The sequence below is a fragment of the Leiobunum rupestre genome, chromosome 11 (genome assembly GCF_980474605.1).
Source record: "Leiobunum rupestre chromosome 11, qqLeiRupe1.1.hap1, whole genome shotgun sequence".
NCBI classification, from domain to species: Eukaryota; Metazoa; Arthropoda; class Arachnida; order Opiliones; family Sclerosomatidae; genus Leiobunum; species Leiobunum rupestre.
The window spans coordinates 24513266-24585354 of record NC_143394.1 but is presented as its reverse complement, the minus strand read 5'-3'; the positions used below and the strand labels follow the sequence as shown (position 1 = coordinate 24585354).

General features: G+C 34.6%; 1 protein-coding gene across 1 annotated transcript; it reads right to left on the bottom strand.

Annotated features, from left to right (window-relative positions):
- Positions 1 to 21932: 21932 nt before the first annotated feature.
- LOC149922027 (uncharacterized) lies at positions 21933 to 51225 on the bottom strand. Its single transcript, XM_090162219.1, has 7 exons — positions 51150 to 51225; positions 49919 to 50080; positions 47515 to 47699; positions 41949 to 42168; positions 35494 to 35921; positions 23606 to 23946; positions 21933 to 22347 (listed from the first exon to the last, which is right to left on the bottom strand). Exons 1-7 carry the CDS (start codon positions 51223 to 51225, stop codon positions 22152 to 22154), a joined length of 1608 nt encoding a protein of 535 aa, XP_090018345.1. The 3' UTR covers positions 21933 to 22151.
- Between the last annotated feature and the right edge of the window lie 20864 nt (positions 51226 to 72089).

Below are 72089 nucleotides of genomic sequence, written 5' to 3'. Positions count from 1 at the left end.
CCATGATATAAATAAAATACATTTCCAAAGACGTATTTTCAATGTAAATCGTATTATACAGCCTGTACTCGAAAAATATCTTAATAAAACCTTATAATTTGTATACACTCTGCTCTTTTTTTCCAAAACACTTTTACCGATGACCGCCCGCTATTTTACGGTACGCTTAGGGGCCCGAAAGTGTTTGTCGGCGAAAACCAACTCGAATTGTGCCCGACATAAACTATGACGGATCGGCTGTTTGCATAACATCGTGTCACCGCCATAGGGGCAGATAACCTATTGACCTATAATGGGTTAGCACCTGGGTTTTATGGGTTATAACATCGTAAATCAACCTCGTAAATCAGCTAACCTTTTGACCTAAAATGGGGTGCCTCCAGCTATTAACTATGACGGGCAGGCTGTTTGCATAACATCGTGTCACCACCATAGGGGCAGATAACCTATTGACCTAACATCGTAAATCAACCTCGTAAATCAGCTAACCTTTTGACCTAACCTTTTGACCTGCCGAAAATGTACGCAAAATGGGGGCCCTACAGGGGCCCGTTTCACCCCCGTTTCCCCCGCCCGCAGGTGCCCCCTTATCGGTAGACAGACCCACTTATCTCTTTGGCTGAACGCGTTTCCTTTCGGATTGCGGTCGGTCTGCGTTTGGGGGCCCGCATCTGCGTGCCTCACACGTGTAATTGTGGTGCCCAGGTCGACTCTTACGGGACACACGGCCTGAGCTGTAAGAAGAGTTCCGGACGGCTTTCCAGGCACGGCGCCGTTAATGATATTCTTAAACGTGCTCTGGTTTCCGCGGGTGTCCCATCCATTCTGGAGCCTCCGGGTCTCTCACGCGACGACGGGAAGCGGCCCGATGGAATGTCCCTGGTTCCATGGACCGGCGGAAAATCGTTGGTGTGGGACTTTACCTGCACTGACCCTTTGGGTCCGTCATATTTGGCGTCTTCGTCTGCAGCCCCTCTCTGGGCCGCCACCCAGGCTGAGTACTCCGGGCTTGAACACCGATATTTATTTCAAGCAGTGGCGGTAGAATGTCTCGGCTCCTTCGGCCGCGACGGTTTGGCTTTGGTCCATTCTATTGGTCGTCGAATTCGGGAAGCTACCGGGGAGCCGCGTTCCACGTCTATTTTGACTCAGCGGATAGCAATCGCGATACAGCGGGGTAATGACGCGTCGGTGTTGAACACTTTTCCGCCCGGCCCCTCCCTCGCGGAATATCTTTATTGCCTGTAAAGACATTTTTTTTGTCCTTCTATGTATTTTTAAACACTTTTGAATTATTTAAATAAATATTTTAGATTTGAAATGTTTAGTTATTTTATCAATTGAAGATAGTGTGACAACAAATTATATATCTTACTGCTCTTTAATCTAAACAACATCTTTTTGAAGGTCTGTCAGAGTTTTCCAGTTCTATCTCTGAACGTGAATTTGTTTGCCATCCTTCCAGCCTAACATCGTTGGCAAAATTTAACAATAGCTCCTTGTGTTACTTTTTAATTTTTGCCCCAATGTATTTAAAATGAAGTGGGTAATTATTTCTGAAATCATCAGACTTTGCTGCATGATAGTAACAGATTTTAACCAAACTTTTTTGTGCGTTCATCTACCTCTACAATGAAGATTTCCGAAGTTTACCGGAAATATTTTAAAAATTTTAAAAGTTACGGTTTTTGGAAATTTGAGTTTTTTGGTTTAATTTTGGTGTATGTTATTGAAATTAATTTTAATATCGCGTTCGCTAAAGGTTGGGAAAACATAAAAAAGGGTATCCTAAGATAAAACTGTACGCTGAAACAGAATTTGAAATCTATTTTATTGTATCTGCTATAAAGTTTGATATACGAGCCAAAACGTGGGGTGACACTTAATATTTTACTCACTAGGCGGCACACCTCCAATATCAAGAAGACTTTTTCAGTGCATCATCTTATACACTGAAACGTTCTTGTAAAATATCGTTTTGGTCTAAGCATTATTTATAAAAATAATATTAAATTTTTCTAATTTTTGACCAATTATTTATTTCAATTTTTTTGAAGTAACATAAAAAAAGCACTAATGGTTATACTAAACAATTTCTATGCAATTTATTCCATTTTTAAGAACCGTGCTTTGGTCTTATTCAAACATTCGTTCGCAAAGTAGTAATGTCTTGCCCTTGGTGATGTGGGACTTTTAACTACACAAAAGAATTTCAAATTTCGAAATCCAGTGTTCATCTTTTCTATTTGGCCAGTTGTAAGAGCTCAATATTCCGTGCGGGTGAGTAAACTAATAAGTGATTCTCTGCATTCGTCATTTTTTTCTCTAACAACTCAGAAATATAACTTACGGTCCAAAATTGTGGCAACGTATTGGCCAGGCAAGAAGTCGGACCGTGGATGCAACGTTTCATCGCATATTTTAACTTTCATAAATGATTCTTCAACCGAGAGTCTGGCAATTTTCAATTCCGTTTGCCTAATTGTGATAAAAGATTGGTGACTGCGTGTTCCTTGAACGGTTTTAGTCTTTTCAAGTCTGTTTTTTAATATTATCACGATGTAAATCTACATAGATTTACATCGTGATAATATTAAACAGACTCTCGGGTGAAGAAATAATTACCCAAGTGCAATTTTTTATTACGGAAATCAGTGAAAACGTTTCACCTGGCAGTATTTACCTTGTGAAAACAGTGCTGCCAGATCACGAAAATAAAATAATATTGCTACAAAATGGGCCTTAAGAGAACCAACAGAATCATTATTTAAGTATTGCCACCTAACGGCCCTGCACTTTAGATACGCTCTCGTGCTGGTGGTGCGCAGTGCCCCCCCCCCCCATAGGCCTATTCTTGTATTACGTCGTTGGACCATCTATAATCGTACTCAGTGACACCGTAGCTATTGAAATTGCACATAGTTAAATTGTGAAATATGAAAGGAACTAACGATAATGATGTTTCAAATAGGTATAAATCTGGTTTAAACATATTTATTGCCAAAAATATGATATAAATAAAGGAAAATGACCATCAAATGAGGGAAAATGACAATCGAATTCGACAAAATGACAAGCAAATGAATGCAATAACATGTCTCGTAATCTTTAAAGTTAACTTTTAACAGTCAGTTTTGAATTATTTGTTATAGAAAAATCAAAATTTAATTAAATAAGCCAAAAATATTACTTAATATATAATTTTCTTCAAATTATTAGTTTCAAATGTATTAGAAATATTAGAACTTCTCGAAATGAGAGTTAAACGTTTTCTCTGACGTATTACTGTTTTGTAAACCAATGGAAGATGTTCTACAGATGGGGTGACCGTGTAGGGAGTTGGGGGAAGATTTATCGCCTACTGTCCTAGGATTTGCGCGAAGGACCGCGGATTTTTAATTTTCTTTAATTTCTTTATTTTATTAAAAATCAACTGCTTAATATTTTTTTTTCACCATAAATTATTTTTCACGGTCTTTATTTCCATACTACTCATTAATGCTTGACCGTTCCCCTTTAAGTACAATTAAGTGAGTATTGTGTAAATAATTTTCGGTTCTCTCTAATAAATTGAATCACGTGTACGGACAGCAAGGAGAGATGAACAACTATCAAACCTGGCAGTACGTTGTAAGACATCACATAAGACGACTGCCTGTTAGTGGACGTTGAATTTGTTAAGAGCTTTAATCGAATAAGTTCGAAAATATGTAAAATTAATCCTGGCTTAAATAGCACGAGGAGGGCCTATTAAATGAGCAGTGTCTACCCTGGCAGCGTTGCTATACACGCGAGCAGCAGCCAATTGGCCATTTGATCATCCTATTCCAATAAGTCTTTCTGCGAAACGTGTACATTTTTTTCAAAACGCAGTCACTTAATTGAATTTTTTCGAAATTTTGATGTCTGAAAGGAAAGGATGATTTTCACGTTATAATTCCAAACTCAAAGCGTACCCTCCAATTAAATGCTACCAAGATTTTATTGACCTTTAAACATAGCACGGAACTGAAATTTTAGTACCACTTATAATCAAGATTTTAAGATCGCCTAAGCCGTCCGTTTTATCTAATTTTGCTTATTTCCTCGCGGTAGTGCCAATTAAGTCAAAATGTGTACAAAGAACCAATCATCTATTGTTATTAAACATTTAGAAATTGCTCTTCAAATATTTGAATTCTTGGTAATTTTTTAACTTCGCGACGTTTGTTAATATATAAATATTATTTAGTATTCGAAACGCCAATTAAGCTATATTTGAAAAAGTTTGACTCGTTTCATCTAGTGTTAGGTTATCCGATATCTAGTCTGATAAAGCATAGATTTTTTCAACTCTATCAAAATCAGATTAGTTGAATGTTTGAACCATCACCATTGACGGTAAAATAAATTCTAACGGCTTCCCGGCCATTTTTTTAAATGCAATGGATGTAAGAAAAAAGGCGAACATTTCGTGATGATTTGGCTGCCATCATCAGCACTTGGTGACTTCAATATTTACAGGGGCGGCTCGAGGGCCGGGCAACCCGAGCAACTGCCCGGGGCGCCGGTTTGAGAGGGCCGCCGAAATTTAGTTGTGAGCCTTTTTGTTTTACCAAGAATCGGATTTGTTTATAAAAATTTTAATGAAAGCATAACATAATTTGAAAAATCTTTAGCTAATTGGAAATACAAACTGTTTTACCAACCAAAATGTCCAACATCGTCGATGAACGTTTTTTGCGACTATTTTTTTACAAAAGTAAATAAACCATAAAATTACGGTGCATAGTTCTGACGGATAAAGCATTTTCCTGGTATTTTCATTATAAACCAGGGTATATAATATGAAGAAGAAAAAGTGGTTGGGCGATAGTACAAGAATAGAAGGGTGTCAGAATTTTTAGCCCGGTGTACCTAGCAACAGGGGCCATACCACCGGAGGCCTATCATCATAGTGCCCTACGCCAGCGTCCCCAAACCCGGACAGGTGACAAATCCAGCGAGGGGCTAGCCAGTAAGAATTTGCCTGTACACCAATTACGTAATCAATAATGAGTACAGATGAGTACACATGATTACGATGAGTACAGACCGATTACGATGAGTACAGAATGATTAGGATGAGAACATAATGATTACGATGAGTAAACAGGCAACCCAAATCTTTAAAATTGTTACAGATGAGTAATTAAGTACGGGGTAATTTCAATGAATACGCGTGATTACAGATGAGTACGAAAATTACAAATGATTACGGGATTACAAATGAGTTCAAAAGATTACCGAAGATTACAGTTAGGGTGAACACCGATTACGGGAAGTGGTTAGCCCCTCGGGTAGTAGTACCCTACTACTGATGGTTGCACCTTTGACGCAAACCACTCAACCCAGCAGAAGGTGCAGCAATGGGTGGACCAATCCTCACTTCGCACACAGCCGTGGGATTAAGAGTGGATGCTATAGCAACTCCAGCCGACACCCTACCTACGTAGGTTAAGAGTCATACCCTTTGGAGAGAGCTCCTAAAGGGGAACGATGGGAACACAGCGGTCCACATAAAACGGGCACAGCTGGCACCGGAGATCCCGGTGCGACTCCAAAAGGCCGAGAAACAGGAACAGAATTATCAAAATTATTTTAAGCACTAGAGGAAGGTTCAGCCTAATAATAAAAATATAATTCAATTATGTAATTGTTAAACGTTGAACGAAAAAGAGACTTTTACTGTATTCTTCCCCCTTAATCTGTCGTGTGTCCGTGGTTAGCGTTAGTCACTTCTATTTTACGCGCACGCGCAGAAAGCCATTTATTAGTTTCAGTTAAATAGTTTTAGTTAGATAGATATTAATTAGAGACACGTTGAATTGAATTAAGATTATAAAAAAAGGAAATTAAGAGAAGCCGTTGAAGCAGAAAAGAAAGCGACAGCTTAAAAAAAGTTCTTAAGTGTAGGCCTTAAAAAATCCCGCCAAATACTGTTTTAATTAAGTTGTTAAAGCAATAAAGCGTTCTATCAAATAGGCCCAAAACCGGCCAAACGTTTCATACAGACTATAGAGCTAGTTCATCAGGACTAACAAAGTTTGTTATTCTTTGGTTTAAGAGAATTTGGCTTATATCCTGTCTTTATATGAATATTTTAGAGACGTACCTTTAAGCATATGTAACATAATTGCTCAGTAGTATGCCACTGTACCTTTATTCCATTCAAAAATCTTCACTAACGGTTTGTTTCACCACGAACCAGTAAAAAGGTGGACTACGTTAGATTTTAACCTTTTTATTCATCCTAGTAATTTTGGGAATCACACTATTGGCTACTAACATATTTATTTAAGCCAATGGAAAACCTCTAAATTGAAAAGGAATTTTTTGCGTCGGAATTTTAGGCAGCCCAATGTAGCTTTATTGAAATTTATAAACTCGCTCGGTTTGTGCGGATGAAGTTAAATACTGAGTAGTTTAGAAAAATAAAAGGAAAATGACCAATACGGTTCGGTTCAGAGATCACTTTCCGAAAATGAAATAAGTAGTCGAAGTGGGATATTCCACCAGCGTTATTAAATCCCATACCAAGCCTAGAAGAGTTAGGCCTAGGCTCAAAAGAATCTGCAAAGACTCCAACCTTGTAGATGCCCCGGAAAAGATCAACCTGAATTTCAACTATTTTTTCCAATAAACCTGCTTCTTTTATTTGACAATGCAAATTTATTTTAGAACGTGAGTCTCCGAGAACTTAATTAATTGGCAAAATAATTACATTAGCAGAACTTGACACTATATTTTAGCTCCCAAGCCTTGGTTGTTCAAACCGGTTTGTTTACTAAAATAATGGCCGTCGGTTTATCAGACGTAAAGCTATTTGGGCGACGGTATTATCGGCATTTGAGATTCGATGACGTCAAATATGACATAAAATATGATATCAAATATTAAGAAGGGTATGCATGACGCAATATCTGTGAAACAAATAAGAAATAATGCTAGTGGCATACTTATGAGTAATTATGTTACATATGCTTTTAGGAGTGGTAGCCTGTAGGAGGGACCCTAGGTATAGAAGTACGTTTGGGGTTAAGAATATTTTCATGATCTAAGTTTCTTTTTAAACCCATGGATTTGAGACTAGTATTTTGCTTATTTACACAAAGTATTGAGAAAGTGATTAAAGGGATTATTTATTGTTATGAAAACGGTAAATTTATAACATGGACATGGTTATGTTTTTTACCGGGGGGGGGGGTAGTTTAATTTAGTCTCAAGATAAAAGGGGCGCCAAAAATCCCCCTGGCCCGGGTGTATAAAATTTCTTGAGCTGGCCCTGAATATTTACTGGGGTCATCTCTACTGTCTTTCACGTTAATAATGATTCATTCAATTAATAAGTTAACGAGTTCAAAGTTAAAGCTAAATTTCTAGTTAAACGAGCATTTTGACTAGCATTTCTTTAGGAAATTTAACGGTCATCGTGATTTATGTCTGCCATAGATATTTTTTTCACGAAAACCAGCAAAAACAGTCTCTGCGCATGCTCAAATATCAACCAATCCGGTATTTCCTCGCTAGACAGCACTCAGTTTTGAAGGAGCAGCGACAGTTAAAAAATTGCACCCCATTTAATTTACCGTCTATTCGCTGGTGCACGGTTATTTCAATAAAATCAGAAATAAAAATACAACCGTTTCCTTTAAGCCGATTATAATATGTTTTTATCCAAGATGTCAAACCCAAAAGTTAACGTACTGGGATGGAAAACTCCCGAATACTTTAATTTGTGAAAAAAGCAAAATGTAGTATAAATATACGCTTTTTTTCTAAAAAAAATGCAGGGCGCTGCCATATTTTTACTACCCCCGTTTCTTCCCCATACGGCCATGCTCTGGCGGACTTTTAGGGGGGAGGGGGGATAGTGGAGTGCAGCAGCTGCTTCGATGATGATCTTCACCAAGTTTTCGGAAACTGCGGTCTAAAAGTAAAACACGTGCAGTTAAGGCTTATCACTTAGGCCTTGTGCTCAGAAACGTTCCTTGGGTAGGGCGAGAGGGGCAGGGGCCCAGGGCGCCGAAATGTTAGGGGCGTAAACGAGGGGCTGGTCACTTCCATTTTGGGTGCGTCTTAATCATAGTGAAATGATTAAATCAGGGTAATCGTGATTAAATCAGGGTAATCAAGATTAAAAAATCTAATCAAGATTAGAAAATCTAATCACGATTTAAACGAGATTTAATCATTCTAATCATGATCTAATCTTTTTAATCAGAATTTAATCATTTAAACGAGATTTAATCATTCTAATCATGATCTAATATTTTTAATTAGATTTAATCATTTAAGCGAGATTTAATTATTTTAATTAGATTTAATCATTTAAGAGAGATTTAATCATTCTAATCATGATTTAATCATTTTAATTAGATTTAATCATTTTAATTATATTTAATCATTTTAATTAGATTTAATCATTTTAATTATATATAATCATTTTAATTAGATTTAATCATTTTAATTAGATTTAATCATTTTAATTATATTTAATCATTTTAATTAGATTTAATCATTTTAATTAGATTTAATCATTTTAATTAGATTTAATCATTTTAATTAGATTTAATCATTTTTATTGGATTTAATCATTTTAATTAGATTTAATCATTTTAATTAGATTTAATCATTTTAATTAGATTTGATCATTTTAATTAGATTTAATCATTTTAATTTGATTTAATCATTTTAATTAGATTTAATCATTTTAATTAGATTTAATCATTTTAATTAGATTTAATCATTTTAATTAGATTTAATCATTTTAATTAGATTTAATCATTTTAATTAGATTTAATCATTTTAATTAGATTTAATCATTTTAATTAGATTTAATCATTTTAATTAGATTTAATCATTTTAATTAGATTTAATCATTTTAATTAGATTTAATCATTTTAATTAGATTTAATCATTTTAATTAGATTTAATCATTTTAATTCGATTTAATCATTTTAATTAGATTTAATCATTTTAATTAGATTTAATCATTTTAATTAGATTAAATCATTTTAATTAGATTTAATCATTTTAATTAGATTAAATCATTTTAATTAGATTTAATAATTTTAATTATATTTAATAATTTTAATTATATTTAATAATTTTAATTATATTTAATCATTTTAATTATATTTAATCATTTTAATTATATTTAATCATTTTAATTATATTTAATAATTTTAATTATATTTAATCATTTTAATTAGATTTAATCAATATAATCGGTCGAATAGAAAATTTATCATTAAAATCAAAACTAAAGTACGATTTAATCATACTACTCACGATAATTTTTTTAATCAGGATTTAATCATTTTAAACAGATTTTATCATTTGAATCAGATTTAATCATTTAATCATGATAAAATCAGATATAAACATTCTAATCATGATGAAACGTGATTTAATCAACTTAATCGTGATTAAATTGAATTTAATCAAAATAATTACGATTAAATCGGACTTAATCTTTTGAGGGGTGCGTCGTTAATCAAGGAAGTGACCTGCCCCTCGGGCGCAAAATCGATGAATTTCATTTATATTAGATATTGAAAATATAAAAATTTCTACTTAAGGTTCTGGGGGCGCCATTTTTGTTTTTGGCCCAGGGCGCCATTTGGACTAGGTACGGTTCTGCTTGTGCTTAAAGTTTGTTAGTTGATATACATTATGGGTGGCGGAAGAGTTTTCGCTGTTAAAACATGCAGAAAAAATCAAACTAAAATAACACTATGGAATAAAAGGGTTTGCCTGAGTCACAATTTGTTAAAAAAAAAGAGTGTCCATGTCAGCTGCCATTTAGTTTGCATGTCTTTCCAAAAGACAATCGCATGTTATCAGTTTGGATTTCGTCTTTGGGAAGAAAAGATTATGTGCCATCAAAACATTCAAGGGTAATTTTAAATTAAACTTATAGCCTTTGACTCTTTGTTTTAATTAGATATTTTCATTTAGGTTTGTTGTATTCACTTTGAAGATGGGAAACCTACCCCAACGAATCCGAACCCAAGTTTAAAAATAGGATTAATGGAAAATGTATGTAAATTTGAAATATCATTTGTTACTGGTATTCTTAATTATTAATTTTCTTTGTACTTGTAGAGGCAACTTATAAATCGATGGCCAAAATCTCCGATCACAGCTTATGTTTTCAAGGAGCGATCAATAAATAGTAATGACCAATATGAAAGTAAAATGGATAATTTAGGATCAGTTCTAGGAAAGAAAACTGATGTGGGCCTAATTGAAAGTACTCAACTACTGGTACCATCAAATAATTCAGAAAGGGATTTGAAAATGATTTGAGTGATAGGCGAAATATCGTTACCAGTACACCCGCAACTTTTTAAGACAGCCATATTACTACATTTTGTGGTAGGTTTTCCAGTATTTTTTATGAAAATAATACGAATTTTGTAGATGCAGAGATTTAGAAGGTAATTCAGATTCATCAGTAAACTAGATGGAAACTACAAATCTGCAACCTCGTAAATTGGACCAAATTAGTCCCTTAAATTATGTTCCTACTAAAATTATTTTTTTTAATGTGGGATGTTTCAACTCAGTGTGAAAAATGCAGTTTTTCTAACGTTCGTGATGCAGCAACTCAATGCTATGACATTTCTATTCAAGACCATAACTACCGTAAAGTCACCCATGAAACAAACAGTTCCATTAGGATACAAGTGAATACACCTCATATACCCTACTAACACATGACCAATTCCGATTGTTTATTTAACACTGGCATACAATTAGAGGTATTTCTCAAGTTGTTACCTATCTTAATAGAACCAGTATCTGATTTTCCTTTTCAAATGAAAAAGGTTGATCAACTTCTAATTGTGCTAATGCGGCTGCGACTTGGACTACTGTTAGAAGACCTTGGTAGACGATTCTGTATCTCAACATCACTTCTAATAATATCCTTCAAAGGCAGGCGCGTGCCAACCACGGGGGCAGCGGGGGCGACATCTATTCACTTGTCTAAAATGTATCAAAATAATGTTTATTAAATAGTTAGTAGTTACACAATTCTCTATCATTCTTATTATCCCACGATACAACAATTGGCGACGGAGATGATGGGATAAGTTAGGAAAAGTGAAAGGTTTTTTGAATACATACATTTTAAAGAACAACACTCAAGCATTGCACACTACGTCTCAACACTCTGCACAGCATATACATATCAAGAACTTAGGATTAGGCTTAACAGGACGCCATGACAGCACCTCCCTTTGTAACAGTTGCCGGCACTTACGGACAATGCGAAAAATTGAATCCGAAGGAGGAATCTTTTACAAATTATTCTGAACGTTTGAAATCCTGTTTTGTGGCAAATGATATTGCTTTAGCTACTAAGAAACATGCCTTCTAATGTATTCTCTAAATTAGCTGGAATAGTAGTTCCTGCAAAACTTGGAGATAAGACATATGATGAACTGGTGATTCTACTCACGCAGAATTATGATCCAACACCAAGAGAGATTACACAGCGCTTCAAATTCAACCAACGAGTAAGGCATCCAGAAGAATCGGTTAAAAACTTCATAGCTGAACTCGAATGATTAGCCGAGCATTGCAACTTCGATGCAGCATTTGATAGCATTATACGGGATCGACTAATATGTGGAATAGCAAATCATGAGATACAAACACGTTTGCTACAGGAAAACACCCTCACGCTTTCACAGGCGACATCCATTGCGGTAGCCATGGAAACAGCTACCACAGATTCAAAAGTTATGAAATCCGGAGATAACAGCAATCCACACTCAGTCCACCACATGCAACATTATCAAAATGGAAATTCGGGTCGTAACCGCAACACTGACCAAAGGACTGATCAAAAGAAAGATTCATTTGAACTACCAATGGACGTTGTTTCCGCTGTGGAACCAAGGAACATTTCACCAAGAATTGTACGCATAAAGATACAAAGTGTAATAAATGCAAGAATGTTGGACATTTAGCACGAGTTTGCTTGGCGAAACAATTGAAACCCATTACACAAGTGAAACAAATAACGGAGGAAGATAAAAGCAACACTGCTCAATACACGTTTTTTGACGAATATAATGCTAGTGCTTATCATGTCACAAATGACTCACCTTCAATTATTGAACCATGCATTCTATCATGCCAATTAAATGGTAAACGAATACCGTTTGAGCTAGACACTGGCTCAGCCTTCACGATTATCTCGGAATCTGTATTTAACACCATTCCAAATGCAAACCCTTTGGAAACATTTCCTTATACTTGCGCTCAGTTTGCAGCAGTAACTTGGAAACAAAGGGCTTTTCTAATGTAAAGGTACAATTCCATGACAAGTCAGCACTCCTACCACTGGTTGTTACACGAGGCACCCCACCAAATCTTTGTGGACGAAGTTGGATTTTCTCAAACCTTCGAATTCTGGATCACTTCGTCAATCAATTAACTACCACTTCACTCACTCTTGAAGACATCTTGGAAAATCACAAAGAAGCTTTTACACCAGGATTGGGACATTTCAAAGGTGTCTTCGTACATTTGATTTGGAAGGATGTCAGGTATTTTCTAGAATAGACCTACGGGAGGCATATAGTCAGCTGGAGTTAGATCCCGATTCTAAGGACTTAGTGGCTATAAACACTACCAAAGGATTATACGCACACAACTGTCTGCCATATGGCGTATCTTAGGCTTCTGCCATATTTCAGCGAGCCATGGAGACATTATTTTGAGGTCACGCCAAGGTGTATCCATTCCAGGATGACATTCTACTGGGCGGCAAGTCTGAACAGGATCACCTACATCTTCTGGACAATGTTCTGACAATTTTGAGATCCAATGGCTTAAAACTCAATAAAATGAAATTTACCTTCTCAAAAGATCCTTTGGAGTTCTTAGGGTACTGTTTAGATGCAGTTGACATACACCCACAAGAGAACAAGGTCGCTGCAATTAGAGACGTTCCGGTCCCTACAAACGTGGAAGAACTGAGATCATTTCTAGGCCTCATTAATTATTATGCCAAGTTTGTACCAGACAATGCAACCCGACTATCTCCACTGTACGAACTCTTAACTCAAAAATCAAAATGGCAACACGCCTTTGACACAGCTAAAGCCATGTTAACAGGCGCGTGCCAACGTTTTTACGAGAGCGGGGCCAAAAACCAGATGCTCAAGACAAAATGGTAAAACCTATAACTTACGCAAAAACCTATGAATGTTTAGTACCGAAAAAAAAACACTAAATTGCAACAGCTTTTCAATTTAGAAGTTATTTTCCTTTAGCTTTATGCTATATGGAATGATATCGTACTGGTGAAACGTTTTGTTCTAAAATATTGTATTTTTAAGGTATCATATTTTGGTTATTAACAGCGGGGGCTGTGAAATTGAAGCGGGGGCAAGTCGCCCCCGCTGCCCTCGTGGTTGGCACGCGCCTGCATGTTAACCTCCCACTCTTTATTGGTACATTTCGATGCAACGGCCGAGGTGTATTTAGCTTGTGATGCATCACCTGTGGGCATAGGCGCGGTTTTATCCCAAAAAATTAAAGGGCAAGAACGACCAATTGCCTATACATCAAGAAAATTGACAAAACCTGAAGCGAATTATCCTTAAATAGAGAAAGAAGCTCTTGCGCTTGTTTATGGAGTTACAAAATTTCGCGATTATCTTCTTGGACGGCAGTTTTATCTAGTAACTGACCATCAGCCACTAGCCGCAATATTTTCCGAAAATAGACCTGTACCTCCGACAGCTACTTCACGTCTACAACGCTGGGCCCTACTTTTGGCATCTTACCAGTATTAAATAATCTATAAGAGGGGTCTCGAAAATTATAATGCCGACGCCCTTAGTCGTTTACCTTTACCAATACCAGACCAAGAAACACCCATTCCATCGGAGTATGTCTATTTAATTCAGTCACTTCAAGATGGTCCAGTCACGATTCCTTTAATGGTCACTGCGACTAATTAAGATGCAGCCCTCGTGAAGATTCGCAACTATCTTCGAAACGGTTGGCCCTCCACAATACGAGAAGGAAATATTCGTCCTTATTTTCAACGGCGCACTGATTTATCACTCATGCATGACATCATTCTTATCAGCAACAAAGTAGTCATTCCTGATTCTCTACGCTCAAGCATACTCGATGACTTACATGCCGCACATCAAGGGATGACCCAAATGAAGCAGATGGCACCCACGAAGGTTTGGTGGCAGGGGCTTGATGCCGACATAGAAAACAGGGTGAGACATTTTCACCAATGTCAAGTAAACGCAATAATTCCACCTAGGATTTATAATCAATGGTCTTCCACATGGACTTCGCCGGCCCTATTGAAAACCAATATTTATTGATTATTGTCGATTCTGCCTCAAAATGGATAGAAATCGGTATAGCAAAGAGAACCTTGACTGAAGAAGTTATCAAACATCTACGTAGCCACATGTCACGTTGCGGAATCATCAAGACATTAGTGACTGACAACGCCACGTGCTTCTCCAGTAAATACTTCAACAATTTCCTCAAACAGAACGGAACCTTACCATCCCGCATCAAATGAAAGAGCCGAGAGAGCAGTGAGAACCACAAAAACCACCTTAAAGAAATTGGATGGCTCCACTTCAGAATTCACCGATCAGGTTGACGATGGACTTCAGCGATATTCGACAGGCACACTATCGGCGCGTATAGATAAATTATTGTTTAATTATCGTCGCACACCGCTAGTTAATGGTCTTTCGCCTGCAGACATTATGTTAGGAAGGAAATTGTACACTACTCTGGATCTATTTAATCCTGTCCACGAGATGAACACCTTACAACCGCAAGGGACCCGTGACAGCAAATTCAAAGTAGACGACTCTGTATTTGTACGAAATTATGCAAGAGGACCGACTTGGCAACCGGGCACCATAACACAGCACATGGGTAACATGCTCTTTGACGTTCAAACACCCACTGGTATCGTACGGAAACATGCCAACCAAATACGCTACAGCCCAGTCACACAGCCCATGTCAACGAAAGTGCCCATGCACCCCAATGATCAATAACTTTCGTTGGAGCTTCCAAGACACGACAATTCATCGTTAACTAGTACACCACAGGATCGCACAGACAACCTTATCGCACCAGTGCCGAACATCAATGTTTCAGATACCTCCGAACAACTCCAATCTTCAGTTATACGCCAACCACATGGCATCAGAGAGCATGACTCTATAATAAAGATACGTCATGACTTCCTGCCGTCATTTTCTACCAGCAAAGGGATGCGCAAGTCATACCAATGAGACAACATTCCTAAACTCTAATGCAACGCCATCCATCAACTACGTTGACTCAACAAGCAATGCATTCGCCACAATCAATTCAACCCAGACGCTCCAGTCGTGCCATTCACAAACCCAGCAAATTGGACTTGTAACTGTTGAATTTTGTTCCACGGGGTATTGTTGTGTATTACGTATTTATAGTTTATCTTGTATAGTATAGATGGCGCGTCACTACATAGTCAAGGTCATTATATTTTGAAACCAAAACTAAAACTAAATAAAACCAGTTCTCTAGAAAGAGAGAGACCACGCGAGGATGACGCTCTATTCACTTGTCTAAAATGTATCATAATAATGTTTATTATAGTTAATAGTTACACAATTCTCTATCATTCTTATTATCCCACGATACAACACAAGGGAAACAATTAAGTCAACATTGCCAGCCTGTTTTGAAGAGTTCTACCCCAATAAGACTTGTATAATTGACTGTTTAGAAATTTTCATTAATAGGCCTTCGTTGTTAAAAGCACGATCAGAAACTTACAGTTCCCACATAATCCACAACACCGCCAAATTCATGGTAGGCATAGCTCCAAATGGCCATTTTATGTTTGTGACAAAATTTTATTTTGGTAGGGCAAGTGACAAATTTATTTTTAACGATTCCAAAATCATTGATTACACTGTGACGCGTTGATGGCTGACAGGGGATTTACAATTACCAATGATCTGTTAATCCGCCAAGTTAAATCATGAATATTCAGAAAATTAGCATGAAAATCTGTGACAATTTTAGGCAACATGTGTGTAAAATAAAATAACCGTAACCTTGTAAGTATATCGTTAACTACATTTTCATCATACTCACACCCAGTTAAAATAGATTTTTCAGGACAGTCCGACGTATAAACATAAAAGTGAGCATATTTCCTTCCCGATCAATGCATTGCCAGTTGTACTTGTGTGTAATATCCTATCTCACCTTTGGGATTTAACTGTGGGGTTCCATTTACAATTTTTAAATCAATTTTCTTAATTTCAAATGGTTTTCCATCAGGAAAAGGAGATTTCACTTCGATGATTTCATCTTCTCTCACCAAACCATCTGGACTAGCTGAAAGCCAAGGGTCAGATTTTGATTTGAAAGTTCCACATGGTTGCACAGCTAAATCTAGAATTTTTTCAAACTGTTTTATGGCTTTGGGTTCGAATTTTTGGCCATGAGCTGTAAATTGGTTCCCTTCATATATCTTATACAGGTGGTTTAAAAGAAATTTAACTGGGTTAGTGGTAACTCGTTTTGGGACATTATTTGCAGTTGATCCAGTTAGTCGTAACTTTCGGCTTTCGATCCAAAGCTGTGATAGCGATTGGTTAAGGGTCAAGTTCTGTAGTTCATCAATTTGATCATTAGAAAGGCAAATTAATTTACGATAAAATTGTGCGCAGAAACCACAAGAATCAGGTAAATTTTCCAGATCATTATGATTGTGAATTGGCTGAATTATTCCAGAATCTACTGTTTATATCGCTCTTTTTGACTAACGTGCCATCTTCTACCAGAAAAGGGCAATGTGTCCCGTTTCTTCAATAATTATTTGTATCTGCTTTCCCAAAACTGGCAGTGGCAAAATTTATGATAAGCCGAAACGAATGAGTTAAGGGTCTTACAAGAAAAAGCCCAGAGATTGTCATATTAAAACTTATTTAAGAAATCCTTGTTTGAAATGCTAGGGTTAACTGTACAACAATTCGGAGTAGGGCCAGCTTGGAGATAGGGGCCTTTTCTATTTCGGGTGTCGCATTTTTTAAAATTTTAGAATTTTTAATTGTCAATTCTAAAATCATAAAATTGAGATGTAGTTATTCATCTTATCAATGTTTCGTCAAATTGAATTTATTATAAGTTAGGTTATTTTTACTGATAAAAATAAAATAGAGAACCGTAGCTATGTTGACTTGGTTTGACTTGAGCATGGATTGCTGCTGTGTTCTTTGACTAGTAAGCAGGATCTGCTAACCGACCAACCAATAGCATTGTCTACAGTGATCTTGCTCTGGCTACGTAGGGCATTCTCAGAGTGACCTATCCACCCACTTATGCTAACGGGCCAAACTTCATATTGCAGACCCCTTTTATTATCCAGACTGGGGCCCCTAGACTGAAGCCTACCCAGTCGATTGGCTGATATCTGTCGGCGTAGGTGTTTGGCATGCTAAAAGAGATGATTCTATAGCGTCATGTAACCATTTCCAATAGAAACATTATCACGCGAACAATACAGAACACTATTCCATTAGTTTATTTTTAATACAGAACCTAAAATTATATTTTAGGGTAAAGTTCGTAAACTGTCTAATAAGAAATCGCCTTTTAACCATTCTATGACAAATTGGCTTTTGTTTATTTATTTAGCCTTAAATATCCTTTGAAGTTCCACGTAATAAGCTTTAGTGAGGCCTTCGCTAACTTATTCATTTTCCTCAAAATATGATGTATATTCTAAACACAATTATGCTTAAGATCTTATACAGGTATGAAATCATATAGAAGACTCCTGTAGCAGACGAATAAATATTTCTCAGACAATGAAACAGCTAATCCAATTTTATAATCCATTATTATTTCTTGTTTCTTTGTATAATAAAATGTATATTGTTCAAGATCTATGTATAAAATATTTATTTAAAGCGTTAAACTAAAGTTTTATAACAGTTGAAGTGATTTTTACAAAAATTATTGTAATGAAATTCTTAATATTCTAAAAATATATTTTTCATTTATGTTTTCGCATTAAAAACGTTGTCTACATATTCGGTTTTCTTCCGGAAAATTGTTTTGTCCCTAGGAATAAATGACAATTTACTTCAGTAGATTCAACCGAGAAAAACAGTCTGGAATCAGCTTTATTATTTAGCCAAATTATTATTATTTTCTATTATGAGATGACACCACTGAAGCGGGAAAACGATCAAAGCTACAATGGCTCCCTTCTTATTGATCTATACCCTTCTGATAGCACGTATTTGGAGCAAAATGTGAGGAGATTCTAGAAATGGCTCTTAGTAATCATTATGTGATTAATAATTATTAACATGAATTTCGAGTAGATGTACATGCAAAACTAAGAACATCATTTCCTAGAGAGTGAAGATTTCGAAACACCGTTTGTCTCGTTTCGTCTCGAAAAGTGCCAAAAAAAAATATAAAAAAAACAATCGATGTTATTCTCGAGATAAATATGATACGACTTAAAACGCAAAAACCTTTCAACGATTTCCACCAGAAATTCAAAATTAGTCCAAAGTTATGTAAATTTTGAAATTTCCTCGCCGATCTAAAATTGGAAGCTCCCAAGAGAAGGGCCGTTAATGGTTTTGGGTCCCTCGTCGATAAACCTCTGTGCGAATAGATTCCGGCGAAAACTAGTGCAGCGGGATGCGAAAGCAAATTCATTACCAGAAAATAGTAAGGACTAAGATCTGAAAAAAGCTCAATTAATTATATGGGTTATTTTAGCAACAATGTATTGAATTATAGTTAGGGAGACGATCTTCCCGGTTCTCCAATTATCCTGACTGTGTGCCAGTATGCTCCTCCCGTTAAACGCCAATCAAATCAGCATGGTACCTCATTGGTTCCCAAAATCCTTTTCCTACCCACCTTTCGTGATGGTGGCCAATTAAACCATGATACTAGCGGATCGTCTCCACTATTAATAAAATTATCCTTGATTTTACCAATAACTAAATTTAATAAAAAAGATTTGAAAAAATGTTAAGTTTAGACAATAGTTTTAGGTTTGTTATATTGTTTATTTTACCAATTACTAATATTTCATAAAAATAACACATTCTAAAAATAGAATTAAACATTTCGTAAAGAAATATCGTCGAAACGTATGAGGAGACACGATTTGAGAAAAATTCAGGAAAATGTCACATTTCATAGTTTAATTAACGTCAATTCTAAAACAAAATCCTACGGTATGTTAATTAAAATAAGATTTTTTTTTAAATCTTTATTTTTCAATGGATTTATTTATTTATTTCATCTTGATTCTTTACCTTAATATCATTTAAAATTTGAAAATTCGTAAAGTTACTAAGAACGGAATAATTCTTGCTATTTTTGTAACAATACTTAACTGGAAATTTCATTATTGCTACTAAAAATATTTCTATAACGGTAATCGAAATCAAATATATTTTTTATGTGAAATCCTCCTTGTTAACCATTTTTCTAAGGAATTTTCGAAAAAACAAGATAAAAATTACAATTGTTTTTTTTTTAAATTTGGGAGTTTATTATCACATTCATTAATATATAATGACGAGACTTTATCAAAACGACCTACACTCCAACATTCTATGATTAATTTATGAGTTCATTTTAATTGTACTAAGTTAAATTGAAGAACTACACTTTAATCTTACAATATTACTAAGAAAATGGTGTGCTACTTTATCTTGTGAAAAATAATTTTCCTAATATAACACATTTTATAATCCAATCAGTACTATTTCAGGAATATATTTTCATATAATTACAGAAAAATATTAAATTTTATCATTTTGTACAAAATCGAAACGACTGTTATACTTTTATAGAAACGTTTGAGTAATCATTGACGCCACATTGAGTAAAGTAGTATTTTCAACCTAAATGTGCCATAATTTTACCGATATTTCAATAAATTTAATTTTTATGATACTTATATTTTTCAGTCGTATATTTTTATTTATAATATTGTTTTTATAATATTATTAACATTAAGAAACATAACATTGATAACGGTATTATTCGGTTTCTAAATATTAATAATAATGATTTTGGGTGTTTCATAAACTTAAAAAAACATCTTTCGATTTCATATCAAAGATATATAATAATTTAACGGTCAAAGCGGAACGCTGGATTTCGCAATTACCGATTTCATGCTGAGGATGGATTGATTACAATCAACAATGGTTGAAAACTCATCGCAGATCCTTATATTTTAAAGAGATTAATGAGCAACTAGTTTTCGCTCAGAATAGAGTCTTTAGAATCTGGTTTTGTAAAGTGTATATAGTCTTCCAGTTTTAAGAAAATAGTGCCATCTGGTTTAATAACTGCCAACTATATATGAAGAAATAGCTGACGACATTTGAATTTAAGTTATTCTAGTTAATAATCAGCTAGGCTAATACCCAAGGCACCACCTTAGGCCCAAGTCATCTAGCGACTTATAATGCCTTTAAACAGGTGGCCGAGTTAAAAAAAAAAAGTGGCTAGTATCATAGCCCTTTTCCCACCACTGCCTCTATTTTGACCATATTTATCGAGTTACCACCTTAAATATACGATCAACGAAAGAAGAATTAGCCTTCCAGTTCCTTAGCTAAGCAGACGCTTTGTGTTTGAATAATGGCAAAATCGTTTGCTTAGCCTATGAGCTTCTCGCGTTGGCCTCCACGTGGCTCTTAGTAATCTGAAATGCAAATTGGCGTCACCATAATAAAATTTTATGGGTTTGTATTGTCACTTCATATTTAGTCTGAATTATCTTCTGCTACTAGAAACGGAACTTTAAAAAACGTACTACATGTATTTCATAAGTTTTATGCAAGTTACATTTTCAACAATTAGAATAGCATCAAAAAGTAAATATTCAAATGCTATAAAACAGTTAAATAAATCAATCATTTTTCAGGTAAATAATTTGAAATATTTTTAGTAGGTCCGACATAATACATTATCTTATATCAGAATAAATAAAATAAATTGAAATTGAAAATTGAAATTAAACCCCGCTGGAGAGAAAGAGTTGCGGTTGTTCTCCATCGAGTTTAGAGTCATCGATTTGAGATCGGAATTTAGGAAAAATATTCTAATATTCACAATTGTCATTTCGGGCTAGAACAATAAACAATTTTTATCTGTTCTCTATTCATTGTTATGCCAATAATGTATTTATTTATTTATAATTAGGGAGCCGATCCGCGCCATCATGGTCTTATTTTACCTTCTGTAACTGTTATCGTTGTGTGTTTCAATCGCGACGTCAGTTCTAGGTAACTAATGAGAAAGCGTGTCGATTTGATTGATTGGGAGAACTGCTAAGAGTCGTCTCAACCTTGCATAAATAAATACATTCTTGGCTATGTTGTTGAAGAATTTAAAAATTAAAAATATAGAATCATAATTTTTAAATTTAATTTGCTGTCGGTTTTTGGTTTTAGATGGTCAACTTGTTGATCAGTCATAAAAACTTTGTAGTTTCGTTTTGTTGTAGCAGACGATAATGCAGAAAGAAAATGGGTGTCGAAAAAAAGTAAAAAATCGATGGTGACTACACCAATTTCCACGAATATTTCCGAACTTTCATTAGTCGAAGTATAAGTTAAAGTTTATAATTATGAATTTTAAAATATTGAATTGAATTTCTAGGTAAAAGTGAGTTTCAGTTCTTCAAAACGGATAATTAAAAACGTGTGAAATTGTGGGTGCGCTGATTTATGCTAAAATATTACTAGATTTTTTATTCAAAAACATTTAGAAAAAAAATTATCCGTCCACAAAAATACAAATTTCCAAATTTATAATACCTATACACGAGAAAAACCGGATGGAGTTATACTAGAACTATAGATAAAAATGTAACAAAAATATATTTTGAGATAGAGAGATACGTTTAAATATAAATTATAAATGTACTACGTACGGTATTCGTTACGCGATAAAATCTAAAAATCTATGTTTGATATGTGTGAATTTAGTTTGATATAAATAGTTTCAAAATATCTTCCTTACTTATGGGATTTTGTTAATACATGTATTTTCGGAATGGTTGGTTAAAGTCTTAGATTCGGTGGTAGTGGTCGGTTCGGTGTGAATCTGGGATGGAAGACGCCCAGGGCATTTTCAGTTGTAGAAGGAGAGTCGCAGACCGAAGCTTGATGCGAAGTTGGATCCGTCTTGTGCGTCAGCAGGGCGTCTAGAGCCGCTTGCAAACGGTACACGGGCGTGTGCATCCGCAAAAGCGAAGATCTGCCAATGGAATAAGCGAGAAAACTGAAATTAGATACTCAAGAGAGTTTAGAAAAAAATATTAAAATCTGATTTAAATGTTATTTATTTTTACTCTACAAATTTTAAATTTAATAAATATTTCGTTATAAATCACTTAATTTATAAGAAAAGTATATTAAGAGTTAGTTTTTATAGGTAAGCCTGCAAAACCGTGTTTAAAAATATTATATTTAAAAAACTTGTTCACCAAGTGTTGGGAGAATGAAGGGCATAGTTGGTAAATTCACTCTTCTTTCTTTCCAAAACCAAATTATTTCGCTACACCCTAGACCATTTCCAGAGATGAACTTACATCTCAATTTAAAAAATTATATTTTGAGTTATTATTATTAAAGTTTCTATTTAACAAAGTTACCCTTTAATAAAGTTACTTCTGAGGACAATTTTAAATAATAGGTCAAAAGATGGTAAATGCCCAACTTTGGGTTCTATGTCAGGTAAACCAATATTTAAGCTCTAATTGTACTCGTTAATTAATATCTAAAGCTGAATAATTTATATTTTACACCTTAACTTGTTCAAAAAGTATTCGTGCAATATTTGTGTCCTATCTAAACCTCATTTCGATTACCGGTGTCTCAATTGAAAAATTAAAAATAGAAAGTTTTTTGTGAGGGCACCTCCTTTGAGTACGTTATTGGTCTTAAGAAACCCTAGGTTAAATTAAACGATTTACCTAGCGCACAAAATATTCCTTATTGATATTTAATTAACATATTAAGATGGCTTAAAAATATGCGAGATATATGTATACCATTAAGTTTAACCAAGTTTTAATAATTTCATTGTCAGATCGACAGCCATAGGTTATTTGTGTCGTGATACGGTGTGCATATCCCCAGTTTTGGGCGGGGAATTATCGTCCATTGAAACTCGCATCGAGCCCACGAAGGTACACGTTTATTTTTAGAGAATATGAAACTGATAAGAGATATTTTACAATTTCCTAAGTATCAAACAAATATTTTTAAGACACGTGCTTTATATAGATATTTTAGTAAATTTTGCAAAAAATTGCACTGGCTTTAAACTTTAACAGAATATTGAAAGTATTAATAGTGGTTTAACTTATTTAATAACGACCTCTGAAGAGAAAAGATCTTTGAAGAGTTATATTGCCCCGTGATGCTTCTGCCATGAATTTTTTAAAAAGGTAGACTTCATCAGAACAAAAAATGTCGGATCCATTTCGAATAAATGTTTAAGCGTAACAAACCTGGAACGAACTATTTCCTCGGGTGCGGCTGATGTCTGCCTCCTTCTGGCGCTCTCGTTAAGCAGCCAATAGACGAATGGATTGACAGCGGAATGGGCGTGGCCCAGTAGCAAGACGAACGGAAGCGTCGAAGCCAGAGCTGGGGTTGGGTATAGATCCACGTAGAAGGAAGCGGCATTGTAGGGAAGCCAACAACCCACGAAACATAACGTCATCCCCATGAGCACATTGGCCAAGTGCCTTCTAGCGCGTTGACTTCTTTGGACTGTTCGCCTTTCCTTGTAACTATTTCTGTTTCTGCTTCCACCAGAATTCGATCCCCAGTCTCCCGTAGAGTTTCCCTGAAACCGAAACAGGTATTACTGAAATTAAATACCCGGCTCGAGCGATTTGATTTAACAGTTTTACAATGCTTAAAAGTAAAAAATTACACGTGCCATAGACTAGGAGAGATCTTTTGGCCTACCCCCGAGCAGGTTAGTTCCAATTTCGAACTACATTTTTTGATCGATATAATAGTTCCAATTTCGAACTACATTTTTTGATCGATATAAAAATTGTTGCGGTGTAGCTTCGAACAGCTAAGGGCAGGTGACTAGTAAGAATTAACTCCTCATATCGTTTAATTAAATTTAAATGTCGACTAATATACCTCTAGGAAAATCGATCAGATACATAAATTTACTCGTAAATACACTGGTTTTATTAAATTCGAAAAAAATGTGAGATGAAGCATTTCTGATTTGACAGAAGCTTCAGAAGCTTATAAAGTCTAGAAGGGAAAGTGCTTTTAAATAATTCGCTGTTAACCCGAACTAAGATATCATATGAACACATGAAGTACTATTCAAAAACCAACTTCAAATAGTGAAATCTATCAGAAAATTTTTTGATATCGTATAGGAATTTCAACGTTTCTATTGCAATATCGTACTGAGTTGATAGCAACTTTCACGTATGAAATTTATTGGGACGCTAAAATAACTTTACATGAAAAAACATAATTACTAATTCGGCAGTTATTAGAGCGAATATTTTGGAGAAGTTAATAATTAATATGATATGAAACGTAAATGGGATTTACGCAGGCATGCTCTGAAAATGTATTAAAGATGGGCTTGAGATAGATATTCCGAACTCTATAAGTCAAAGGCTTCCGCCCGGAGACTAAAATATCATTGTAAATTGTTGTTTTCCCCAGCAGCACTTGTTCATCTTTTCTAGAAAACATTCTACTTAATTTATCGGAGCCCTTGTCTATTAGTATTTCTGTAACGTTTCTCTTCATGGTTCTTGAGACGGCTTTTACCTTTTTTAAGGCTATGGGTTAGGGAGCAGCCACCGCCTAACCAATGCTCAACGGGAGTAGAGTATATAAAAAACGTGTAGCGATGGTCCTAGCTTACAGTCGATGATCTTTGCACATCATTTTAATTGACGGATGATTTAAAGCTACGATATCGATCGGTTTCAAACGATCTAGCATCGTTCACACAACTCCTTCTAAACGTTTTGAATCAATTTTAATCGATATCAAGGTAATGTGTGAACCCGGCTTAACTAAAGTCACAGTCACACTAAGTTTAAATCGCTTTAACTGTCAGTTTTAACCAATGAAACTGAGAGGAACTCGCTATGAAAACTGGTTTCGAAGGATAGCGTTGTACTGCTACTCGGCTTTTTTACTCTGGTAAACTAGACGAAGATGAAAACGGCCACTAACTGGCACTAAGAATAATAAAAACACTTCTGTCTGAGGGCGATTTAGTAAAATCGGAAATACCACTGATCGAATTAACCAAAGAATGCTGCTTGTTTGTAAATTCGCATTTTACCAAAAAAATGTTTTATCCTTGCTGCGGAAAAAACCATAATGTTATCTAAGTTTCATCATACCGTGTGGAATTACTATTAACCTTTAGAAATTTTCAGAAAAACAATATTTTCATTATTAAGTAAATGAATATTTTTATTCTAGAACTAGATGAAGAATACAAATGACAGTGACAAGAGAATATATTTTTACGGCAAAGCGAATAAACAATCCCAGCCGAGGAAAAGTGTTTTAAACGGAAGCCGCATTATTTCGCTGGACGTTGATCACGATGCGCTGGATTAGGTACTGCCGCGACTAAAGGAACAGAGTTTTAATTTGAGCATAGGTAGGGATTGTCGTTAACTCTACTTAGAGGATAATCGCTTCGATTTAATCAATGTAGCCTATACATTTTTGGCACTTATTAAAACTTTTCTTAGTGTTGGGAAAAGGTATAAAGTATACATTTTTCATGTATTCTTTATGGTAATACCTTGAATCACTGTTGCAAGTGGGGTAGACACACAACTGTTTCCTCAGAATGCTAACTATAGTTTAATTTAGTTTTAATTTATTGCCTAATTATATTTTAAATAGTAAATAAAACCAACTAAAATAAGAGAAACCGTTACTCGACTAAAATAGCAGACGACAAACTTTCAAAACTAGAATAAAATATAATAATAATAATAATAATAACCACCTTAGGCCCAAGTCATCTGGCGACTTATAATGCCTTTAAATAGGGGGCCGGGTTACAATTAGAGGATAGCGCCGCCGATCAAACGCCGCCGCCGCCGATTATTTAGATAACGCCGAAACGCCGCCGCCGAAAAATTTTCATTTCGCCGCCGAATGAATTTCCATTATTAAAGTATAATAATTACGTTTTGAGATCTAAACTACATAGATTTTTCTTTTGGTAGTGCTACGATTCCTAGGCTGTTGGGTGCACCGTACTAGCGTTCTAAAATTAAAAATAATTAATAATTTCCAAAGGATCTGGCACCACTGCACCACGCGCACCAAGATTTTCTGCAGCAGATAGCTGGGATAGGAGAGAGAGAAATGAAAACGGCTTTGAAGTTGCCTCGCCTCGTATTTTGTAATAAGTACAGAAACGTATCAGCTGCATTGGCTGCATTCAGCAATAACTATTCTATTAAATTTTAAAAATTCCTTTGATACAAAGGTAAAATAATTTGTGATAATAGACTTAAATGCGCGGGGAAAAACCGGATTTGGGGGGATGTAATTTATGCGGTAGAGGGCTGGCTCGTTGGTTGTCTGTACGATAATGGCGGCGCCCAGCAAAAGTGTATAGATAATAATACTAGTGAAATGGTAGTAAATTAGTACAGTATTGTTATTACTATCGTAAATGTTTTAGTTTAATAGTATCATATGTGACATAGTTACTCATAAGTGTGCCTCTGTTTAACATATCTGTATTAAAAATTTAAATGAGACCTTGTTTCACAGCCACCAAAGACTATATAAAAATACGCGTAACTTTATATAGTCTTTGACAGCCACCAAAGAAAATACAGCACTAACGTCGCGTAAAACTGGTTTTAACTTCCTTCCCCCCCCCCCTACGCGAGAACTAGTTTTGATGACGATGAAACCGTCATTGACTGGGAAGTGACGTCAATAACGTCATATCCTTGCAACAAGGTATCATTATGAAAAAATTCTTTCAGGCACACTTATGATTAAATAAGTTACATCTGATAGTATGTAACCAAAGTTACCTCTTCTTTGTTTTGGAAACAAGTGGTTCCTATTTTAATAAAATACATTCTATTAAACATGTATTTTTTAAATGTGTGTAACAATTTAAGTTCTAGCGGTCTATTACCCAGATTCGTGGGTAACAAGTGAAATAAGAAAACTACTCCGCTTTAAACACAAACTACAGAAAATATCGAAGCAACCAATGAAAATATTAAAAACTATATGACCTTCAGAAAAACAGTCAACAACAAAATTCGTGACGCGCGTAACTCGTATTTCTCAGAAAAAATAAAAAATAGTAAAACCCAAAAAGCTAAATGGCAAACGATAAATTATCTCCTGAACCGATCTAAAAAAACCAACAAGCTATTCCAATCGATCCCAATTCTCTAAACGATATTTTTACTGCCGAAATCCCTAATAACTCGGACTCTTCTAACTTAAACTCCCCTAGAAACTCCAGTGAACTGATTCTATACCAAATCACTCTGCCGAAGGTATTGACGGCCTACAGGCTAAACCTATTAAATTTATTTTACCATATATATTAATACCCTTAGCTTTTCTAATCAATTTATCCTTCCGCACCGGCCAATACCCAGAAAAATTAAAACGAACGATTATAGTCCCTATACATAAAAAAGGAGACCCAACAAATTGCTTAAACTACAGACCAATATCTATACTTTCATTTTTGCTAAGCTATTCGATAAGGCATTCCATAACCGGTTACTATCGTTCTCCGATAAACACAGACTATTGTCTAACTCGCAGTTCGGGTTTCGTTCTGGTAGGGGTACGATCAATGCTATATGTGGGGCTTACGAACATATAATAAATTACCTTGATGACGGGATGATTTGCATTGGTGTATTTTTAGATCTAAGAAAGGCGTTTGATTCAGTCCCACACAAAAACTTAATAAATAAACTATATAAATTGGGTGTGAGGGGCGTGGCCGGTGACTGGTTGGAGAGTTACTTGTCCAATCGATCGTGCTTTACCAAAGTAAATTCACAACTATCTGACGCTAAAAATCTGCAAAATGGTGTCTCTCAAGGGTCTGTAATATCCCCAATACTGTTTAACCTCTACATTAATGACATTTCAGACATGATTAAAAAAGGTTTAATTTTATATGCAGACGACGCATTATTGTTATATGGTGGCAAATGTCTTGATTCCGTTATTAGGGAAATTAATCGACTCTTAAATATAATTAACATCTGGTTAAAAAACAATAATCTAAATCTAAACCTTGAAAAAACTGAATACATAATATTTAGAAATGTTGGTAAAAAAACAAACAGTGACTTAGAAATACATATTGAAAATAAAAAAATTAAAAGAGTTAATGAATATAAATATTTAGGCATTATATTTGATGAACATCTGAACTGGAACTCCCATATTGATAATTTATGTAAATCTCTCAGGAAAATATGCGGTACCATTTATAGATAGAGTTAGCCTTTTACAAAAGCGAATAATTAGAACCATAAGTAACGCCCCCTTTCTAGCACATACAAAAGACCTCTTTATAAATTGTAAAATCTTTAATATCTACCAACAATACAAATACGCTACAATTCTTTTTTTTGTATAAAGATTACCATGGCCTTAAGCAAATAGTTGAATTAAATAAAAAATGTGTTAATACTAGAATGAATATAATGTTTCAATTACCAAATTGTAAAAAAAGCAAAAAGTTATCGTCCCTAATGTATAATGGCATACACTTATTAAATTCCACTGTAGAATCCATTGACATTACAACAAGAGAATATCTATTTAAAAGTAAACTAAAATCCCTAATACTAAATAATCTAATTTAATCCTTACCCATTTTTGTTATTACTGATTCATAATTTAGAATATTGAAAATTGGAATTTTGTTAAACATCATTTTATTTTTTATTTTTATATTTATTGTTTGAATTTTTGAATTTATAATAATATAAGTGTCGGGCTTACAAGTCATCTTTTAGACTTAGCCCCTTTCCCTTTTTGTATGATCTATTTAAAGAAACTAATAAATGGAAATTGAATTGAAGTCTGGCGCTATTTCTGAGGGGGGGCAGTTTTTCCCCTTAGGCGCCGCCGCCGCCGATTTTTTTCAACGCCGCCGATTATTCTGAAAATCGGCTCGCCACGCCGCCGCCGTTGAAAATTGGTTCGGCGCTATGCTCCAGTTACAATGCGTAGGAGGGTGGTGGCAAGCCCTTCATGCCACGCGAACCAACAGCTCCCTACACTAACTATTACCGTTAATATCTACAAGTTTTTATGGAAAGAGGAAACCGAAGAACTCGGGGAAAACTCCTTAAACCAGTGTGGTGAGAACTTGCAAACTTTATGCTGAAGGAGTTTTTCCGAGTTTTGATCTCAGTGCCACAAGCTGGGATCAAACCGGCTTCTCTTGCTGTGAGGCGTAACTGTTAATACACCGTGTAATGATTATTTTATTTTGTAAGATAGTTTTTAAGTTGGTGTTTGTAAGTTTGCGTTAAGATTAAGTAATAAATAATGACCATGTATGATTTCTAGCTATGCGTGTTTCTCTTTTAATGCCAACAATATAGTTTATTTTTTAAATGTATTCCAAACCATTATCCCCCTAGACATCATTTAATTAATTTATCTCCTATTTTTAGTTTTAATTAAAAAGTATCGCACGTGGATGGGTGTAAATGGTAAATCAAAGACATTCAACTGAAAACCCTCAAACCCATTGTTTTTGTGTTAACAAGTTTGATATGTTTCTAGTTACCCTTACGATTGGGAAAGTTTTTGTTAATATTCGCAGAATTTAAATCTATGGTCAGGGCCGGATTAAGCGATTTTTCGCCCTGGGTTCAAAATAATATGCGTCCCTAAAAACCAAAGGAGACTTAATACTTTGGTTTCGTAGTCTGGCTATTCTTAAAAATTGTTAGAATAATAATCGTTAAGCAAAAATATAGTGTTCAAACTTTTACTTTTTATTGCCCACGGTATAAAGAATTAAGTATTCATTTATACCAACACAAGTTAAAGATTAATATATAAGATGGCTCCACCTAGCAACTTTGAAAAAATTCAGCCCGGATATACCACGTAGTAGCAGATACGACCAACTATGATATTCTGGAACAAGCGCGGGAAACTGGTTAAAATAAAACCCCGATGTGTCCCTTTAATAGATGGCGTCACTTGCCTGTAATGGCAATTTATATAGTACTAAATAGTCTCTCGGGCATCCTTGTTCCTAGCTAACTAGCTAAGCAGTGAGCGCTAGCCTAGTAATTAAGTTCCTTATTTACTTTGTGTATTTTTATATTAAATAAGGTTCCTAGAATAAAGTTTCGTTATTTATGAACACTACAATCCCAAATTAAGTTTTTGCGCTTTCATTTCAACCCAATAGGCTCTTAAATAGGCGAATAAAGATATACCATCATCTATCTCCAAAAATAATATATATGACCTTGTAATCGTCAAAAACTTGATTCTACGTTATTGCTGTATCAATTTGGGCGCTCAGGGACCTATTTATTAGGCATATTAGCTCTGTCTCACGCCATTAGCGATAGAAAGGAGTGGGATACATCAATCGATAGGTGATATTGTACCCTCTTTCTTGTGATATTTACCCTCATAGTCGATGGGAAATAGACGCTTCAATATATCATCCTCTTAAGAAATCGCCAAGAAGTAACATTTCTGAGAGCCAGGACCTGCAAGTCACTGTTTGTATAGTGCTTGTTAAAATAATGGAAATTTTTCACCTTAACCAGGTAGCTTTTTTGACACATTAAGGCTTGGAAAAAACACGACGTTCTGTTTACAGGTGAAAAGTTTCCATTTGGGCTTAAAAGTTGGGTATTGGCTGTACCCCGCTCCGTCTGTGAGAGAAAGAAATCTGATAAATCAATCGATAGGCTACATCGTGTCCTTGCTGTCGGGCTCTTTATTTTGGGTAAAGAGACCCAGAAATTGGAATTAACTCTCCTACGCACCGTTAGAACTGGAAAGGAAAATGATGCGTAAGTTGACAAGGGATATTGAGCCTTGGTTGTTGCTGTATTATGTTTGGCACTCGAAGGTTTAGACATTGTTCGTTTGCCCGATTGTGTGTAGTTAAATGTCCGTGACACCTCGTTAACCTCCTCCTCAAGCTACTTCACAGCTATGATTATTAAGGTTAGCAGATACAGACGTCCCGTCGGTGGAATTTTCTAATTTGGTGCGCCCCCAATGACCTTGCTTGATAAAACGTTGTTATTAATTTTTTGGTAAAGGTTCTCTACGATTGTTAAGAATAAGTGCCCTGATTATGTTAAAGGACAGGGTGATTGAGTGATTTTATAGGGCGGTTGAAGTTTTGATTAAATTTGCATCAAATTTGCAATAGTGCCCTTATCAAAATTATTGAAATGTTCTCCAATTTAAATTTAATACTCCAAATTTATTTAATACATCGGGGGATTCTGCGTACTTAAATGTCCGTGACATTTTGTTATTAGTCAATGGTGTGACCATTTGGCGAGCGGGCGACCAGGACTTCTCGGTTTTCACACTTTTAAGATTTTTGTGACCAAGATAAATAAAAGCTTTTTGTACTCATTTTTAATTTTTTGTCTTTTATGTCATTTTGATTAAACTTCAGTTTTTGTTATAGTTAAATGTGTAATTCTATCCTAACAACACCTTGAGAATTTCATCCCTAGGTATTTCGCGATGGACATATTAATTATCAACGTTTTTCAAATGGCGTTTACTTCCCAATGAAAGGTCCACGACAGCCTACGCCATATAAGACACTCTTTAAACTATTCTTCAACAAGACTAACTTTACCAAACTAATTTCACACACCAAATGCGTACCGCTTGATCGATAAATAATTTATCCTAAAGTAACGATATATGAGTTCCAGGTAGTGCCTGTTCCCTTGCTTAAGGCACGTTAGAAGGTCGTTAAGGATAATAGCTTATATACGTATATAAATATAACTATGTCTAGAAACCAGTTTGATAAAATTTGATCAAAGGTTGATAAAAAATTGATATTTCTAAGGATAAACGAGCAATAGGGCTATGGTTGGTAAAATATCTCATATTTGTTTTAAAATTTGAAAAAAAAAACAAAGTTGATCAATTTTGACCAATTTTCACCAATTTAGCTTTTAGAACAAAATTGACAAAATTTAATAAAAAATTATGAAACCTGATATATTAGTGTAAAAGAAGGTACAAATTGGTGATATTGACCATACTTTATAAATTTTTGGTTAGTTTTGGTCAATTTGATCAAAAAGGTAAACTGAAAAGGGTAAAAAATATTTTAATTAGGAAAATAACAGAAAGTTTAAGAAAACAAATTATTAATCGCTTAAAATTAAAACGATGAACAAAATTGATCAACCTTGATCAGAACTACAAATTGTTGATCAAAATTTAAGAAATTTATTTAAAAATGTTTTAAGTAGAAAAGGGTAAAAAAAATCAAAAATATAAAATGAAATGGTTAGAAAGGTCTGTAATTGAAAATTTTATACAAAGAAATTATTGATTTCCCTTAATTGAAATTTTAACAATTTGATATATTTTTAAAATTTTAACGAATTTTATCTATATAAGTAAATCAGAATGGTTAATAAGTTAAAAATATATTAAAAAACTAGGCGCAATAATTTGAGAAACCACTCGAATTTTATATAAATTAATTATTGTGTTTTCAAACAAATAAAAATTAATCAAATTTAAAATTATTATTAAATTGATGAATTTCATATTTTTCCTAAATTTTTAAATTTAGAGAAATCATTTATTTATTTACCTAAAATTTTTAGTTAAGCCCTTTCTAACCATTTTCTTTTATATTTTTTTATCCTTTTCTACTTGTTAAGAAAAAATTAACAAAACTAATCAAAAGTGTATCAAATATATCAAATTCATCAATTTTTATTTAATTTAACCAATTATTAAAGTCTAAACAATTTTTAATTAAATTTCTTCAATTTTGATGAAAAATATAAATTCTGATCAATGTTGATCAATGTTGATCATCTTTGTACTTTTAAGCGTTAAATAATTTGTTTACTTAAAATTTGTGTTATTTTTCCAATAACAATACTTTTCACTCTTTTCCGTTTACCCTTTTGATTTTTATCTTACTTGGATCAACTTTTACTTGTTTTGATCAAATTGACCAGAACTAAAGAAAAATTAATAAAATATGTCAATTTCACAAATTTTTATCTTATTTTACACTAATTTATTCAAGTTTCATAATTTTTTATTAATTTTGTTCAAAAAGCTAAATTTGATCAAAATTGATCAAATAGTTTTTTTTTTTCAAATTTTAAAACAAATATGAGACTTTTTACCAAAACTTTTCATTTCGTGTTGTCAAAAACATTTTCGGTTGCCATGGCAAACGAAAGCCCAGCGTAACTTTTCCCTCACAGGTTTTCAAGTAGCATTGAGGGGTACATGATACCCGAGTTTGAACAAAATCGGTGGGTAACACCACGGGTACATGATTCCTTGTAAGTATACTGATGTATTAAAAATTAAAATCGGGGAACGGTATATTTATAAAATCATGATATTATCTTTTGAGCAAGCAGATCGCGTCGAATAATATTTTGGAATAGTAAGGAGACATTCGCGAGAAATGGAATCGCACGCTTTTTCTTCTCGCCCCAGCGAAAACACTATCATATAAGCTGTGTTCCATTATACAGACCCGAATTAAGCTATTTCCGCCGGAGTGATTAGTCGCATCCCAAAAGGCACGTTCTATTAATCCACATTACTAAACGCCAACACCAGGTGGCGGGATTATAATGTACATCGAGCTTGATTCGGTATTTTAGGCAACGCTAACCCTCCGAGCGAAGAGGAGAAAACCCGGGAAAATCAATATGCATTAGGTAGAGCTCTTAATCACATTCGTGTTTTAGATCTTTGTTTTTTGGGTTCCTTATTTTAGGTTTTTGATCGTTAGTTGATTTTACCTCGGGAATATTGACGAAACTTCACTACCAAGAGGGCTACTACGCAACAGCGAGAATCGCGCACGTATTCACATTTGCTATCCTCATTCAATTTAAACAATAAAAAATGCGTCCCCATAAAATTATTTCGTTGTCATGGACTTATGTGTAGAAATCTCAGACTCTTACGTATTTTCGGGAAAGTATCGGTATATCATTTCCTACAAACGAGGCGGCGTTGCTATCAAATAGAACAGGGCTTTCGTAAAAAACAGACCAATTCTTTTAGCAGTAGAAGCACCTACTTCGCATTAAAACCATTATAATGAGTTCCACCATAGATTTGTTGGTCTAGCAACAGTAAATAATATTTTAAAAAAAAAGGTAGCCACAGTATCTTTTAACCCATGGGGATCGAAATGTCGATCTCTACCTACAAAATGCTGAGCTCCACCTTCAAATTATTTAATAAGCAAGTATGCTAAATACTAGCATTTGGTAATTAACGTGTTGCGTTATTATTATCCGAGAGCCAAAAGAGTCAGCATTGTGATGCTATTCTCTCTGCTAATATTAATTGCCAAACCGTACAATAATAATATTACTTTACTAGTAGTGATTGACAGTAGAGAGATAACCACGTAAAACAGAGAAAACTCAATGACAATTATAAAAATATATTTAGTAAAATAAAATAATTTCCAAAATTGCAAAACTGATTCAAGAAATAATTCTTTTAATCTAAACTATTTTTCAATATCTGTTTTAACCCGTTAATGCTACCCTTCAAACAGATATTTTAAAGAATAATGTTTTTAGTAATAAAATCAAGTAACGTAGTAAATGTAAAGGGGGAGTTTGTTTAGGCTGACTAAATTTTAAAGGAGGAGGAGTTGCTCAAATTATATTATAATGTTTTATTCTGGAACTTAAATTATGAATTATTTTAACTTAAAGTCGCAATTTAGTTATGATTTTGCTATGTTTGATTAGTTTTCTAGAGATAAAACTAAAAATAAACATGATTTTGAAAGAAATAATTTTAAGATTAAAAACCTTAAACCACCTCGTAACGAAAATAAACAAATGGAAAAATATATGGTTACAATTTTTGGTTTTCGTTACGAGGTTGGGTGTCGCAAAAGTCTTTTTTTTGCGTTAGGTAATTTGTGAACAGCCTCATAGAGAGGAGATCTTACCCTTGAAAATGCTAATCTCGACCTTGAAAATTGTGACCTCAACCTTGAAAATGGATAATGATTTACCTTATTGTAGCCGTTAAAAGCCTACCAAAATTTCATATCCCATGAATAGTCTCCTAAACTACTTATTTAAGTAACTGAAAGAGTACTTACGTGTTGATTGCTGGTAATGTCCGTGCCCGTCGAGCTATGTCGGCAACAAGAGCCGTCAGAGAAGACGGTGTCTCCAGCTGCGGATGACATATTGATAACCATGCCGTTTCCCGTTTTGTAGTGTTTGTTGATATGATGATGGTTGTGTCTGCGGCTGCCACAAGAGGTCTCCGCTTTACTGTTCGGTGGGGCGCAGCAAGGTGCTGGAGTGCGAGTTGAGCAAGATTCGACGCCGCCGTACGTTTGAAAGCCGGAACCCCTGGCTGACGTTGATCCCGAAGAACAGTAACTACTGTTAGGGTAATTCTGAGAGTGAGAATTCTCCGAAGAAAAGCAACCAGAAGAGTGTTCGCATCGATCTTTCACCCTGAAGGCTCTTTGCCGGATTCGGTTTCTGCTCAGTAACTTATCTTCGTTTGCTTTAGAACCTATATGCGACATTAAATACGATGTTTACCAGAAATTCGTTTGTAAAATTTGGAATGCTTATACGACCAAAAAACATCAACTCTAGCTTATACTTTCTTTTTCAACTAGATCCCGCGTAAAGATTATCCCCTTCCCCGAATCTAATTTTAAGGCTCTGTAAATTGTTTGCTGATAAAATGAAACCCAAAGTCATTACTACTTTCCGAAATGTTTCATACTTCATATACGAAATGTTTGTTGAGATTCGTTTGAAACACCAACTGGATGAAACGTCCCTTAAAGGGGTATGAACGTTCAAATCTCCGGTGGCTTAACAAATTTCAGATTTTGGCCGATAGGTTTTATAGCCATATCTGAATGTTGCAATGGGACCAAAAAAAATTGAGACTCGCTGTATCATCTCAGAAAAAGACCATTTTTCATGGTAAACGAAGGTAAGTATAACCTCATTTTGTTCAGATATTTTACAGTTTGACCTAAAGCAAATGTTTACATTCGAATTCTTATAGATTTTTGACTGTAAAAATTAACCGGTGCATTAGTCGCCATCTTGGAAAATAGCGACCAAACTGAAAAGATATATTAAATAAAAATACACTCCTTTGCTAATTAGCGAAATTAGATTTGTTATACGTTGAGTGTCGCGAATTGATTCTTGAGTAAATGAAACTATCCGCAATATTTCAAGTATATAAAATTATATTTTGTCCGTCATTTCCCAAGATGATACCGCGAATGTACGAGGGGGAATGTAAATGAGCACCGAAAATCTAGGAGAGACCGGAAAAAATAATTACATTTTGCTCTAGGTTAATGGGAAAGTTGGAGTATAATAACTGAACTATTTGTTTTTACGTATAGGTGTTTCTTTACATAGTACCTTAAGGTTGTGATAAAAAACCCTTATAATTAAATCTATTTTCAGAAAGCGTACATATTCTTAAGCTTATCATCTCGCTGGTCCATGCTGTTAAGAAAATCTTGACTCAACTATAAGCTTAGAAAACGCCTCAGAATATTTAACTTTGTTATTGGCTTGGAAATATGTTAGAGCTTAAATACGTCACTTTCACTTATCGTTCTAAAACAATAAAACACGCGCCATCCTTTTAAAGAGCGTCTGCCAGTTGCTATATTTGGTATTAAATACCAGAAGATATAGTACAAATAAATGGTACCTGAGACTACGAGCAATGGAATACGAGGGACATCTATCCTATGATAGTGCTATCAGGTAAAATTGATTTCCAGTATAGGAGCGAAAGAACTTACAACGCCTAGTAAAGTACATTTTGGCAACGTTAATCAGGAATGATTTTGTTGGAATTTGCTCCTTATTCTCGAAACCACTCGCTTTACTCTTAAGATTCGCCCCCTTGACTTCATAATCAAATTAATCTTCGTCATAAATGGTTTCACTCTATTACGTCTTCCCGGGTTTAACCTTTGAATATAAATTTCGTTTTTCAAACGTATAAGCTTGTAGCTCGCTTGGCAGATAGGCCGAACGGCTGCTTTTATTCACAAAAACGTTTTTTTAAAAAGCTTACGGTGGGTTTCTGGTCCCGGCTTCGTAACTTCAAACCCTTTTCAAATTTTTAATTTTCATAATTTACATAATCTTAAGCTCTGAATCTTCCCTCGAGAAATTTCTGTATTCTCCACTGCTGTATGTTTTCGCTGTTTCTGAGAAAGTCTCCAGAATTTTAAAAACCTAAAAAAGTGTATTTTCAAGTTTTATCTAAGAATCCCCTCGCCTTCGATTATCTAAGAACCGGAATTTGTATTTAAATCCCTGAAAGCAGGGTCGTGCTTAAGTTTTCAGCAACTCTATTAATATACGATTTTTAATTTAGAAATAGAATTTATCATGACTCTAATCTCTTTATTCATTTTCAGGTAGAGTAGAACGTCACTATAGATACCAGTGGCGTAAATAATGGCACCGCAGTGCCTGCGACGTGGCCAGGTCCAAGAAGTATAAGGAAACCCAAAACTAACTTAGTTTCACCACTGATAGTTACAAACGACCCAAATGAGATATAAATATAGGGGTAAATGTGTATCGAGTAAAATAACGCCGGGTCCATGCTAGATTATACTGTAGTCGCTTAAGCCTTGGTGTAATTTTGGATATTAGCGTAGTTTATTATTATTAAAAGGTTTATATGAAACTACTACATATATTTTAAATGTTATTTTGATTTAAAAGCCTCCACTAAATGAGATAATTACGTCCAATAAATATAATTTTAGTATCGAATTTTTAAATTAAGAATATTTGATTAATTAGTGAGGTGCTATTTACTTATTAGAAGAGTTAACGCTACCTTAACCCCAACCCTCGATATTTTTTTAACCTCTTAGGAATACTTAACCTAATCAATTCAAAAATGGTTTTTGCCAAACATCTAACGACACGCGATCCGCTTCTAGGTATTCAAAATTGATCGTGACTGTAAATAAGCTTGCAGTAAACCTCTCTTAAAAGAAAGAAGAGTATCCTACTATCCATATAAAAATTCAATTTTTGAAGGACATTGTGAAAACAAATCCTTTAACTTTATTTTTCTTGTATGATTCTCATACAATTATATATACAAAAAAAGAAGATAAATAAATAGATATTCCGAGCGATTTCCTCAAAGTTGGTTGAGCGAAAGTATAGCAGCAAAACATTTTGGTGAGTGCACTCTTCAGCCAAAGATAATCTACAGAATCAAACCTCAAAGCAGACTGAACAGAAAATAGGCAGACTCAGTAAACTTTAAAATAAGATGTGAATCTTAATTTTCACCTATAGGCGTAGAGTTTCTTAAATTATTGATAAGACTCAAGCCGCCTGACCATACACTTTATCGGATTTATTTATATTAAGTTTATTTTTAACTGTCTAGTTCATTAGCCTACAAGAAGCTCGCTATTTGGCCAAAAAAATCTGAGTATCACGATAATCGTCGTAGTTTTACAACGAAGGATCTCAAATTTTCAGTATAGTTTCCGAAAAATATGTAGACGAGACGCTAAAAATTCGATAACAATCGGCGCGTTTACGGTGTAAACGATAATTAATGGTTATTTTAGCAATGCCCTCACTGGCGTCGCTTGCTCTTATGGTTTTCTGGTAAATTTAACTACATCCTAATATTTAATCGAACTAATATTTAACTTAATATATTAATCCTGGAAAAGTCTTTCAAATCAATAGGCTTTTAACACTTTAGTTTTTGAGTAAAGCGGAATCGTTACGAAATCAAATAAACCTTCACTTACAAGACTACACAGAAAAAAATGTGTTCAGATATTGAACACAATACATGAACACCATCACGCATCACTTTTCTGCTCGTGTTCAAACCGAGAACGTGTTCAATTAGAAATATGGTTAGGTTTTGAACGTGTTCAATTAGAAATATGGTTAGGTTTTGAACGTGTTAAATTAGAAATATGGTCAGGTTTTGAACGTGTTCAAGTGGAAATATGTTCGGGTTTTGAACGTGTTTATTATGTCATGTGTTCAGGGTTAAAAAGTGTTCTAAATGTATTGTGTTCAGGTTTTGTACATGAGTTACTGGAAATGTTCCGCTTGTGAACATATTGAAAATCTCCGGACAATTACACGGTTGTAAAAACCCTTTAAATTGAATATTTATTAATATTAAAAGACTGGTTACAAAACGAAGCTCTTGGATGGTCTAAAAAACTGTTAAAAACTTTTTTATTTTTCAGTTAACATAGCTTAAATTATTAGACTTAGGCCTAAGGTGGTGCCTTGGGTATTAGCCTAGCTGATTATTATTATTATTATTATTATTATTATTTCTACACTTTGATAAAGTAGTCACTAACACTTGGCGGGAAAAAGTAATAATTTTAACATTTATTCTGCATTTGTAAATTACTAGTACAATAGTTTTTAAAACAATTTTTAGGTTTAAACAAGTCAGTAAATAAACTAAAACCTACCAAATTTTACGACAAAGGCGCGAAAGAAAGTTCGTAGTGGTCAACTGTGTTCGTTCGTATCTGTCCTATGCGATTTTTTGCCGCGAATTCTGAAACTTTCTAGATAAGAGGCCGGAAATCGCGGTAAAGCTGAATGTAGATTTTATAGCTATAGAACACGAAACCATAGATCATGTCCTTGAATTAACATGTTCACAGAACAAGTGTTCAGGCTTTGTGTTTCGGATATCAATTTTCATCCATTTCGAAGGGAATAACACTAGGAGAATGGCAATGTGTTTACAATAGAACACATTTTAGTCTTCGTAACATTTTCAAGCGTTCAAATTCTAATCGTGTTTACGTATAGAACATTTAAATGTGTTCAAAACCTAAACACACTTTTTTCTGTGTAATAGCTGGAAACTGCAAAATGTTAAGGGGTTGACTTTAGACCCTTTAGTGTTGGGCTTTCTCTATATCGTCATGTTACTGACGCACGGTTAATTTTAGATTTCTCCTTATATAAAGCATTTGTGATAACGCAAGATACACGACAAAAACGATTTTACTGGGACCATCGCCTATACTATCACTTGGAACCCAATAAACTTTTGACTTTATTTCAATTTATTAGTCAAAAATGGAAATCAAACCGATTTTAACTGGGTTGTCGATCTAATGTAAACGCGTTTTTAGATATCGCTCTTCTAAATGTTTGTCAAATGTTTTGAAATTTTTGAGAGGGTTCATACCCAATGTGGAAGCCTTTTAGGTTTCTTGGTAACGATATTCTTTTGGGAATTTGGAAGTTATATAAGAGCGTCTACTTAACATTTGAGGAGTTTTTTTTTCTTCAAAACTTGGGTAGTATACTTTACCTGTAAGCTTTTGTTATAGAGTTTTCCATATCTAATGACATAATCTGTTGAATCTAGCAAACAACGATGATTTATCCTGCTCCCTTACTATTAATTTATCGTCTATACTTAGGTGGGGTTTATTTCTTAATAACTCTAAGGAAAATTACCCGAGATGTTTGTTGATTAAAGATTTAGCGGCAACGACTGCAGACTTTCAAAACTTTCAAATTACTCGCGATAATTTTGAAACGGACTTGTTGGTACGTTTTCTAAAAGTGACGGACATTAGCTCACAGATTTGTTTTAAATTTTAGGGATTGCCCACATCTATCGCGTTAATTATGTTTTATCTGATTTGAACCTACCACTAACGAATGCTTTTAAATATATCGATTCCAAAATTCAGTTGACAATAATCCCTCCCTAACGTCATAGCGTCATCGGTTCATCCTTGAGCATATTAATACAGGGAAGTTTCGGTGCAACAGAATTTCTTGGGAAGCACTCTTCTTCATATCCCCCTATCGGGGAAAATTGGCATAACGGCCGGTGACTATACAAGTGCGAAGGTATCAAGGGGAGAATCTGTAGTCGGGAGAGGTATGGCAAGAAGTGTTTTATATTAGATCTTTTTTTCCGTTCTCCCAAGCTCAGGGCCACTGAGAGCGGGCCCGGGCCCAGTTAAAATATAAGTTCCGAGCGCCACGAGAGCCATAACTTAGGTCTAATGCTTGATTTCCACTAGCGCGTGTCATAATATATTTTTCTTTACACGCTATTACGCCTTACCGTGGCCTTTCCCCACTGGTTTAAGGGGTTTTCCCCCGAGTTCGTCGGTTTCCCCTTCCATAAAAACTTGTTGAAGTTAACGGTTATAGTTAGTGTAGGGAGCTGTTGGCTCGATCGCGTGGCATGCAGGGCTTGCCACCACCCTCCTACGCATTGTAACCCGGCCACCTGAATTAACGGCTTCAAAAGTCGCTTGATGACTTAGGCCTAAGGTGGTGCCTTGTGTATTAGCCTAGCTGATTATTATTACCTTCCTTAATTTCATCAACACGCATAACGGTGTGTTACTCAACTAAAGCAAGTTCAAACGTTTTAACAAGGGAACAGATGACGTTATACATAAGATAAGTGAGTCTTCACTTGATTAAAGGAAGGAATTTTCAAACACTGAATTTCGGAATCGACCTATTAAACAAAAATCAGAATTACCTGACTTTTTGGCTTCTTTCAGTTTATCCTTCCCCTGAGCGGCGGAAGGACCCGTGGCGAGTCTCAGAGTCCAACTGACCGACGCGTGACAAGCAATGAGGACGGCACATGGTAAGGCGTAAACGACGGTTAAGGTCACCAATGTGAAGGCTCTTCTCGCCATCTGGTGTTGCCACAGTTCTACGCAAAAATCGAAAGTGAAAGGACCCAGTCGTAGATCCTAGTGACATGGATGATAAATGTTTCAATAAATTTATAAATCTATAGTATAGATAAGGCAATTATGAGGTCGTTATACAAAAAAATAGTAGACATGAATGCCGAGTTCTCCAAAACCATATCAGAAGCTAGGAAACAAATATTCGCGTATAAAAAAGCTCAAGGGTTTATTGTGCTTAAGATAGAAAAATAGTCAAGTCATTGTCATAGGTGCCAGGTTTTCAATTTCTTTACTAAAGTAAAGTTTTCAATTTGACCACAGACAGCAGAATAAAATTTCAGATTTGTATCCAGCTCCCGTTTTATATGTTAAACCCAATATATAATAAATACAAAAATTGCGGATTTTGTTATTTGCGAACATTATAATTAACCGCGAATAAGCTGGTCTTTACCTCGCAGGTAAATTCTTCTATTATTTTTACAACTCTATTTCCGGAACTCAAGCGGAAAAATACTAAAATTCATACTCACTTCAACAACGCCGGATATAAAATATTCCGGTTTTTTAACTGAATAGTAAGTTAAAAATTGCGGACATTTAATACATGCACAGACCCCCTTGCGAGTTCGTATTTGGCCGCTTCTTCTACAGCCCATCTCTGGGCCGCTACCCAGGCTGAAGTGAAGAAAAGGTCTAAGTACGCTGGACTCGAGAATCGGTACATTTTTAAAGCGGTGGCCGTTGAAACTCTCGGCTCGTTCGGTCAAGAAGGCTTAGGTTTAGTTCACGCCATTGGCCGTCGTCTGAAGGACGTAACCGGTGAGCCGCGTTCGGTTCAGTTCCTTCTCCAACGAATCGCTATCGCGATTCAGCGAGGCAACGCGGCATCAATATTAAACACCTTTCCTCCAGGGGCTTCCCTAGAGGATTACCTCTATTCTTTGTAAATTTTGTAAATATTGGTGAAATAAATTAATATACAAAAAATAAAGGGGTGTTGAAAACGCGCTACGTTTCAATAGATTTTTCTATAAAATATTGGTGGCTCTTCCGTGTTAATATGTTTTCTACGTCACCATCTGTAGCTACTACAAAGATAAAAATGATGACCTGAAACTTGGGCTAGTGACGTCAAGATGAAATCTTTATGTTTCGACTTTTCATTATTTAGTTGATGAAAATGTTCAGAAATATTTAATTTAAAAAAAAGAAGCTGAGCCTGGTTTGACTCCATCTAGTTTTGTTGCGAAGTACATTAGCTACAACCACGCACAAAAGGTTTCGGAAGTCTCTCAATATTTTTTTACGAAATAAAAAGAGTTTTTAAAGTAAATTCAAGCCTTTGAGCACTGCAACACAATTGGTCCCATTTTTCGAACTCAAACATTTTCTACAACCTTTAAATCTTCAACAAAGAAATCTACAATTAACGGCGTGGTTGTCTGGTAGCATGCTGGCGATGAAAATGATAATGATACATGACGTGATAGGTGATATCGTGCCCTCGCTGTCGCTGTATCAATATGGGTAGTTGAGGAACCACAATTTGGGTGTTGGCTGTCATTTTCGCCATTTTGTGAAAAATGATACACAAATCCAAAAGGTGATATCGTTTCCTTGGTCGTCTCTGTATTAATTTTGGACAATAGGGGTCCGGAAATTGGGCACCGCCTGTCCTTCGAACCGTCAGGGATAGGAAGTAAAATGATACATCATTCGATAGGGGATATCGAGCCTTGTTGGCGCTATATAAAGTACCTACGTTTTGGGCATTTGATCGGTTAGATATTTTATAGATATTTCCAACAAATGGGGGGTTGTGTGTCCCTTACATCTTGTTTCTTACGGTGGGTTTCTAAATTGGTAATTTTGGGGGTTGTCGAACAAGAGAGTGCCGCCGCTGGTCTACAGAATGAGGACTTTAGAAGACGCCATGAAATAACAAAAAATTTACAATTTACGGATAAAAACGAAAAGTTCTTCATTTGGGGAGACCTGCCGTTTTCCAGCAGCTAGAACTTCGAGGTGAGCGATGCAAGACAAACGAACAAAATTATCTTAAACGCGTGACCACACAAGAGATTATTATTATTATTATTATTAATCGCTATTAATCACGAGTGCTGTATGTATATAAGCCATATAAAACAGCTGCAATAGGAACGAATTTTATAACCTAATAAATGACTGCGTGCATATATAGGTAGGTGTATAAGAAACGTTATAAGCATCAGCAGACCAGCGATAGCGAATTAGAGAGTTTGCTTATTACAATTCAAACCCTTTTTATCAGAAACAGTTTAGAACTCAGTTTTTCGAGAAGCCACGTGCGCTACTTTTCTCCAGGTTAGTTATCTTTTTTTGCCCAAAATTTATCACCAACTCCTTTACTAAAATGGATGCTTAACTTTAAATTAAATTAATTTTTATTCAAACCAGTGTATTTGTCTGATAAAATATTACAATTAGTATTGGAAAGCTATAAACAAACACTGAACAAGGGTAGGGGGATCTTTTTATCAAATTTTCTACATAATTTGTCAACGATAGTGACTAATATAAACTGGTTATTAACAAAATCTAGATAATGATATGTAACCGGATGAAAACACACATCTTTTTACTAACTTAAACCTTGTATAAAATGACTTTATTTAAATTATAAACGTGTTAAGAAGTGTATGAACGTTAACTCTATTTTTCATGGTTTTCAGCTTAGCATTGGCAAAGTACCACCAACAATTAAAAAATCATACAAATGGAAAATTGTAATAATTATATTGTTTTAACAAAATTCAAAGAAGATTTTCTAAATTTTTAAATTAGCGAGAGTCTGCGAAAGTATGTTTGAAACGAATAACATTAGCTGTATATGGAGATTTATTTATATTTTCATAGTTTGTGTGAAATAGATACCTAAAATTTTTGGAAACCGTGATTTTTTTTATTTCCTGTAAGTGGCGCCTCTAGCAAGATATTTACTCTCGCTTATTTAACTTGAAACTTTAAGGAATGGATGACTTGCTAAAACGCAGTAGTGCATAATCGTGGTTGTCAGTGATTTTCCGCGACTGTCGACAACCGTTAATTCTCCTAGTCCACTTGCATACACATTTCAATCGAAATTTTTTAAATAGATGACGGTTAAATAGCAATATTCAAGTGTGAAAGTAAATTCACCCCTTATAGTTAATATAATTTGGAAAAGTATATCTTCACGTAGGTTACCGTAGCTTCATGGTTACTAGAAATCATCCTACACTAGAAAGCTAAAGCAAGATTATGACCAATAAATGTAGAGAAAACTAACAAATCATTTGCCAATATTACTACGTAACAAGTTGGCAAGCCAAAATATACCTCTCCTCGGAAGAGTTTTTAATTTTCAGTGAATCGTAACTGTATCCGTGGTTCTGCGGTAGAACGCTCACCTGTCGTGCAAGAGGGCTCGGGTTCGAATCCTGGCCGATTAAAAAAAATACTACACCCAATGACAAAAAGAGGGCGCTTTTGGAAAAACCTTCGATAGTCATTTGGATTATTTAAAGTCCCATAGGGTACGGAATGAAGTTTAGTCACCTTAAACAAAATCGTATTTCTGACACTAAGTCAAGACTAACAATAATAATAATAACCAGCTTGGCTAATACCCAAGGCACCACCTAAGGCCCAAGTCATCTAGTCTGATAGTTTAAGCCCCACTCAAAATTTCCGCCGAGCCGTAGGAAATGTTTTTGAGTGGAAAAGGCTGTGGAAGGATAGGACTAAAGCCATTTGCATCACGGTAATTACAGCTTAAAAGGGAGAGTCAAGTTTTAGCTTCCGTTAGTTTATTTAAATAGCTTAGCTGCTGTGCGTCTAGTTAGTCATACTGTCTTCCGACAAAAAGATTTTTTCGGAGTCAGAAAAATTCATAGCGTAAGGTTCGAAACTGACGCGTTTCTTTTATCAAGGACCAATAATAACGAAATATTACTTACCATTCACCATTCTTTCGTATTCCCACTGTTTTACACGTTAAATATAATTTCTATCTATTTCGGGATCGTGTCACATCAATATCAGCACTAAACCCCGCCATTTTTATGTCTCTCGGCAACGTAACTCCCCCTAGCGCGGAAATATTTGACCATGATAGTCTCAACATAATTATTATTCTAGCAGTATAAATAGTCTACATGATACCGAACACGTTGTTTGGGGAACATTTTATTTCTTACTTATGTTATAATATTTTATTATTACTGAATTAAACGAATTGAAGTTTTACTTTACAGATATTCAGAAGAATATCGGTGATTCAACGGATTTCTAAGTGGTCCCATACATAAGAGGTTTTATATGTTTATTTGCAATGAGTTACTTTATGTAGTACTCTTTTCTTCAACGGTTTTATTATATGATTTTGTAACTGCACGTTTTCTGTAAATAAATAAATGTAGCCTGCTTTGGTGCTATGGTCATTTTATGTTAGTTTTATTCTAAAAAATGTCTCATTTATCACAAACAGCCTAATTTTTATCAAAAATCATTCAATTTAAAACCGAAATTTTCCTTAAAAAAGCTAAAAATGAAAGTAAATTGTGTACTAACATTGTAAGTCCTCTATAGTATATAGCACAACAGGAAACTAAACATGAAAAACGTGATTTTTAAATTTTATTGGTTTTATATGTACTAGATAACACAAATTTATAAAGATGTTTTGTGTAAAAACTAGAAAGAAAAGTTCAATTCAGGAAAAACTCGTTTTAAATATGTGGCTTATAGATAATTTTAAAATTTAACGTGTCAGGCTGTTGGATTATACTTCGATTATTTAAAAACGGCGCTGCCCATGTGAACAGATATGTACATGTAAGTGATATTATATGCATCTGATTTAAGGTATTTTCAATTCAGTATATTTTTCGCGCCAAAACACGGGTGCCCTCATTGTCGCCTTTGCCACTCATTATATCCGCCATTTTCGCTTCCCTGTCAGTGGTTGTAGATGCTGATTTTGGTAAATGTCCCACATATTGCCATAGACATCCTACAGGCTTCTACTAAAGTGCTTTTTGTACACATGTTAAATACACAGATATCAAACCTATCGTTTAAACATTCTAAAACCAAACATGGTTTATAGTGAAATAACAATATAAGAATTTTGTGTTATTATTCCGTTTATAAATATCTCATATTTAAAAATATATCCTATTATACTTAAGCTGTATTTATAAAACCTACTTTCTTCAATAATGGTATTTTTGCCGTACCATTAATGGCGTTTGCTAATAAAGAACTATGCTAGCAGTGTTGCCTGGTATGGTTTAAAAAAATATCGGCGCCTATATTTGGGCGCGAAACAAAGTTTATAGCCAAAGTTGAAAGGATAAATTGCAAGCTTATTGTTTTTACCTGAGTGGTGCGGACTAATATAACAGGAGCAGAAATTAAGGCCGACAGAATCCAGACGCCGATGACCATCCCAGCTGACAGACGCCGACGGCGCACTTTTTCGAAGACTCCCGGATGCCTCGTGAACAGATATCTATCTAAGCTCAAGGCTGTCAGAGAGAGTGTTCCCGACGTTACGGCTACTCCTGAAATAACCAAGCACTTCTTTCATAGTTGTAAAGCCAAACAAAAGAATCCGGTGATAATTATTAAATTAAAAGGGTACATAGGCGAAGTCAAGATTTTAAGCCCAATCAGCGATGGGCACCGCTCAACTCATTTAGGAGCTTGATCTTATATTGAGCGAAATTATAGTTTTCAAAAAAGTGAAAAGGAAATGAGCCTATCTTCGATTCCATCTCTCAAATGGACTTGAAAAGAGAATGGATCGTCTTTTAAATGAGTGTGAGTGAGATCTAGCAATAGTGAGCTGAGCCACTATTTTAGCAAAACGCCCATCACTGAGCCCAACAAACCTGGTCTTTTTGTAATACAAATAAAAGCCGTGGACTTTTAAATTGTTCGTTTGATATTGAATTTTATTGAACGCCTTGTTGTCGCCTCGAAGGCATTAAGTCCGAAGTACCGCTATACTTTTCCCAATAAATTACGTTCTTTTTTCCATATCAATGTTTATTGGCAGAATTCCGGCCAACTAGATTAACAAAGATTTGTTTTGTCTTAAGGTGTAAGGTAGTAGACGATAACAGATCCTTCATCAAATTTTCTATATAAAGACCACTAACATCCTAAACAACTATTAAATGGGTCAAAACAGGAATATTTTGCTAAATTCCCGATCTTAACTCCATTCGGTTAAAGAAAGTGGAATAATTTTTAACTTTTTATTGTGAATACTGTGAACCAGCTAGCAGAGGGTTAATAATTATAGTCTAGGCTAATAAACAAGGCACCACCTTAGGCCCAAGTCATCCAGCGACTTTTAAAGCCTTTAAACATTGCTAATTATGAAATTAATCTTATTTTTAAACAGTTGAAAAAATATTGTTTTTTTAAGTCAGAATAACGGATAACCTATCGCGGTTAAAAGCTTTAGAAAAATAGTCATAAATTTGAACTGTGGGGACCCGCGAATATTACATCATTCATCTTTCTTTGGTCCGATTGTAATGGCTCAAGAAATTCTAATACTTTCCGCCTGCTAGAGATAACAATTTGCAAATTTGACGCTTAGGTCGTAGCCTAGAGTTTCGACTTGTTCAAAGAACCACTGGGAATTTGATTGCGTTCTCTTTGACCAAAAGACGGAATCTTTCACCATTCACGTACGTGAAGAAATAAAAACTAAACAAAATTCGTCCCTGGTGAGTAAAGATTTCAGTATTCTGTTGACTTGCTCCATCTCTAGAAAGATTGGTAAAAGAAAGTAGCTTCATGAGGGGAAAAGAAAAATATTCTACGGTCTCCGTTACAATTTCTGATTTGGTTGAAAGTCGCGAGTAGTTTTTATGAGGAAAAGCTTCATTTTAATGTTTCATCAAGAGATAAGGTAAAGTTTCAAATGCGTTTTTATTCGCTTTGGCTTCATTGCCGATCTTAAAAATACGCGACATTGGCCTTTGATTTTATTTATGTAACATGAAAATATATATGTAGAATTAACCTACGTATAAGTATAAGTCCTTTACGTCTCGGAGAAAAGCTTTATTTTCTTTGAACAAAAGTCTCGCCACTTACAATTGTTAGTAAATTACAACTCAAGCAAAAATCAACGTCTTAATTTACGTAGACCAATCCAACGTTTTCGGTCTAGGTTTAAAGTTGGTGATACAAATTACCATCTACATTTTAAATTATATAGTTATAATCCACCCTAAACCTTCTGAAAATACCGTATATATTTTCTTGTAAATCAACTTGTTTTCCACGATGTTGAGTAAATAGTACGTAAATTGCGCAGTCGTTGTTGAACAACATCTAAAATGCGCATAAAGGCGACCAGAAAATTCCTCTAGGAAATGTCCGGTGGTGTTCAATAAGAAAAGGCAAAAGTAGTGTACCATTAGATACGACAGTTTATAAATATTTTGTCCAAGTGTGGATGAACACCATATTTATTGTAACGCTATTTTAAAGTATTTTAAGTCAAAATAAGATAAATATTATTTAATTTTATAAAATCAACAAAACTATTTTGAACAATAACTTTGAATCGAACTTAAGCTGGCAGTAATTTTACCATTTTGTATAGAGAACTTTAAGATAACGGGTAATCAAACTTAGGACGTTGTAAGATCAGAGGTAAAAGTTTTAATATGTAAATTTTGTGTGCTAGCAGAAGTTGAGTTAAAGTCTTATCCTGAAATAGACTAAATCTAAAGGCCTTCTACTGAAAGGAAATTACCTTGACAGTAGGCCAGCACTTTGCACATTCCTTTTCCAAGCACCCAGACTTTGGTGGCACTTGTGTAGGCTGCCATCGGGCAGCAGACGAGCAGGACGAGAAGATCGGCGACGCACAAATTAACTAGCACGGGATTATTCCTTTTTCTCCTCTTTGGAAGCGCTGTCAAATATACAAGCAATAAGTATTATTCAGTCTGTTTGTGATGAAAAAGAGCTGATTGTACGAAAAATAACTAGCATGTGACAAAATAATTAGTTTGAAAGTTACGCGGCAAATAAGAGTCTCACAAGTCTTGTCGCTTGGTTGCACCGTATAAGATCAGGATTTACACGCGAATGTCATATGACGTCTGTGGATTACTTAGAGCCTACCATTAGCGATGTACTTAATTAAAAGGGATAATGTGAGCACTGAACGAAGAATGATTTTAAATATAAAATTGTATTTAAATACTAATTTAGACATTTTAGTTACAACCCTTAGTTAAATTAAAACAGTTTTAAAACAGTACGTTTAACAGTGTCAATTTGGTCTGACCATACTGTGGTTCATCTAATAACGTCATAAGATGGAAATTATCATTTGCTGATAGACAATCACGAAATTTTAGAAGCACTTTATTCGCTTCCTTTCATGGCACCCATGCCACCCCGTCCTAGACTCCTTTATTTGATTTTTGAACCGACTAAAACTGTGGATTAAACAATTACATTAGACATTCTTTTAATTAAGTCTTTGGGGGGACCAATTCCCTCATGATTTCTAAGTAAAAATATAGAGACCAATGTTGAAGGTGGCCCTGTCCTAAAGTGGTGACTGCTAGACAGACGAAAAAATGACATCGGTCTATTTAGTTTTAGATAATTAAATAACTTCTAAAGATGAGGCGACAAACTGAAGGTTAAATAAACTTTTTGTTGTGAAATAACGCGATAATCGCGCAAAAAACTTGAGAATTTGAGTTTTTAAGATATTATAGTTTCGGTTGACTAGCTTTGCTCTTTTAGTGGTATACCCTACACATGGAAGACAAAAAATTGAAATAGAAATTAGTGACAGCTTTCGGAAATTAAATTTGAACTTCCTAAAATTTCTATTAATTTTTTAAGGCGAGCATACAAATTAAATTTTGAGGGATTATTAAATGGATGGCATCAAACGTTCTGAGGGAACCAACAATTAAAATTAAGGAGCCTCACTTTTAAGGTCTGTCTTTCGAAAAACATACTGCCCCCGCCAATGATAACTTTGTTGGGTACATAGAGTTGAGGATTTATAATCATTTTAGCTTTTAAACTAGTCATTTTCGTCCTTGAATATTCGAGGAATAATTAGAAATATTGAGAAAGGCTAACTACCTAGCTAATAGGAATTATCTTTTTTAACAGCTCCAAGTTAACAAAACGACATTCAAGTTATGGAAATTTATTCCGAGTTAGCTTTTAAAACTACTTTTGAGAAAATTAGGTTAGTTTAAAATTTGATAAACTATAGAAAGCTGTAAGGTTTGGCGAAAATGTCTTGAGTATGCTCGTTGATATGAACTTTTGAATCTTTCTCTAGCTTTGAAAAGAGTGTCCACAACCTATCATAGACATGTCTAAAAAAAGGCAAATGGTTCAACTTCGTTAAATATATTATAAAGGACGCCTTACATTCTACACAAAAAGTAGTTAAATTGGGGTTCAATTTGTCTTGAAGACACGCGCTCAACCGTGTTCTCATTTATAAAATTGCACAAAACGTTTTCGGTGCTTCGTCATTAATTTTTAGAAATCAACTGTAAATTTAATTTAGTGTGTTTTTATTTCTAATTTCTTTGAAAGTTTGGACGTTGCGCCTACTGGGAGTATATATAAAAAAAATTGTTTAGAATTTATCGAGTACTACCTTTCATTCAATGCTTATAATTCTTTTGAACTCAGTAGTACTTATAGTTTCCATAATGGGCTGTTTGTTTAAGAGGGAGCTCAAGCGAAATATTTATTTTTCTCCTAACCTTAATTATTCATATTTAGCGCTAGTGGGCGTATGTTTCTCCGAAGAATTGCGCGGTATTTAGTTAAATTTGATCTTTGCCTACTGATTCCACTACAACTTTGTAAAATCAGTAGTAAATTATAAACATCCTACGGGTTAAGCAACTAACTTATGCTAAAAAGAAATAATATCTAAGAAATAACTGTGTATTATTGGTTACAAATTCCATGGTTCTAATCGTGTTGCAAGTTTTCAAGTTGCATTTGTCTGATATCGAAATATAGTTTCGGATGTCCAAAATAAGCTTAAAACCTACCCAAGACGTGGTATAACCTAACCTTTTTCCAATTTTGGACACATGTCGGCCTCAGCTCTTTTCCTACCATTTACCTAACCTAATAACTTTATACTTAGTATGAATTAAATAAAAATCATTTATTTACCATAAGTTTTTAAATTCGTTAAGCTATTTTTCAAAATTATATTGGAATATATATTTATTGAACATGAGAAAAGATATACAAGATAAGGGAAAAAGAGATCAGCCGTAGAAAAATTTAAAAATATTATTAAATAAAGACTTGAAACTTGGCCTTCGAGTTGAAAACAAATTAACAATTATAAATATTAGACCGCATTCTCAACAATACTCACAATGTCAGTGCAGGAAATCCGGCGCATGACTAACTAATCATAACGAGGAGTTAATCCTAATATTTAAAAATTTCAAAAGTTCTTCTGTAGCAACGGAGAACTGAAATCTGTTTGAATAGTTGATTTAATGAAAGGGGGAGCCTTATTTGAAAATGTTACCTGCTACCTCACCGCGTGTCAAGTTTCAAGCGCTCACGAGCACTGAGTGTTTTCTTAAAATAAGCGAGTCTATTCATTCCGTTCGTTTCGCCTAGCTGCTACGTCAACCACGTGACTCGAAGTTATGCAAGACCACTTTTTATTTAATAAAATCATCTATTTCTGGCTAGGATTTAGTTTTTTGCTACTTGTATGATAGGTTTTTCTACCTTTTCTATTTATTTAGTAATTTTTCAATTCAAGTCCATTGGTGGCTCATATTAACATATACTATTTAACATGATCTATTAAAAAATACAGTCTTCTCAACCATTTCATCTAGCAATTCTCATTTTCCAACCTTTGGTGATTTTACATATTTTGTTAAAATCCATCACTTCACTTAACAACTCAAAAAAAATTACTTAACAAGAAAAAAAAACCGGATGTAATGGTTTGTATTTCGCTACAGTCATATCCAAATAATAAACAAAATATTTAATCCGCTATCATATTTTTCCCCTTCGAAGTCTTAAATTTTTTGTGTTAAGCATTTCCAATCAACAACTGCGTAAACAAAAGTACATATTTTAAACTGTTTAATCCTTAATACATAACGTTTAATCGATTAAATAATGTAATTTAGTCAACGTATTCCTAAATTTATCATGATAAACGCTATACCTGAAAGCCGAAACACTGGGGAATAAAGCTAGATACACGTTCACCGTTCGAAACCACTATTCACAAAATTTAAATTCATTCGGTACACGGCAAATAAAACGTTCACCAGTAGATCACTATCGTACACATTCGAAACGCAAAAGGTGCTCCTTGCGTGATCTGTTAGTGAGCTTTTGTGAACTATATGTGTTCTCTTAATTTCTGTGTACGTACCTTAAGTGCTCTATAATAGTTTACCGTGATCCATAAGTGTTCAAGGTACACTTGCAGAACATGTATAATTTGGTATGCTACAAAATCACTTTTGAAGCACTGATGACTACATTTATGGCTCATTTCCTAATCATTTGAGTTCCCATAAAGGACATTCAATAAATTTTATTATTAAACTCAATTTTGTCTGATGCTGACAGTGGCGTGGCCAGGATTTTGTTTAGGAGGGGTACAAAAGTGAGTTAAAAAAATTAAAAAGTAAAATATATATTTAGTCAATAGCCATACATTTAAGGGACACACGTGCTTCTTGTTCCCCTAATAACGCCACTGCATCTATATTCGGTCATCGGGGGCATGCTATTATGTTAAATTTAGAACAGTCAAAGCGACCCCCAAATGAGCAGAGACCACTCTGAAAGGAGAGCCTAAAGTAACAGTTACTTATGATATTACCCATAAACATGACAATAAGCAAATAATATCGCGAAATTTTCGGAGTTATTGTCCAATATAAAAGCCGGTAAATAACCCTGCTGGGCCTCCAAATGTAAATATATTGTATTGAAATCCATCAATACGAGGTTTAACTTGGAAAGCAATCAGGCTGCCATTCCGATTATGTATTTTTTTTATATTAGGCTTATATTTATGTACAGCATTTTGTCTAAAACTACACATTTAAAAAAAATGCAAATCACGTTTAGGAGTTTGAATCAAGCAACGAGAAATGCGGTTAATTGGCCACGAATCAAGCCTAGATTAAATGTAGGGGTTATGCTGCCATTACTGGTGTGGATATAGCTACACCCCTATTTATGAACAATAGACAAGTATCAGAAATACATGAACTGAAATTATCAGCGAGCCCTTTTTTTTAGCGACACGCTTTCTCTGTACTACAGGGGGAGGGTGGAAAATGGGATTTGAAAATTTCATCCCACCCGACCGCGTAGGAAATATACGAGTGCATCACGGGTAGATTATATCGCCATCTATTTTCAAAAAAACTAACGTTTTTATTTAAAAAAATCTCGCGAAACATCGTCTGACAGCCTAGGGTAAAGGTTGTGATAATGTTATAATTTGTTAATCATGCAGAATGTAGCGGATTTAGTTGGTTATTTGAAAAATCTCAAACGACCGTTTGTTTTGGAAAGGAGAGAGTTATTTTTAGCATTTTTGAAGTCAGACAATGTATCTAATTATTTGTTAGAGCTTATCAAATTATATGAAAACTAAAAGAGAAATTTCAACCCTTGATTCCTAAAAAAACGTGGAAGGCCAAAGAGAAACATCCCCGGAGAATCTGAAGATGGGAAAGAAAGTGAAATTATAGATCAGACCAAAATTCGAACCAACAAATCAATGGCAGAGTTCACAGTAAATTATTTTTCTCAAGCAAGGGAGTTAAGAGAGTTTCATCTTTATACTTCTGGCCACGATGAAGCAATGATGGTCAACATTGTCACATCTGAAACGTTAACTTACGGTTAAGTCTTTGAAAAGTTCCCTAAAAATGTACAACCTGCGGAAATTAGCATAGATGTGGAGCAAGAAGAATGCATTCCAGTTAATTTTGTGGGAGAAACAGATTCAGCTCTATATAAACTTGGAGGTAGTTGCTTTGGAGAAATTTCGTCTAGGACTCGGCTAAGCAGTATCAAATGAAACACTCGTTTAATAAGAGAATACATGACCAGAATCTGTTAAAGTGTACCATGATCATTCATATGAATGACCATGACAAGGAAGACTTGCCAATAGATTTAAGAATTAGGGATAATGGAAAAATGCTTTTTCCCAAAAAGAGTCTCCTTCCATTTATTCGGCGTGTTAATAACAAAGTTTGCAAATTTGCTAACAGGAACTCCCTAATTAAATATGGATCAAAGATGATAAACGTAAGCTTCATTTTGTCTTGTGTAGTTGAAGAAGGATCATTAATATTTTAATTTTCACTATGTTTTAGACATGTGCTAGAAAAATATGATGTCAAAATGGAATTTTATGAAGCGTTACCTAAAGATGTACAATGGCATACTCTAGGAATAGAAAATTTCTATCGTGAGTGGACTCGAAAAATGATTCACGCAAGAATACAAGAATTTGTATCTAGTCATCTAAAACGAGGCAAAGGAGGGCATACATTACGAGACCAGTTATACAGTATTAAAGAGAAGAGTGTAAAGAAAAAGACGAGTGTGAAGAGGAGCGAGAAGAAAAGTGCTAAGAAGAGTGAGGAAAAAAATGCAAAGAAGAGTGCGAAAAAAAGTCAAAAGAGTGAGAATAAAAGTGCAAAGAAGAGTGAGAAGACTGTGATTTCAAGTTCCTCAACCTCACAAAGCAATAGTCAAAGTTTCTCAACGTCCCAAAGCAGTATTAAAAGTTCCTCGCCATCTTCATCCGTGCCTTCAGCGTTAACAGAGATTTCACCAAATCGTGCATGCCTTAAGATAAATGAAACTACTACCTCCCCCAAAGTTACTACAAGTCAACCTTTGAAAAAAAGGAAGCTTCTATCCGAGTTTGAAGTTCGTGATAAAAGTATTTCTAATGATACAAAAAGTGAGAAATAGGAAAAAAAAGTTAGATAATGATTTTTTTATGATTAAAAGTTTTTAATCAACTTAAGAAATTAAAGTACAAATATTAAAATCAAATATTGTCAGATAATTAATATTTGTATCACCAATCAGACATTTTAGATTTAAAAACAGTTACGATAATATGACATAAGTATACAAATTACTTTTTATTAGCTGTTAAATCAGCTTCGTTAATTAATATCAGTTGGTCACGATGAAATTTTTTAGAAGAATTCCTCCCCTGCACATTACTCCTAATTGTTACGGCTTTTCTACCACTAACGTATGAAGCAAGTGTAATTTTTCCACCAGCTGCATATTTTATTTGGGAAAATAAACTTTCAATGGCACTACCGGTAATTCTAATAAAAGATAGGAAGTAACCTGGGCACAGGTTAAAAAATTCTCTCGCTAAACCCTGAAATACATAGTACATAACGCGGAGTAAGTCCCATGTTTGCCACGAAATGAATACAGTTTGTTTTGAGCTATTCAAATTGATGTCAGGATTAAGGTCTAAAATATCCTTTAGCCTTTTTTCAAAAAATAAATAGCCCTTTTCCATAGAATGAAGTCCTTTGGAAGTCATGTCCTCTACTCGTTGGGCCCGGAGTGTTCTATTTTCAAATAATTGATTACACGCTCTTAAGTATTCATAGGTTAATTTTGCACTTTTTCTTTTGTTTTCTGAGCTAGTGGTTCCATGGGTAAATCCGTATAGTTCACTGAACTCGTTCAATATAACTCTTCAACAAATGCCGGGCTACCCGCATTTGTCCATGTTTGGTCCTCTCTTCATCCCTCTTATGGACATCTTCTATATCATTCCAACCAAAGGGCACGCTGCTTCTGGAGAAACTTTTTGGTCCATCCTTCCTTGACGCATAAAGCTGTCCAATTAAATTTTTCATTTGATGGGACGGACAAATTATCCAGTGTATTAGTCTTAGCTTTTCTGAAAAAGGGTTCTTAAAACTAGGGTCAATTGAAAAGTCGTACAATCCGTCAATGGTTTTTTTAAATCCGAATGCACCATTTACTCCCATTGTAACTTTCATAAGCGCCAAATTTTCAGCTGCACCATCATAAACAATCCCTACACATTTGAACTGATACAATTCAAAAGCCTCGATAGTTTGATATAAAGATGTTACCAATTTTTTTTGCTGGAACGTGTAAGCCGAAGTGAAATATGGTCCGATAACATCAGTTCCGGAAGTTAAATCTCTCCATAGAAATTGTAGGACATAATTAGTAGGAGAAGGCGCCTGAGGTGTTGGATCCTTATATATCAATCAATTCTGGGCAGTCCTTTTGGTCCATTGCAAATCCAACAAACTCATGGGTTTTACTATTCCACATTATTTTGTCTATAACTTTAACCTCATCAAAAATTAGAATTCCAGTACAGGTTGGAACAAGCTGACCCTTAGCTTCCATGTCCATTTTAAATTTTTGATATTTAATTTGTTCTTCAGCAAGGTATTCTTCATTAACCCCCGGCTTATGATTTAGCTTACGTGTTTTTTCTTTCAAGGTGGAAACGCTTGGAAGATTTAAAATTTTAAAGCTTCTCAAAGCTTCGTAAGCTGCTGGGCTTCGACTACTAACAGCTAGCGCAATCCTCAGGGTGATAGCATTCCACTCTCGGATGTAAGGAGAGGTTAGAGATTTTTCTTGTTGCGAAAAGTCCCTTTTTTCTTCGAGAGGTTTTTGGGCTGAATCATTCTCCCACGAAGCTTTTAAAATGTCTTGAGGTTGGCCAGTTGTGGAGTTGAATGTTTCTTCTAGCGTAGAGCTGAATTGTTCATTAATGATTTTTACTACGTTAGTCATCTCAGTTGAGTTCTCCTTATTTAAATTCACTGTCCTCAGCTTCAATTCGGCATCGAACTTAGAGACCTCTTGCTTGAAGAAAGAACGGTTGTTCTGTATTCGTGATAAACGAACTGACTTGCTGCGTGGTGTTAAGTACTTAATCCGAAAGTTGCTTGATACTCTTTGTCGTTTAAGTCTTCTATTTGGAGATTCGGTTACCTTACGTTTCTTTGATTTTAAGATGCAATTTCCAACATACCAGCAATGTTTACACTGTACCTTCATGCCTGTTCCGAAAGATATTTTACGGTCTTTGGAAAGTTCATAAAATTTATTTCAATTAGATTTTTTGGAAATGTGCAATTTGCAATTTCCACCTTCTCTGGATTAATTCCTGAACAAAATTCGTGACCCAGTTGACCCGTGATGACTTTGAACATATGAATTAACGTATCCAGATCCACATTTCCATCCTTGATAATGTCAAACATGAATGGTCGTTTAAATACTATATTTAGTATACAGTTTCCATCAGCCCGAAGGAGTAGACTGGTTGGTTCCTCGTCAAATTCTTCTGATAGTAGACCAATACTTCTTTTCGTTGTTATTTGCATTACAGACTTTTTATTACAATTCTTCCTTCATCTTAAAGTATGTTTAATATTAAATTAGTAAATAGTTATTTTAATAGTGCTAAAATGTTAAATAGAAAATTATACCTGATAAGATAAGTCACTAGAAAACTGAAGATCTGTCATTTTAGCAGCTTGTACAAATAAGGGTGGCCAGTCTTGAATAAACGTTTGGGAACCAACAACTTTTGTGGAAACTTTTAAATCTTTAGGTTGATTTTTAGTATTTGTAAACTTATCCACGGTTTTCACCTTGTTACTCAAATTTGAAGGCAGTAAATAACATTGAGTACTATCATTTCTAGTTTTGATCAAAGGCTTAGCGTTTATATTCAGTTCCTTTGACTTTTCTGGCGGTTTATCTAAATTGCATAGTACTGATTTATGTTTTAACTACTGCTTGTCTTGTAGAAAAAAATTGCACATCTACACTCGACATTTTGGAGATTTACCTATTAAATTTTCACAACAACTAATTTAAGAGAAAACTTTGTTGGCGCCGTTTTTTACACAGATGAGATACTAAACCAGGGAAGCTCATTTTCTAGTCTGTGTTTACAAAGTTTACTACGACCACCGGGTCATTCCATGACAAAACGACCTAGTTTTTTTTAATTTTAACACCCGACCCCTTTCGATTTCGCTAAAATTTTGTATACAAGGTTTTTTGAGCCTAGGAAAACGATTTTGACAGTTTCATAACGATCGGTTCAGCCGTTTACGAGATACAGCATACGCGTTTTTTCAAAAGTTCGCCTTGACCCCCTAAATGTTTTCTAGTATATCATATGACATAATTATCGCAAAATCACATGTAATACCTCATTTTAAAGACAATGCGCACCCTAATATGAATATTTAATCAGAGTTGTCATTTGACGTAAATGTCATTGAAATCTGGGCCTTTAAATAATTTGACCTTTGACCTTGCCCAGACACCTCAGTCGTAGGTCAACGATTTTAGCATTTTTAAAATTCCCACTATCGAATACATAATAATCACTCAAAATCTCAAAGTAATATTTGTAGTTTTCGAGATATTAATTTTTGAAATTTACCCCACCACACACAAAATGAAATACCAAAACCATTTATTTTTATAGTTTACACACCAATTAATTTTTTATTTACACAAAACAGCTTAAACTTCTTTATACATGGAAAAGGCTTTGGTAATTTTATTTTTATCGTGTTCTTTGATTTGATAGCCTTTCGAATTTGGTAAACCTACAAGAATTTCAATTGCACATAGAACATTTTCACTTGACACCCAACTGCTATCGATCCTTCTGGGCCATGTGTATTTGTCCGAAATACCAGGGGGACGCAAAAAGTTTACAAAGAAGTCTCCAAACTCTTCTGATACTTCCTCAATTAATCCAACGTAAAGTTGGCCTTTGTAGACGCTGGCTACCAAATTTCCCACTTTAAAGTTTTCAGCCTCTTGATTTCGAGTATCTGACAATTCTAAAGTCGAAACCTTAACTGTGGTTAGCGAATCGTCATTAGATAACGGAGAAACCATGATTTCATTTAACGATTTCGGAACGAATTTATGAAACCCTCGAGTTCCTTTTACTGTTATGGCTTTAGAAAACCTTTCTTTTAAAAGTTCCTTTTGTCGCTCAATTTCTTCGTTTTTAACATAGATGAACTTGATATTTTCGAAGTTTGATAGGCAGAAATTAAACATATCTGTTGGAGTCAAAATCTGTCCAGTCACTGGTCGCTGAAGACTGACTCTTGCTGTTTTACGCTTCACTGTTCCGCCAATTCCGTCACAAGGTCCCTTGCCATGAGATGTGGCAAAAAAAATGCCATTCAGCGTCCAAACCAAAATCTTGTTTGTGGCAACAGAGATTAGAAAAGTTGTATTTGTTTTTATACTGTCCAGCACATCCATCCGTAAAATAAATTAGCTTTCTAACATTAGGAACATGTGTTTTTATATTTGGAATTAGATAAGTTAAAAAACTGTGAACAGTATTGGTTGTATGTGTTCTGGTATCACTGATAATACAAAAATTTAAGTGGTTAAGTTCTCCGTTTTCGACTACCCTGAAGTAGATTACGAAGGGATGCACTGTCGCTTGAGAATTGTCCCAATGGAACCCTTGTGCTTCGTCTTGAATTACGAAGGAATAGTTCTCCGCAAAATCACCGAGAACAATTACGTCACCAGGTTTTAGAGTTTTTTTGAGGTTTTTAAGATAATTAGATTGCGACTTAGATGTGTAATGATGACGCGTTAGTTCAAGTAGTTTAATGGCCAAAGAGTCGAAAAAGTTTTCAACACTCTCGCTCAAGGTCATGAGCTCTGTGCTGTCAGTTGTCACCCATTGCATGAACTTTATATTTTCAAAATCTTCTAAAAGGTTCGTTAAATATTCATTTTCAAGTAGACCATTTTTCCCAGGACAGTCCTTGCACACCCTCATCATACAATTCCTGTTTTGAGTGTCACACACGGTGAGCGCCATGAAATCGATATCACATTTTAAAGGACAAGGAGACGGTAGAGCTGATATCATTAGCTTGACATTTTGGTGATAGGTGCAGACACACACTGAATGTGTACCTGACGAACCTGCTAATACACACCAAGGTGGTCGTAGATAACAAAATGACGAAAATCCTAACGTCAAATCATGCTCTTCCTTGAATTTGTTATAGAGCTCTCTCAGGTTCAGCAGTACAAGCCTCTTTTGATGATGTTCTTTTTGACCTGTCTCGTGGTTTCTAACTGACACAAACTCCTTTTGTCCAGGTGTCATACGACTGTTATCGTCATTTTCGTAAAATTCAACGACCTTTGATTTAACGTCTTCGGTCAATATTAATCCCTTCGATTGTTTCTCTGGTAGCGAAATAATTCCTTGACTAGATTTAAGATTCCTGCTTCGTTTGACCATGTATTTTGGTGCTCCAAATTCCTCCATTGTGCGTTGTATTCCAAATGGTGACAAGGTCAGGATCTGAAGCTTTTCGCCGTATGATGTCTTGGAGTTATTGAATTTCTCTCTCAGTTCGTTCAAAATATTCTCATATAATCGATGTTCTTCGAGCTTTCTAAAAACATCGTCCGTAACCATATTATCGTCTGTTTCATCAAGAGAAATTTCCATTGACTCTTCTAATTTGCGTTTCAATGAATTGTTCACAGCGTTTAACTTAGTCCTGCTTAGAATTGTTTTTTGGCGAGATGACAAACCTTCTGTACAAAAGTTAAAAAATATATGTATTTATATATGTATACATATATAAATTCTTTCAAATTGAATATATTTCTTACTTCTTTTAACAGGAGATTCTCCCAAGTTTATTAGAGTTTAGCTTTGTCGTCTTGCGTCGCATCTCCCGATGAACAAGGTTGACTAAATGAAAAAGAATCGCTTTCTTGTGATTCTTGTGCAGTGTGAACTTCTGAAACGTCCAACTGCATTTGGAGTTCATCCTTTACTTTTTTTCCAGCAGACATAAAACACTGGATGCACAACTTATTTCCAGCGATAACTTCAATTCCTCGTAACTTTAATTTTTTGAACAAATCCAATGAAATAGTTTTTAGTCCACTCTTTCTTTCAGCGTCGTGAGTCCCAAAAGGATTCATACACTTCTTTTGACTCGTTGAATACCTTTTCATAAAAAGTTCTTCATGGTGACGACATATGTTTCTTATTTTGGACATAGGTATAGCTGTTCGGCTGCTAAGAACTAATTTGTCATCCTCGGACAGATGGTTGTTGATACCAACTGTTTTCGAAAGTGTTTGCAAATGACATTTTCTACTGTCTCTCCAAAACGAACAATTTCGATCCATTTCAGGGCTTTGTTCGAGAATATACAGTTAAATAAATTCTATTTCGCTACTCAATTATCGCTGTTAATATATTTAACTACTCAATTATAACTATTATATATTAAAAAGATATTAAAACATTTTTACGTTATTAAAAACGTAATCGATATGACTAAGAGCAATATTGGGTTTTCTTGAGATATCTAGCACATTTCCATTTTAGGGTGCAGTAAGATACGCTACAATAATATTGAACGCCAGACTATACTAAGGACAAGCAATTTAGTGATGTCTTCTGTCTACAGATAACATGCAAAACTAAAAATAATATGTAAATAACTCAACTTAATTTAAGAATTAGTGTATTTGATATTCTAAACTCAAAATTACCAAAATAATAATATTTTTAATTTATTTAGTAGGTCAACTAGTTTCGTGTATAAAATAGCATTTTCATTAATTTGAGGGGTAAATTTCAAAAATTAATATCTCGAAAACTACAAATATTACTTTGAGATTTTGAGTGATTATTATGTATTCGATAATGGGAATTTTAAAAATGCTAAAATCGTTGACCTACGACTGAGGTGTCTGGGCAAGGTCAAAGGTCAAATTATTTAAAGGCCCAGATTTTAATGACATTTACGTCAAATGACAACTCTGATTAAATATTCATATTAGGGTGCGCATTGTCTTTAAAATGAGGTATTGCATGTGATTTTGCGATAATTATGTCTTAAGATATAGTAGAAAACATTTAGGGGGTCAAGGCGTACTTTTGAAAAAACGCGTATGCTGTATCTCGTAAACGGCTGAACCGATCGTTATGAAACTGTCAAAATCGTTTTCCTAGGCCCAAAAAACCCTGTATACAAAATTTGGGCAAAATCGAAAGGGGTCGGGTGTTCTGTGGCAGGCGTTTTGTCATGGAATGACCCCACCACTAGGTGGCATATTCATGCACTCACGTCGGAGTGGGAGATTTCGGGTGGTTTGAGGAGGGGAGGGGTGACATCGCTTATTAGAGGGGGAAATCAGAGAACTTGGGTCCAGCGTTAGAGAATTAGGTCGCTGATAATTTCGGTTCATGTATTTCTGCAAGTATGCATAATCAATTCAATAACTCTATTATTTATACGTACCAATACAGCTTCTTGATTACTTAAAAACCATTAAAATATAATAGAAAATGATAATGAAATAATTTTTTATTTTACAATCTGTGTTTCCGTAAATTAAAACACAAAATTTTAAGTTTAAAATGTTTTTTCTGCTTTACGAACTTTTTAGCAATTTATTTTCACGTGCGTTTCGAAAGTAAACTTGAAATCCCAAAATCTTTATCGATTCCAGCACGTGCTTTATATCTTCAATAATTATAGCTAGTGACGTAAAAAAAAACATTTACTCGTGACCTCCCCTTTTTATGGAAACATCTATTGATTTTTAAAAGGTTTGCATTATTTTCAGATAAAAACCATGAGCTTAATGGAACGGCAAGATCTACAATTCCTTCAAATGTTATAAAAATTAGATTAATCAAACTTACTAATTATATATAGTAATTATACAGGGTGTTACGGATAAGAGTACCGAAACTTTCTATGTGCATTCTATGGGTCTCTATGAGTAAAAAATGTCTAATAAACATGGGTCCTAAAGTGCTTCGTTTCAGAGATATGAGCTCTCAAAAAACCACCCCAAAACCGGACACAGCCTTAAATCTGGCAAACAATATTCTTCCTTGAACCAAATTGTTTTCATTAAACTATCAATTGTTTTTTATCCGTAAGGCGAGAAACTTTAATAACAAGTGGCAAAAGATCATTAATATACTTTTAGAAGTAAAATGAGTTTGAAGACAAAGCCATTAGGAAGCACTTTAGGACCCATGTTTATTCGACATTTTGTACTCATATAGATCCATAGAATGCATATAGAAAGTTTCGGTACTCTTATCCGTAACACTCTGTATAGTAATTATATAAATAATTAAACAAATTTACTAAAATTGTTCAGTTACGAAAAGTGTAGCACTCTAAGATAAATGCGGTTTGTAAAATGGAGTTTTTCCAAGTTACAGAAATGGAGTTGATCATATCCCCTGGGCGTTCAAAGTTCTAGTCGTATTCTTTTGGCTTTCCAAACTCGCTTTATCTTAAAAACCTCATTTTAAATGTCAACAGCGTGCGATTCAACGCGTCGAAAGACGCGGGTTTTATAGAACCAAAAAGAAACCACATCGCTTTGATTGAGTTTTAAGGGGGAAAGCGTACTGCAAGTGCGTGAGTTGAAATATTGGTTGTACTAAACCAAATAAGTATAATTTGAAAAAAAAAGGTACATTTCGTTCAAGAACGACGGGTCATTACAAGTACCACAGTGGGCCACAAAAAAGCCCGGGCCATTACCATAAAAAAATTTATAACTCAACGCGAGGCATATAAAATAATCCGACGATTCGCAAATGGCCGCTCTATACTGCTGAAAGTTGTAGCTACCCAGATGGCCGTTGCAGTGGGATCGAAATGTGATGGTGCCCCCATAGGATTTGACATAAAAGATCGTTACCAGGATAAGTTATAAAATACTGGCATCAGTTTAATGTGCCGTATAAGTTCGCCTGTAACGGTGGACTTCTAATACTCGAGGCTATCCGTCAAGCCAATCGATTAAGGTTAATTTTAACTACTATGGGAAATATTCTAATTCTTCTTAAAAAGTGTCTCACGTACATCGTTGGCTGCTATTTGGGTTTTTGAATTTTTCGCTGGTTGTAATTCATTATTTTCAGGATAAGCGTTTAAACCTGTCGATGGAGCGCGGTTGAACCTTTCATGGGTGTGATTGAGATCCTGGTTAACTGATTAAAATTAAACCTTATAATTTGAACCTTTGAACCTAAAAACAGGAGTAAAATGCTTTGTGTGACTGACTTTGTTCCTTAATTGGTCAATTTATACCTATTTTTGTTTAGTCTCTTGTGACTAAACAGAAATGCGGGAGAGAGAGAGAGAGAGCTAAATAAACTAATTGATCAACAAAGCCCTCACAAATAGCTCATTCAAATTTAAGTCTTTCCGTTTGACGTCATTAACTTAACTTGGCTCACACCTTTAAAAGCGCATCCCGATAGCATAAAGGCCCAATAACTAAGAGGACAACATGTCTATACGGTTCTGAACTTTATTAAACAATTACGTGAACAGAAAAGAGCTACTTCAATCGCGTCGGATGCTTTAAGTTTTAGGGAACCAATGAGATACTGGTTGAAAAGTTTACGATTTAAATTAAAAAATATACCACAGTTTTGCTTTTAATAAAGACAATATATATATAAAGACTAAAAAATAAAGCATAAGGTAACTGAAATTTAAATATAACAAACTTTCGTTTTTCTGAGTTTGTATAGAGTAAGGAAACTAATTGATAAATTATCAGGAAAGCAATCCGGAAAATGTTGATTTAAATTTAGATGTTAATTTGATTAACCCTATTAATAGTAAATATTTGATAAGTATTCAATTTAATTGCGTAAACTAGTGTCGTAAGGTTGATAAAATTGGCGAATAAGTTGATAAGACCATTATGAAAAGGGATTATAAAGCTAAACCCTAAACAAATTTGAAGAAATTTAAAAACTTACAAATAGCTCGTACCGATAGGTCTTCGAGCAAACAAAAAACGCGAAACTCGGACCTAATAGATCTTCGAGTGAAAGGTTTCCTTATTTACAGGGAATAGAGAATATTAATTTTGAAAACTCGACAACGAGTGAAAATGGGTTCTATACTCGCGCATTGCATTTCTAACCGTTGGCAAAATCATCCATCTGAGATCAGAAGAGATGTCTTAGATGACGATATTACGGGTAATGGTAGACGATATTACGGGTTATGGTAATCGACACCAGCCCTCATAAGTCCAGCAGCACTCATAAGCACAAAAGACCAACAACAGGCACCCTAAAATTATACATTTTATTTTTAAGTTTTGATAGTATTACCGATGATTTTCGTTCATCAGATATGCGAAAATGGTTTTGTCTAGTTCCTTATAAATTATATTAGATACATGTCACCTTACCTTTTTATTTTGCCCATTATTTTTATTAATAATATAATTATTCCTTAAAGTTAAACATTAAATACTTTTAATACTTAATACCGAATACTATTTTTTAATTTAATTCAATTGTATTATATTATATTAATATGTTAAAGGTGCTATTATAATTGAGGGGGTTAGAAGTATTGTAATCTTTGTAATTAAGGGTTGTTCCTACAGACTCAGTGGCGTAGTTAGGGTGCAATTTTTATAGAAATAAAGTCTATATTTGTCACGATAGGGATGTCTAAAATGTTAATTTCTTGTGTTGATATTAGTTAGTGAACAGCTCCAAATTATCCAAAAGTAAATGATTAAAAGTGAAGGTGACAGCCAGTCATTTTTTTTTTCAAAAACATTTATTTAAAAACCAAAACAAATTACAAACCGGCATATTTACATATTTACATTCAGTATTCTTTAAAATAAAAACCAATTGACAAGATCGGGATTAAGTGAAATTTTTTGGGTGCAATCTATCTGGCATATTTTACTTTCTTTTAAAAGTTTTAAAAAATTACGCTCATTTCTCTTCTCCATTTCTTGATGGTAAGTGCATATTCTTAATAATTTTATAAAGAAATTTTCTTTTATCTTTAGTTTCATGTTGGCATTTCCTAAATTCATGGCTTCGTTGTATGCAAAATATATAATTATTTTTCCAATATCATACAATAATTGTGTCACCTGTAGATATTCTATATTTCGTTCCACAACGTTATACCAATATTCAATGTTTTTAAAGTTAAAATCCTTATTAACACTTTGAACTATTTTTGTAATTTGTTCTAAAAGCCATTTGGTAATTTCACACTCTAAATACATATGTTTGAGGTTTCCTATTTCTTTGGAGCAGAAGGGACACATTGGGGACAAATTAAAAAATTTATGTGCCACATTGGGTGTTATTAAATTCCCCTTTAAAGTTCTGTACAATATGTTTGATTCCTTACCAGTGAAATGGTAGAGCCAAATGCTTCTGTAATTAATTTTTATCTCATCCTCAGTTAAATTAAATAAATTTAAAGCACTATCTTTTAAATTTTTCATATTTTTACAATAAATTATATTTTTTATATCGGCTTTTTCACATTCTATCAATTATTTTAACTCTTTCTTAGCTTTTATTTTTATATCGCTATAATATGAGACAGGATCCGGAGTGCCTTCTTCCCAGGTATATATTTCATCCATGGGAAAAGACTTTGCAATGTCAGTGACAAATTTTTTAAATTCTCGGTTTAGTGCTCTCTGGGAAGGAACACTAATATTTAGGCTACCTTTTAAAAAAGGGTTGCACCAAAGCTTCGTATTTGTATTAAAAATTTGGTGGATAAAAAGGAATTTTAGCTCGATCCATTTCTTGTTAAATTCGGTTTCTGTAGTAAATGGATTGTGCTGAATTGGTAAACTAATAAACTGTTGTAAATTGACCGGTTTTCCTAGTTGTAATTCCATTTTCATTAAAAAGCTAAAAACATCAACATAAAATTGTGGTATAAATTTAAAATCAAAATCAAAATTTTTAAAACAGAAAACTACAGCCTCCAAACCATAGTAATTTGTTTTCCTTAGATAATAATTGAAGAAATGTAATTCGGCACTATGACTTTGGTTTGATAATAACCTTTTAAATTTAGACGTTATAAACACCTGCCACTGAATATCTAGAGTTTTCAAGCCTAAGCCTCCCTCGTCAACTGTCCGCGTGACTACATCTTTACTCGACCCATGTTTGTCAGAGTCCCAAATATAAGTTAAACACGTTTTTAGTATCGTTTCTGAAATTTTTGTTGGACGTTTTAAAAGCGGTAAATGATAATAGTATTTACTAATTTCTTGGTTACACAACTGCGTGCGGGCTTTAAAGGACAAGCGAGGCTTTAAATCGGTGTAGCTAGTTAGCCTGTCGGTAAATTCAGTTTGAAGGTTATCATAAAAATTGTCTTGCCCAATATTGTCAACTTTGAAATTTACTCCTAGAATTTTTATTTCGGTATTATTCCATTTTATGTCCAAGGGAGCATCAAAGCGATGACGCCACGCACCTAACCACAAACCGCAGCTTTTTTCTAAATTTATTTTTGCGTTGCTAAAATTACAATATCTGGCACATTCGTCGCGTAAAATCGTAAGTCCTTGATCGGTTGATATAAAGTGGGTACAGTCGTCTGCAAAGGCCATATTTGTTAAAGGGCGTGGTATAAAAGGTAGGATTAAACTATGTTCACATAGTTCCTTCCTAAGATGACAAAGAAATGGTTCGAGGGATAACACAAATAGGAAGCTTGACAGTGGGTCCCCCTGTCGAATTCCCTTTTTAATAGGAAAATTCGCCGTTACGTTATTGTTGACTTTGATGCGCGCTTCGGCACATCGATAGGTCGACCTTATAAATTTTATAATCGTATCACCAATATTGATATGTTCCAGAATAGAAAACAAATAACTATGGGCCACCCTTTCAAAGGCTTTAGTTTGATCTAGTGAGACAATTGCAAGTTTCTCACCCGAAAAATTGTTAAAATGATAAACAACGTCTCTGAGTACGGTTAGGTTTGATTGGATGTTCCTATTTGGAATGCTTGATGTTTGGTCTTCGTGGATAATATGTTGAATTATGCCCCGAATCCTATTTGCTAAGCATTTTGACATTATTTTATAATCAACATTCAATAAAGATATTGGCCTCCAGTTTGCCAAATCTAACGGGTCCCCTTTCTTATATAATAGCACAATTATCGCTCTGGTGAAGGAGCTCGGAATATAAGTTAAGTTTAAAATAGAGTTAAAACATTTTGTAAAACATCACCAATTAAAAACCAGAAGAAATTATAAAATTCATTTGACAAGCCATCGACACCTGGCGATTTACCTTTTTTTAAAAACTTAATCACATCTCGAATTTCTTTGTTCGAAAAATCTCCTTCACATGTGCCTTTCTCTATTTCGGTCAATTTCGGTAAAATTGATATATACTGAGTACTATCCGGTACCGGATCGTATTGGTAGAGGTGAGTATAAAATTTGTTAGTTTCCAAATATAGGTCTGTTTGAGAATTGGTTGTTAATCCATTTGCTTTCTTTACAGCTACAAGTCTATTGATAGCCTTTGCACGTTCTTCCTGAAGCAGTTTAAACGCCGAGTATTTTATCGCACACCTGGAATCGATGTGCGCCCGTGTCATCATCGCTTCCGCTTTTTCAGTTTGGATGCACTCTAATCGTTTGGTAATTATCACTCTTTCGTCACTTAATAAGTTATTATTTTCTAGTTTTTGTAATAAGTCACTAATTTCTTCGTTTTTTTTAGTGGTTGACTTGTACGTATATTCTTTTACAACGCTTTTAATTTTATATTTAACGCTTTCCCACCATTTTAACTTTTCCAGTCCAGAGTCTGGAAAATCTTTTTTCCAATTTTGCCAATTTATTTTAATTATATCTATAAATTTATCATATTTTAGTAAGGCATTGTTAAAACACCAAATATCGCTCGTGCTAGTTGCGTTTTCAATTCCTGGTAAATCCATATCCAGATACACCCCTAAGTGGTCGGATTTGGAACCTCCTAACCTCATTTTTAAGTCTTTAACAAAAGGTACTAAACCCGGTGACAAGTAAAACCTATCTAGCCTAGCTTTATGGCTTGGATCTGAGCTCATTGCCCAGGACATACATTTTCCTTTTGGGTTTCTTAATCTATATATATCTTTCATATGATAAAAATCAATTAGATTTTTTAATTTATTGCATAACGTTTTTCGCCTTTCAAGAGTATTTTCCCTATCTAAATCGGTTTTAAGCGTGCAATTGAAATCTCCAGTTAAAATTATGTTATCCGGGTTTGTATTTAGAATATCGGTTTTTATAGCTTCAATCGCTTCTAAGGCTTCCTTATCTATTTGAGATATATAGCAATTATATACTGTAATTTGCATATCACACATTTTAAATTCTAGCGTCGTTTTTTGAACGAAACCTGGTATAATATCAGACACTTTAATATTAATATTGTTATTGTAGTAAAATTTTGTATTGTACGAAAAACCTACGCCCCCTCTATGGTTGCTTTAGGAACGTAGGATATTTACATACGGATTTAAAATTTTAATATTTAAAGGAGATTTGTCAATAAAAGTTTCTTGCCAGCAAGCGAAGGTTACTTTTTTTTGCGACATATTATTAATTTCTCTTAAAAACGCTATGGGTTCATTTAAACCTCTTGTGTTATGAGTCATAAAGGAGATACGCATAAAAAGTTGATAAAACACGAAAAACCGTTTAGCTTGACTTTTGTAGGTTATTTATTAATTTTTCTAATCTTTTAATTTCGACCATATCCGTAATTTGGTTTATTTCGTTTTCTATTTGTTTGCACAAAGCTGAAAAGTCTGTAGTATATCTGGCGCGCGTATATGTCTTGGGTTTCCGTTTGCCCCTTATTTGTTGTAGGTAATCGCGAAAACGTGTTTCGTCTAATTGACCAAATATTGTAATATTAGTTTCTTGACTGAGTGTGACATCGCTGTCGTCCGATGCTTCGAACTGGCTGGACTCGACGCTTTCTTTTCGTTTTTTTGGAGTAGAGGACGGGGTCTTAAAAACCGATTGAGAGGCGTCGGCATTCGTGCCATCACTATCGGTAGGTGATCTTAAAACATTTTTATTCTGTAAAAACGCTGCTATATTCTTGAAACCTAGTAGTCCACTACCTCCTGCCGGGTTTCCGTCTTCGTGCGCAATCGATTCGTTACGCTTATCTCTACTGTCATCATTTTTACTATTTTGAGCCCCTGTGGTGGTTTTTTTCTTTTTGTTGGACGACTCTACCCTTTCGGGTGAGTCAAGAACAGGGAAATTTTCTTCAGTTAAATCAACACACTTTGCGTATGTTCTTTTATTATGATTATTTTGGGTGTTTTCGTTATCAGCAGCTTCGTAAAAATCTTTATCTACTTCATCTACGTCCTCTTCTTTAGGCCTCATTTGGTAGCAGCGGTCTACGGTATGTCCCCGTTTGCCGCAATATTCGCAACGTTTATCTCCTACTTCGATATATACTGTATAACTTCTATTTTCGTATTTCATATCAAAGCATTTTGGCCATTCTTTACTTATTAGCATGTAGGTCATACGTTTAAACGTAAATAATACGCCTATATCTTCATCCTCGTCTTCGAACCCCATTTGAATTCTATTAATTTTCGATGTCAATTTTCCGTAATTTTCTAATTTTGGTATAAGTTCACTATTGGGCAATTCTGGAGGGCAGTTAGTTAAGGTAACTTTTTCAGAGGGTCTTGATAGTCTATCACAGTTTACAATAACTGCATTATGTTCGAATCCTTCTAAGCTCAATCTATCAGCAATATCTGTAGTTTCTACGTACGCACACACGCGTCTCTTTGAAATTCTTGAGATGTATAGAGTTTTACCTTTTCCATAGATTTTATTAATGGATCTTTGCGTATTCCTTAGCAGAAACCTTGGGATCCGCCTTGAAAACGACGGCTTGTTCCCTGGTTACTTCTGGTGGATCTGGTCTTTTCCGT

Bases quoted from the DNA above. Each gene is read 5' to 3' on its own strand.
- LOC149922027 (XM_090162219.1), bottom strand. From the start codon at position 51,225: ATGACTAGTTTAAAAGCTAAAATGATTATAAATCCTCAACTCTATGTA. The intron at 35,922-41,948 runs GTAATTCTGATT...TGTCGCATATAG, and splicing joins GAAAGAAGCCAAAAAGTCAG to GTTCTAAAGCAAACGAAGAT. The intron at 22,348-23,605 runs GTTTGTTACGCT...TTCCATTGGCAG, and splicing joins GAGGAAATAGTTCGTTCCAG to ATCTTCGCTTTTGCGGATGC.